Source organism: Solea senegalensis, linkage group LG21 (genome assembly GCF_019176455.1).
Source record: "Solea senegalensis isolate Sse05_10M linkage group LG21, IFAPA_SoseM_1, whole genome shotgun sequence".
NCBI lineage: Eukaryota > Metazoa > Chordata > Actinopteri > Pleuronectiformes > Soleidae > Solea > Solea senegalensis.
The window spans coordinates 31,993-104,081 of record NC_058040.1 but is presented as its reverse complement, the minus strand read 5'-3'; the positions used below and the strand labels follow the sequence as shown (position 1 = coordinate 104,081).

The 72,089-nt window shown below is 40.6% G+C and overlaps 1 protein-coding gene across 2 annotated transcripts; it reads right to left on the bottom strand.

Moving 5' to 3' along the window:
• Positions 1-22,808: 22,808 nt before the first annotated feature.
• On the bottom strand, positions 22,809-64,479 carry ctif (CBP80/20-dependent translation initiation factor). Of its 2 annotated transcripts, XM_044012258.1 has the most exons (14): positions 64,308-64,479; positions 55,963-56,191; positions 54,466-54,537; positions 53,465-53,587; positions 52,185-52,258; positions 50,477-50,581; positions 50,233-50,311; positions 40,936-41,012; positions 37,209-37,289; positions 33,151-33,739; positions 31,662-31,961; positions 29,480-29,635; positions 24,958-25,011; positions 22,809-24,434 (listed from the first exon to the last, which is right to left on the bottom strand). In XM_044012258.1, exons 2-14 carry the CDS (start codon positions 56,131-56,133, stop codon positions 24,213-24,215), a joined length of 2,103 nt encoding a protein of 700 aa, XP_043868193.1. In that variant the 5' UTR covers positions 56,134-56,191; positions 64,308-64,479; the 3' UTR covers positions 22,809-24,212. The 2 variants fall into 2 exon arrangements, with proteins under 2 accessions (XP_043868193.1, XP_043868194.1); XM_044012259.1 differs by lacking the exon at positions 37,209-37,289.
• Positions 64,480-72,089: the final 7,610 nt, after the last annotated feature.

Here is a 72,089-nt window from a genome sequence, read left to right as displayed (position 1 = left end):
GTGGACAGGATCCAATTTTCCTGGGGACTGATTTCAATGTTGCGCCTATCTTGGAGGTGCATAAGAAGCTGGACATAAGAGCAGAGGCCTGCGTGTGTATGAGTGTGTACCACTCTCTGTTAGTGTGTGTGTGTGTTTGTGCACATGTAGGTTGTGAGGGGGAAGACAATCCCACTGCAGCTTTGAAATGTGAGGGAGAGCAGTCCAAATGCAGCAAGGTCATGTGTTTTTGTCTGTGTTTGATTTTGTGTATGTGTTTGTGCAGCTCATACTGGAGTTCACACACACACACACACACACACACACACACAGACGAGAGCTTCGTTAAAGTTGCTGTGTAGATGAAGGAAGAACCAAGGACTCGCTGTCTCACCCTCATTAAAGTGAATTTCTCACATTGACAGACTGACAGTGACTGTGCTCTGCTTTCTCTTAAACTCGTCTGGCTTTTTATCCACTTGTCTGTTGATCTGATTAGAAAAGAGCAAACGCGAAAAAAAAAAAGAAGAAACAATTCATCATGTGACCTCATTCTTTGATGTGTTTTAAAGACATAAATGTAAGAGTTTTTAACTGTATCATTATCATTAGTGTGACTGACTAAATTGGATCTCCCATTATAAGTGACTGACTTTGTGTTCCATGACTTATACCTAGTGTTGAGGAAAACTAGACAACTTGTAATTTCATCATTGGTGATTGTTCTAAGACAGCAAGGAAAGCTCAGCTTCCTCTAAAATGTGGTCAAATATGTCATGTGTTGTCTTTACATTTCAATACTAAACATGCACTACTACACAATTAGTCACTAGTTTGAAACTCCGCTTCAACTGTTCTCTATGAGACCGCGCGTAAGAGTTTTTTTTTCCACTGTGGTGAGCTTGACGGTGACTGGACAAATGCGGCAACATCGTCACTTCCAGGGAAGCTCGGCTTCTCTGGTAGTTAATGGAGCAGTGGGTGGACGCTGGGCAAAGCAGTGCATAAACAAACTAGTCTGGATTAACAAAAAGTCAATGAGTGTATCGGCCTGTTACTCTATGAATTGCGGCCGACATGCAAAATTGAGGGTGTTCAATTTTGTGCGTCAGTGCCATGCCAATTTCCTTGTTGTAACGTGCCGTGTGCTTGGCTACTGTTCGATCTAATCATGCCAGCAAAAGTGTGGAAATAACGGGGACGATTGGGGGCCAAATGTCTCAGAAAAATGAATTATTCATTTATATAATTTTCAACTTTTATGTCACTTTTAATGCTCTCTTTCTTCTTTTGCCACTCACCTCACTCTTGGATTCATGTAAATGCCTGCAATTCTGTGTCCTATCAGCTGATCTGAAATCCCCCAGACCATTAAAAGTGTGGCCACTGAACTTTTAGTGAACCAGTGTACTGGTAGTGGAGCTGAAAAAGCACATCAGCTCACAACATTGATTTCACTCACCCACTCAATTAGTTAGCCAGTCAGTCATCCAGTCAACCAGGCAATCCAATCTTTTTCTTTCTTTTTTTTCCATTTTTTAGAGGGTGAACATTTCAGATGGGTGTTTGGGTGTGAGTGAGCATTAAGGATGAGATCTGAAGAAGATTATCAAGGACCAGAAAGCCACCCTGGGGCTTCATGTGCTTTTCAACAGGAACGTCCTCTGTCCCTGCTGCATTACTGTGTGTGTGTGTGTGTGAGAGAGAGAGAGAGAGAGAGAGATGTGCACTGTGTGTCACTTTCTTTCTCATTTTGTCTGTCTGTCACTCACTCAGTAAGTGGCTTAGAAACTGATAAATGTAACTGCAGGGGCTTGCAGTGATATGTAGGTCTTCCCTTGTCTGCGGTTTGTCAGCCTGAACTCCTCTCTTCAGTTTCGGCTCTGAACTCACTGAGGGAAGTCTCTGGATATTGCTGGCCCAGTACAGGACATCTGGCCTAATTATTCACACTGCTGAGGTTAGCCTCATGTGGCTGGGTAGAGTACAGTAGATAACGGTGGTGAAGCTCTGAGCGTGGGATGACGAACATGCTGCAGTTCAAAGGCTTGTGTATCTCTATACTGTTTAGTTATGATGTGGTCAATAAAGGTGTGGCTTTATGGAGCATGTCAGTGACACTGTGGTTGTTGATCATGGTGTTTGTGCATGTGGGTGTGTTATAGCATCTATTGTGGTGTGCGCTTGTTCTTTTTGATACACCTTACGGCAGGGATCGGCAAGTAAATGTGGCTGAGGGCCATTTTTTATTTTTTTTGCAGTTGAATATTTGGCCAAAACATCGTATCTTCCTCAGGCAAAAGTACAACAGAACAGTCCGTGTGAATGATTTAGTAAACAGACTTTTTTCCTCCTCAACTGCTCTTCACATGTAACCCCAATAATGTCTATAAATAATTAGAACCAAGACACAAGTAGCTGAGTCAGAACAGTAACCGAGAGATTAAGTCTGTTTCTGATCATACCAGATCTATAACTAAAGCACTCACATGGAGGTGGTGCATGTAATTGTGCTGGCTTTTTGAAAATGTGCAGCACATCCTTCAAGTTAACGGCCACCAGAAGAGCACACTTACCTGTCCTGCTGCCTGCAGATAAGATGACTGTCGGGATTTAATCAGCTGAAAGTGATGGGTCTCATGCCGCACACAAACATGTGGATGACAGATAACCCCCCCACCCCCCCCGTCTTCCTGAGCACAGACATGGCCTTAGCAGCTTCTATGGCCTTATCACCTACTGCTGTGCATGTAGATGTGCGTTGTGGTTGAAGAATTTTGATATCGAACTGTCAGAAGGAATCATCAGTGTGATTTACAAGAGCTGTACATGGGAGTGTCTTTGCTAAATAAAGCTCTTCACAGCGTTGTCTAGTGTGTCTTATGGCGCTTGTCCACTATACAGTTCTAGCATGGCTCGGCTCTTCTTGTTTTTTTTCTTTTTTGCTTTTCTATTAGAGATACGACCTGGTACTCTGTGTTTTTTTTTTAAGTATCTGCTCTGGTGAGGTTCCAAGCGAGCTAAAATGTGACGTCGACAGACTGCCGGCCACTTATTGGTCAGAGAGTGTCATTCATGGACGAGTAACTGTCCGCCACAAGAATCAAACCGAGCAATGCTGAACTGTAGATCATTTAAAAAGTCTTTAAACATTCTGAAAACATGAGTTAATCTCCAACATTCAGCAAAGACATTTTTAAAATCTCAATATTAACAGAGGAGTCTGGTGTATTTAGTGACAGCACCGTGAGCCCAAACACAACCCGTTCAGCTGTATTTTTAGTTCAGTGACTGTGTCAGACAGAGTCTGTGCTCCGGTCATGCAGGGATGTACTGAACTAATCTCTTTAATTAACTGATTCTAATGATTCAGTTGCACTGAAAACAACCGCTTTGCTCATCACCATCTTGTGTGTTCTGTGTCGCCTCATGGCAGTTCTGTGCAGCCGTGCTATGACAAGCCTATGATGAGCCCGCCCACATTGAAGAAGCACTATAATAATGGAAAACGACATGCCTGGCACTCAAACCGCTCGGAGTGGAGCCGTGCCGTGCCGAGACGTGCTAGAATATGTATAGTGGAAAAGTGCCATTAGACATAAGAGATTTCAAGAGGAGCCTTTAAATTACTACCAAGGTGCAAATGGGAATCGTTACTTCACTGGTGCATGGTTCGTTCATGAAAGATGGGATTTAGGCGACATTCAGATTACCAGCCACATTCTAAATCCAATTCAAATCTGATCAGATTTGACGGTTCACTCTCTTAACTTCGCATGTTTTTGTCTGGATGTCACTGACATCTCAAACATGTGCACACATACCTTTTCGCCACAACTTAGTGTTGAAGCAGGAGATGGATAAGATAAGATGTACCTTTTTGATTCTCACATGGGGGGGAACATTCAGAAATGGAAGCTCCCCCGGTGAATTTGCGAGTGAGATTGAGCTCTAGAGGACGTTTGATTTTGCCACACTTCCATGGTGCAGTTCAATGATGATCTATAGGCACAAAAGCAGCATGGATTCTAATATGATTGTTCTCATTCATGCCACATGGCCACATATTGGATATATATCTGGTCTGAGACCGTGAACAGAAGTGACACAGATCTGATTTGAAAATTGGAATTGGTAATTGCATTTGTGTGTCCTCACAGTCCTAAAGAAATCAGATCACTGTCACATCAACCGTGGAAAAAAAAAAAAATCAGATATGAGTCACTTCAGCCTGTTAATATAACATTACACAGCCTTATTTACAATCTTATCTGTGTCCAATGAGTGTGTTGAAAAATTACGATGTGATGTTTGCCTTTTGCAAACACTTCCCTTAAAGGATATATTCAAACACTGATGAAAACAATTGTAGAAAGCAGGCGGGTATAGTCGCCATGAAATCCAATATGTGCGACTGTGCCAGCTAACCCACGACTGAACTCTCAGTGTGACGGAGAGTGCGAGAGACGCGGAGGAGAAGGAGGAGGAGGAGGTGTGGGAAGGACAGAAAAAGCCTGGTGAGAAATGAAGTGGCATGTGTGTGTGCGTGTGTGTGTGTGTGTGTCTGCGCATGAACGGGTGTGTCCATGTCGCCTCCTCTCTCCACACCACAACTTGTGAGGGTGACAGCCTGTGAGAGAACAGGAAGCAGAGAAGACAGTGGAGGTGTGAGTGTGCATGTATGTGTCTCTCTCCCTCTTTGTGTGTGTGTGCACATATTTTGTGTCTGTGTGTTGGAGGTTAAAGATTAGTGAGCGTCTCACAGCTAACAAAGCAGGCTAGCACGCCGTTCTATTATTAGGATCTGTGTTTTCTTCAGCTGTGATGAAACAAAATCCACTTTATTATTAAAGTGCAGTGATAATGTGGCAGAAGTATAATTCAAAGTGGGGTTTTCCGTCCTCAGGAGTGTATTTTCATGACGGGCACATGCTGTGCTTTAAATATCAACAGTCATTCCCATGAAGCAACTGGTTTTCTCTCTTTACTTTTCAACCCCCTCATTTAAATAAATAAGTAAACCAGATTCCTGAAGTTATTTTTCATCGCTACTATTTCTTCAAAAACACAGAACTGCATTATCTCAGGTAAAGCCCTGGAGGGGGTTGAATGATGAATTTAATTTAGCTTCAAAGTTTGTGTAGATCACTGGGAATATTACATACATACTGTAATTTGTGTTAAAAATGTGTAAGACAGAGGGAAAAATGCGAAACGTTGACACAAAAAGCATACGCAATCAAACGGAAAACCTTATCAAAAGGAGCCATAAATATTTAATTCCTCTTGTCTGTAGAATGCACATATACACATGCTTACAGCACATGTGACCACAATATGTGAAGCCCGAAGGAAGTTTTTTTTTTTCTTTTTATAGTTGAGGTGCAATAGTGTTGTTGATGCAGGGACATTAACCGAGGCTGAGACTCTTATAATTGGAGTCCTCTCAGCCAGCTGCTTCCACATCTAATAAAGATGAACTGCAGCAATCACACCTGAGTTAACACAACATTTAAAGCCGCAAACACAAACATAAGCGCCGTACAATGCAGAGATGTGAAATGTTAGTCGAAAGGCCTTTTTTTCCACCACTAAAAAAATGTCCAAATGAGAAAATCTACTTTACAACAGTATATAACAGTAAGTCCTTGTGGCATAATTAAGTTAATGTAACTCGGACTCGGATAAGTGCTAAAACATTGGTGGAAAGCCAAATCAGTTAACTATTATTCATTAACTTTCCCTCCTAGCAAATCTACCTACCAGTCATGTAGCAATAGTAACAGGGTTTTGTGGCATTGGGCCGAAAGAGTGACATGTTTTTTAGGGATGGCAAGATACCACTTGTCCGATACCGATATCACAAACTCCAGTATCTACTGATACTGATATCAGTCCCAGACTGTCATTTTTGACTTATGAAACTATGACGCTGTTAAACAAAAACATTTGTGTATTTTACGCTATTTTAAGAAAGACCCAATTATCCAACTGAGTAACATAAAGAAGAAATAAACTGAATATATTTTTACAGTCTGTGCATAGTGAAGCATTTTTGGATTGTATCGGATTTTCCATTTTTATCTGTCCGATATCCCATCCAGTGATTTTGACCAATATCGGACCGATACTCGGTATCGTATCGGCTCATCCCTTCTGGTTTTCTGTCATATACAGTATTATTTTAGGTGCCTGTGTGCAAATATTTTTATTTTTTTTTAAAGTACTAAGGTACTAAATACTCTGATATAGATGCACCTTTAATACGCTAATAAGCCAATATAGTCAAGTTTATTCAGTGTAACTTTGTGTGTGTGCATTGTATTTAATTTTTTTTTTTGGGAGGTGTAAAGTTGTCCAGCAGTTGGACAACAACAGCATTTAAAGGTAAAAACCATCATGAAACAGTGTGTGGTACACACACCCAACCACAATTCTGTTTTCATGACCTGCCCCCAACCAGCAAGACAGGATACCGAGCGCAGCTGGCAGCCAAGTGGTGATGTGTCTGCGTGGGTCTGTGTGTGTCTGTGTGTGTGCACGTGGTGGCTGCATCTAAAGTAGCCCCTGTTGTACACTCATGGCACCATGATTCAATTATATAGCGCCAGTGCTTTGCCTGAATATTAATCTGGGGGCCCAAACTTAATTTGTCTGGTGATGGGGGACACAAGCCCATCTGGTTGTATGGTAAGTGTGACTCTGTGTGTGTGTGTGAAGGATAGAGACCCTGTGTACACGTGCACATGTGCATGAGAGGGGGGGTTGTCTGTGTATTGTGACACACATGGTCCTGTCACCCTGCTCAGAGCAAGACGGATCAGTTTATAGCAGGCAGACAGTCTCTGGGGAATACACACACACACACACACACACATGCACACACACACACACACGCACACAGAGAAGAGGAAAACAGGGAGAGAATGAGAGTCATTTTTCAAAAAGGGTCGAAAAAAAGTAGTTTTTTGAAAATGCAAAATATAAAACAATCACAACGAGCCGTGTTTAGAAAATGAAGATGTCGCAAAAAGAAAATCTCCTCCCCGTGGGCAGGAGAAGAAACTTAGCATTTTTATTTGGCTAAAGACGCAGTGAATCACAATAAACAGTCAGAAGTTTTACACTTGAGGAGAATTTGAAGCTTTATTTTCTGCCATTCCGGCTCTTAACTGCAAATGGCCCTGATGACAATATAAAGAACCCCGTCTATGCATACAGCTGTGTATTACCCACAAGCCCCGGAGGTCAAGTAGGAACCCCCCCTGCCCTCCCCTCGTCCTTGTCACATTGCCCACCGTCCTTTGGGACAGAGGCAGCACCCAGGGGCACAGATGCAACCTCTCCTTGACCTCCCTGTGTGCGAGTGACCTTCCTGTGACGTGTGAGGCCAGCGTTTGTACTGGTGCTGAGGTCAAAGCCAGTGACTGAGAGGAAAGAGGCTGAATAGAAGGAGGCAGCAAAGGGGGGAGGAGGAGTAGGAGATATGGGAGAGAGGTGGGACAAAGAGCAGAGTGCAGAGAGTGCAGCTGTGTGTGTGCGTGCATGCCTGTTTTTCATATGAGAGATGTATGGGCTGAATTGAGGAAGATAACACATCACCCAACATGTCTCACACGTTCTTCTTGGCAGTTTTTTCTTTGCTCATCAACAGGAAGGCTGCAGAATACAATAGGGGTGATAATGCAAGATACTACAAATACGCACACATGCACACATTCACGGATGCTTGGAAGCACATATTGACTTTTTGCACATCTACGGCTCGTGTTTTGGTTTAATCTGTATTGCGTCTGAAAAGGTGATAGACAGAAGTGTGAAGTATAAATGAGGAAACTGTATCGAGTCAGTGGTTGCTGATATTTCTCGCTGCATCTATTGTCTACGCTTGTTTTTTGAGGGTTCCTCATTCCTCGTCCATCTTCTCTTCTCCTAATAGCCTTGTAACTACCTGAAAGCATCGCTAATGCTACAAACATGCGCTGCCATTTTCATTTAGGAACACATACACTTTGGTCTGGATAAACCTGCTATCTATACTTCTACGTGATGTGAGCCAATACTTTCCAAAGACTTAAAAATACTGAAAAAGATGCGTTCATCTCCAATATTTAGCAAGGAAATGTCTAAAATCTCAACACTGAAGTACTGAACTAATCTTTTGACTTAATTGGTTCATTGAAAACAACTGCTTAAAAAGTCACTAGTTTGTGTGTCGCTCGTGCAAAACGAAGTCACAGCAGTTTCACGTAGCTGTGCTATGATGACTCCGCCCACGTCGAGGAAGTACTATATAGTAATGGAAAACCACGCCAAACGTGTAGTTGAGTCGAGCCGAGGCGAGGCATGCCAGGACTGTGTAGTGTAAAAGCGCCATAAGATTCAGTTCCACTCAAACTAGTTTACGTTGAGCAGTGTGTAATTTTAGTTTTCATACTCTTTGGTGAACTACTGTACCATGTAGTGCTGGAGACCTGCACTGACTTTTCTCCAACTGTTCTGTTGTTAGTGTCTTGTAACTGCAGAGGAGGAGAAAATCCTCCTTCTGTTTACACTGCCACAGGCATATCCAGTGTACTTAAATGGTCATGTGATGCATTTCCAGGTTTGTTAATGTGGAAACAGGAAACTTCAGATACAGAGGTGAAACTTTCTGTCTTCATCATTTTAATGTGATAGCTATTAGCTCAATTGAATTCACAAGGCTGCATGGAGACGGAAGTCTGGCGCTGTGTGAAATGAGACGCTCTCGCCCCCACACAACTCGCGGTTACATCACCCATTCCCCTTCTCCTTCTTCTTCTCCTAATAAATTCTGCGGTACACCGAGAGGTCAAATGCCACCGTCCACAATTCCTGGAGTCCTGAATCACAGTTCCTCCTGGAACGCCTGGAGGCCGGGCGGCTAGTTTAAACCCAGTCAGAACGTCCTAAAAATCAACGTAGTTGTAGCACTAATAATAGTTTTTTAGTTTGTGATTATTGCACTCAATTCTAGTTTTGTATTGTACCAGTTATTATTTTTGGAATATTTTATGTGATATTGGAGGAAAGGGAGATGCAGTGATGTGACAGGTTTCTGACTTGGAACAACAAAAGTGCCGGAAAATAGGGTTTTTTGAGGAGTAGAATTCACTTTCCATGGTTTCTTCCCTGTGTTTTCACTGTTGTAGCTCAATGACGCTTTTGTCACGTCCTGTGCGTCTCAGTGGTTTCACTCTAAGATGCATTGATGTTAATTTAAAACCTGTGTGCTTTATGTTGTGTTAAAGTGGAAGAATCTACACCCCCCCGTTCTTTGACATTCTTTATTTCCTGTCGTTATGCCGTCATTATTAACCCCTCAGTCAGGATCGTGCTGTTAAAATGCACATTTACGGTGCGCGCTTTATGAATAATTTAGATCAATAGCATCACCCATTTATAAGAAGGCAACACACATGCCAGAGGAGATGTTGGCCACAATGGTTTTGTTCTGTAATGACCAATCAATAACTTAATCAATCTGTCTGGGAGAGGCATGAATGATGATCGGCAATGTAGTCTCACCATAACCAGCGCAGCAAGACTTTATTGGCATCACGCAGTCGCCGGTTTAAGAAAAATCAATCGGGTTTATCTGACTGTCTAAAAGGTTTGTCAATAAAGCTGATTTTGGTTACTCATATTTGTGATTATAGTGAGGTTTTACAGTTAAAATTGATCAGTAGAAGGAAAGAAGGCCAACTGTCGATGGTGACAGTTTGCCCCGTCTGCAACACTCGTATGTGCTTATGTTGGATGTACAGCGACAAAGAAAATCACGACTCACACCAAGGAAATTCATGTTCCTTTGTAATTATTTCTCTGTGAATCAAGTCTGCAGGAAAAGGAGACTTGATTCAGGGGAGAAAAAAAAGGTCTGAACAACTAAAGACTCGAAACTGTGTTCAACATGCCATGAAATAAAAATGAGTGTTTTTGAGAACGTGCTCACCTTGACTGAGAGGAGAACTATGCTGTTACCAAGACAACATGTCTCTAAACACCTACTGCTCCCTGGAAGAGAAACAAGCATCACAATCTTGACTGCCAAGCGCTTGCTTTCACAATGGCAAGCGTTTCAGTGTGCATCCGTGACTTCTGTATTGCACACCAACAAATCACAAACACATCCTACACTTGTGTGCGCGTATATGTTGTGTTTAGCTTTCCCAGCCGGAGCCGGGAGTCATTCCTCCTCGGGAGCGTGGCGTAGTTGTGTCGGCACCATATAATGTCACTATTGTAGCTCCTGGTGCCACCGATCTCGGCGTCTCTGAGAGAGAGAGAGAGAGCGAGAGAGGGGCCCCGCGATCGTCTGAATAGGACAATGAATGATCTTTTGTCTGCAGGCCTCGTGTCTGAAGTGCAGCCATGGAGGCTCTGACACACAAAGACACACTCACACTATTGTATCATCCCACCCCCCCTGCCCCCCCATCCTCTGGACGCTTGTGATAAGGTGGACGCCGGACTAAATTATGCCTGTGTTTCATCCCCATTACATGAAATGGAGCATTTAAAAAGCACACGCGTGCGAATATGCGCAGATACGAGACCTCAGGAGATGGATAATGAGTGACTTTAAAGAGGTGAGAGATGCTCCAGCCCACACCGAGTCATTATCATATATATTGTGCCGACATTTTACTCATGACTCAATGTCAAAAAAAAGGCCACATATTTAATGAAAAGAATGGCTCTTGGGTGAAGAGAACTACGCCATAGTGTGAAGCACATCTGATCTCATTCAGCATGTTGTTGTTGTCATAAAGGAGCAGTAACATACATTGTTGCCGCAGGGAGCTATAAAGATGCTCAAATGGAAACTTCACTACAGATCTTGGTTTTTTCTTCAGCTTAACAATAATATAAAATATAATTGAAGATTCATCACTGCTGTGGTCAAGTGACTTTGTGCTGCACAGGTAGAGATGGATATAAAAGCTGGAGTTTGTTTCTCTTTGTCTGAAAGTGAGAGGAGGGGAAATATGAATGGAGACGTAGGGAAAGAGTGGAGGATAAAACAAGTGACTCTTTCTCTCTCTCTCTGTGTGTGTGTGTGTGTGTGCGCTGTGGACATCTTGGCTCTGTGGGCACCATTTGTTTGTCTCGTCACAATGGAGCATTCACCATAACGACGCCAGCATAGCCAGAAAGACTGTCTCCAAGCCTGCTCCCCCTCTGTCTGTCTCTGTCTTGGCCCCCGTGACTTACATTGACCCACTGACCACCCAGTGACATCACACAAAACAAGCCACCGGTGAGCTCCTGTGGTCCAGGGTCCGGGGGGGGGCGGGGGGGACGTGGGAGGACGTGAAAACAGAGTCGGGACGGATTTTGGACAGACTGTATCGTCTGGGTTTTCCTTTCCTTTCCTTTCCGTCTGTCAGTTAACTGCTTGAGTGAAAACATGATATGAGCACACAGCTTATTGAATCAGCTCTGTTATTAGTCTCATGTTATTTGCCAAATATGTTGAGACCTAAAAGTGTTTTAATGTCTAAATCTATGTATAATTGGACATAATCTGCATGTTTGCTGGCTGAAGCCAACCCGGAAGTAAGAATATATTGACTAGCCACCAAGGGGGTGACTCAGAGGTCTCAAACCCGCGACCCGCAGGCCACACACGGCCCTCAAGTCCAGTTCATGTGGCCCACCACTTAATATCAGAGGGGCCCTCGAACACAGAGAGCGGAGTGTTACAACTTTCCTTTCTTTAGTTTATCCTTTTTATTTATCCTTTATTTAACCAGGAAGGAAGGTCCTATTGAGATAAAAGATCTCCTCTTCCAGGGAGTCCTACTCAAGATAGAAACACAAATGGTACAAATAGTTATAGAGACAAAACAATTTCAGTTTTAAAACACACAGCAGAACATAAAAGCTAAAGGGAAGTAGTTAAAGGAGAGTAAAAAAAAAAGAGTCATAATAAAGTAAAATGCGGAAGTAAACGGGCCATACCAACAAGATCCTTAATCTGAAGGCAGTATCTCTTGTGAAATTATGTTTTCTGTTTTTAACATCAGCTTTGTTGGGTTTCTGCTGTAAAACTCATTTTTAATAACAATACAAAAAGGTTCACTAAACATCAAATAATGTGCAAATCACTGGTCATAATATGAGTCATCCTCTGTGTCGTTACCAGGTTAATGTTACCAGGTTAACATTTTGATGCACTGCTAATGCACGGCACCATTTCGCACTGCTGGGCCGCTCACCAGTGCCTCACCCTCCGTCTCACCCTTCCTTCCATCAACAGAAATGGGAGCATTTTTTCAACCCCTCCCATTAATCGGACCGCAGTGGCAAAATTGAGTTGAAACGCAGTGAAGTGTTTTCTGTTTTGAGCAGCGACAGACCTGAAATCATTTTTTTTTTAGTGGAACTGGTTACTGTAAATACCATTTGTTGTTGCTATTTCCCCCCATTTGCTTTCACACCACTATACACAGTCTCAGCTGCTCTATTGTTGTAACAAACTGCTTTGGTTTGGTTCCTAGGAAACCAGAGAACACACCCTCTGTATATTAAAATATCTGCGCATGTATGTTTGTGTTTGCATACGTGTGTAGATCCAAAAATAAGAACCAAAGAAACGGGAAGGTGACGAGGAGACTTCAGAGATATTAACCTGCTGGAGTAACGATAGAAAGACCTAATGAAGATGCTCTGAATAATTCACACACTTCATTCACGTTTTATTATCAGACTTCAAAGCTCAGCTTGTACAAATCTTCCAAAAAACATTCTAGTGAAGAGAAACACTGGGAACAATAGTCTCTGTTAGATGAATTAACTGAGATCTGGGCTCAGTGTAATTATGCCGTCTGTTCCATTTCTGCTGGCCTCAAACATTCACTCTGCACATTCATTAACTGTCTCTTTGCTGTTCAATATCACCATCATGTTGTACAAAGTCTCAAAGGCTGATGCTGTAGATCAGATGGGAGGGCTGCCGTCTTATCCAGACCCAGAACTATTTACATAAATCATTGGTATTTGCCAAGCTTTGCTGCCTTCTTACTTTAACTGGTAGAGTTGGGAATCACAGGGATCCTCACATGTGATATGCAATACAAGCATTCTGTCATAATCAATATGTTACAAGACAATCATACAGCGATACATCACAATATCTGTCTAACGGAGGAAAGCAAAACGTCCGTGATTTCTCTGTTTATTCACAACAAGGAGAACATTAAGGAGTGCATTAAGTCTATGTATAAAACATGGATGGAGCATCTCTTAACACAGCTTTCTGCACCATTATCCTGCTGTAAACTCCCTCTTCTTCAGCCAGGTAACTTCCACGGCAATATATCAGCAAAATCAATCAATTTTCACCCAGCCCTACCAACTACACGCGGCGTAAATTACCACGTGACGTCATCCAGCTTAATTGCCCTATGTCGGCTGAGATTGGCACAGTATCTCATCATACAATGGGACTTGCAGTGACGCAGTTTATATGTCCAGTGATAATCAAAGTCACATTTAAAAACCAACAAAAATATCACCGGATATTGGTTTACAGCTTTGTAACAATGGTAGGATGGGGGCACAGATTGTCTTCTGGGTTGTGTGTAACAAGATAAAGACAGACAGAACAGGGGAAGATTTAAAGAAGGTTCACTGAATATATTTTTATATATATATAAAAAAACACAGCATCATTCAGATGGAGCGTCTACAGTGATGGCTGAAAGTTGTGGGTGTAGCTTTGACAATCAGCAGCCAAAATCACTGTGACTCACACATCACAGTATTCATACAATGCCCAACACTGTTGGAGTTTGGACACAAATGGTTTTTATTTCAGGAATGCAGTGTTGCTGCCGCTTAACCTTCTGACTCATTCTCATGCAGCATTCGGCAAGTCATGTGATGTTAACCACTTCTTATTGCACGTCATCCATATATCAGAAATATGCACTGTAATAAGAACAATGGAAATACGCGAAGGGTCTGATGTGGTCCAGTTTAGCCGGAAACGTGGATTAAAAATCAGTGTATGAGTGTATTTGTCAGGTGGGAGGTGCTGCAGCCACAGAGGTGGATGTTGAGCTGATCACAAGAAACAAGTGTGCATTCAAAGTCAGACTTAATCCAGGATTCTGAAAAAAAATGAGCAGATGCATATGCAATTTTTGAACCAGTGATTGTTTTGCCGTGTCCACTGGCCCATTTCTCAAAATCAATGACTGAAAAAGGAATGTTTTTGGCCTAAACTAATTGAATATCCGCAACAATACCTCACAACCAAAATTAAGACTTTAAAAAGCAATAAAAACAAAACAACAGGACACAATGTGGAAAAAAAATATTGGTAGGTAGTTACAGAAGTTACATATCAAATGTTTACTTGAGGTGGGACTAAAGAAGAAAATAGATGAATAAATAAATGATAAATAATGTTTGCAGGAAAATGATTTTCTTCTCTTCATTAATTTTTTTATTGTTTCCTACTTGTCCATACAATGAGGCAATACAAATAAATCAGTTGCCTCTGATACGTTCAAACACATGTTATTAAGTCATACATCGAACTACCACGTTTAACTGACACAATACTAATATTGATCACATAAAAATAAACAGAAATATTGGTAAAGAAATAGTCGACTCTAAAACTAATGAATTAAAGAATAATTAATCTGAATTAATAATTCATAAAGAACGATTCAATTACATATATTCATGAGAATTAAGAAAAATAAGTAAAAGTTGAATTTAAAAGAGAGGCTACTAAATAAGTAAATACAACATAATAATTGTGAAAATTGACGTAATTAATGAAATAAAATATTAATATATGTGTACACACCTTCACTACTCACACAAACTCAGATCCATACATTCATATACCCACATGCATAAAGCCAATTTAAAACGTTCTAAAATTTTAGATACACAATATGTAAAAATGTAAAAATACCTTATTGTTCTAACAGCTCTTTTCTGAAGTTTAATCATAGTTGAATCACTCATGGTGACGCGTTGCAACAGAAATGATGCACATGAAAAGATTTGCATGTTCACCCACGTCTTGTGTTCCCACTAAAGTCGACCAGAGCTGATTTAAAAAAAAAAAAAACTCACATGTGTTGGAGAGTCATGTGACATAAGAGTGAATGCCAATCAAACGCATTCACACTGGTCAAAAACCCATTAAAACCTGGCTTTAAATGTCTTTTTGTTGTTGACTAGTTTGACAAAGACAATACAAGCAAACAAAGGTACTGACACGTGGTTGCATCTGCCTCAGTCTTTTATAGATGATGTTGTCTGTGGAGCAGCTGATTGTGATGCATCTCCAAATCTCAGCCGTAATAATTCACACGTTTAATTGGTCGAGCGATTACTCCTTTGCTGTAATTCATCAAAAACGTTTGTTAATTTCTCACACGTTAATCGCCCAACGTCATTTGTCAAAACACAAAATGAAGACATTCATTTTTTACCCTTTAACACATGTTTGCGCGAGCACACGCCGCATTACCGTAAGAACGTGACGGTTTGTGCTATTGGAAAAATTTCACCTGCTTCTGAAAGCTGAGAAGTTGCACGCCAAATAGGACGCGTGGTTATTACGGTAATTCCGCTTGTGCGGGAAGCCGGTGGATCAGTGTCTCTGTCGCCAGAGAGGAGCATACAAAATCTGGTGTTTATGTGCAGTGTTTTCTCCTCAATAAAACATTTTAAATTGTTAATACGCAGTAGGCAGTAAATTGTAAGTAACTGCCAGATACTGAAGAGAAATGGGCGAAAGCTCTGACACTAAAAAGTGTATTGGCTGCTGTGCTTCAGGGAAATTGTGATGCAGAAAAATAATACACACACACACATGAACACGTAGGGATGGGTTTGTTTCTCTGTTTTGTGTTGGATGTTTATTGTGTGTAATCAGTAGCAGCGGTGGTTAAAGGCAGGTTCTGCGTGTCCATGAACAAGGCACTACCTTGTACTTGAGTCTGTGTGCTGAGCTCTTTTTTATATTTTTTTTGATGTGTTTTCGCACACACACACACACTGAGAACACACAGCATGCTGCCTCACAAATCAAAGGACTGCTGGTATGCAGGGGCGACGTCGGAGAAAACAGTTTGATGAAGACACACTTGGGTTGAAATGTCACTTCTTGCTGTTCACCGCGCTTCACTGCTTCCTTTGAGCCGTGCACAGACCATAATATGCTTAGTGTTATTGTAATTATTATTATTATTTGCCTCCTTCGTACTTTTCTGCACCTTGGATTTCGCTCTCGCTGCACAACTTTCCAACTGTCTGTCACTGAAGTTCAGGTTGCCTAGCAACAGGGTTTTGCTTGGCGCAGCAGGTTGCCCCAATGACAGTCACTGGGCGGGAGCCTGGCAACAAAGACATCAGGTGCTGCTTCCCACTGTCTGTCCGTGGACACGCCTATTGACCCCCAGCGGCTTCTCACTGTGTGTGTGTGTGTGTGTATATACAGTGTGTGTGTGTGTTCACTTTTGCTCCAGTGAGCAGCAAAAGCTCCGCCGATGCTACACGTGTCCCCTTTTCATTCTCTAATTATGGTGTGTGTGCGTGTGTGCATGTTTGTGTGTTGATGTCTGCTTGAGTTGATCGGTCACTGAGTGCAGCTCACAGCGGAAGCTTTGCTCACGCCAGCCTGTCAGCCACAGAGAGAGACATTTCTGGGTGGCTGCTCATGCCACAGACACACACACACACACACACAATTGACAGTAAGCGAGATAATTGCAGCATACGTGTGAATTATCGAATAATTCCTCTTGATTTCTTTTGTTCTTGGTTCTTTTCTGTGTCAGAACTTCCCTCCCTTCTTTTTCCCCTATATTTCCCCTCCTCTACGCTCACCTTCAGTCTCCCTCTCTCCTCACCGCACAAATGTCCGTCTGTTGACATTGGCGTTGTGGATGTTGCTGCTGGCAGCGGCCAAGTGAGACTAGCCGACGGCAGCGCACACACCTCTCAGTCAGGCCACAGCAAGGGCACATACAGTCCTGAACAACAACAAAATCACACTTCCCCACCTTGAAGTTGAGCTGTTTTCTGTCACGTCACCGTGAGACTGTGCCGTTCTCAGTTCAGCTGCAAAAACAGTTGTGTAGGTTTGTGGTTTTTCATTCATGTGCTGAGCTTAAAATGTTAAACCCAAACATTTTTGGCAGCCTTTAGTTTATGTTTTGAAGCAGTTTTCAGTGTCTTCACCGTTTATTGAACTAATTTACAATTGCACTCCACGGAGCGGGACGTGTCTTATCATATTGTTTTATTGAATCTGAAGTGGCACTGAAGGCTAAGGTCGTTTTCACACCTAAGAGTCCTCTACACTTGGTACGATCGGGGGTCACGCTGAACCACACCTTTTGAATAATGTATTCCCCTCCTCGTCTGAGGCGGAGCTGCGTCCAGAATTACTGAAGAAGACAAGTCAAACAGTGGTTAATGCTGGAGAATTTCTTTTTTTCTCCTTCTCCTGTTCTTGTGGGCGCTAGATGTGATAGATAGATTTGTGATAGATTTTCGTCTGACCAGCTGACCTGCGTTGTAGTCCGCGTCCCGCATTTGGTTCACTAGAAGCGAACCGAGACCAGAGTTGGCTTCTTTGGTTCGCATCAGAGTTTGGTTGCACATTCACACCTCGCCCAAATGAACTGGACTTTCCGATCAAACGAACTAGGGTTTGATTAAGACCAGCCATTTTAAAGACTGATTGGTTTATGAGCGCTGACCTTTTCTCTGGCACCACTGTGAGGGATCTTTATACATGTTATAATGAATTTAAGCGGTATCACAATATTAAAAAAAGAAGAATTTAAGGAGTACAATGTGATTTAAAAAAATAATAAAAATATATACATATATATACAAAAAGGCAATTAACATCATTATTGTCTCCCCATGGTGTTTTTTCCCCTCACCTTGCATCACCTGTGCACTAATTGTTATGTCATGGCCTTGCTGCTTTTGTGTCTGTGGATCCTTGATTCTGTAGTTGATGAATTGCACGTTATTCATAAGAGTTTATTATGCACCACGGTGAATGAAGATGCAGACTGAGCGTCTGCATCTTCGTTCTCCTTTAGGTTCAATGTTACACGCACAGAAACTAATAATTGGTTAATTTACTGAGTCAGCAGCTTGTCAGTGAAAAGGGCCATTCAAACAGTTCATTCAGGAAATCGGCAGGTCATGACATCATTTCCTCCACTGCCAGTCCAGGAAGCAAGAATACAACTTTTCAGTTTCCGCTGTGGATGAGATCACGTTTTACTCAAAAAAAAAAAACCAAACATTTTTTATGTGTGTTCTTGTATTTGTGACTTTGTGAGGACCGAAAATCACATAAACCGTACTGAGTGAGGGCTTTTTTGGGGGTTACGACCTGATTTTAGGGTTAGAGTTGGGTTTAGGTTAGGGGTAAAGGTTAGTTGTGATGGTTAAAGTTAGGGTAAGAGGCTAGGGAATGCATTGCATATGAATGAAGTGCAAACGTATGTGTGTGTGTGTGTGTGAGAGAGAGAGAATGACTGCTCTATTCATGCACAGTTTGTGCCATTTATCCATATTTTAGTGCATTATAAAGCAAACAGTTGTGTCATGTTCTGCTTTTTCACTTCACCATTCGAGTAACTGTACAAAACTGTACATGTGGCATTTTGTTATGTTATTATTGTCATCACTTTTCCTCTTTTTAATATGGTCAGTCTTAGTTAGGAGAGGAGATCATGTCTGGTACAAGTGATACAAGTATATTTGTGTACATGGCAAAGAAGTGTAGGCATACAGGAGACTGTATGCTGCAGGACGTGGAGTTTGTAACTTTTAAATGTAAACTAAAATCAATGAAATGTCCATTTTCCAGTGAGTTTCACACAAAGCTGATCAAGCCACTCCACACAACTCCCACTGTGTTTCTCGGTGTCGCGGAGTGCAGACGTTGTGCTGCGTGACAACATTCTCCAGCTGCACACAGGAAGTGATTTGTCATACGGCCGAGGCGTACGGACGCAGCAGCAACGTTGCACTAGTACTGTAAAGTGAGACAAATGGGAATAAGACAGAGTTTGACGGGATAAACGCTGCTTGACCCCGTCTGCCCTCTGCACTGCTAATGTATACAGTCTGACGATATTGGTGGATGGAGCCCAATGTTTTAGATGAAGGACACAGCGTTCACATAGTGTTGCATGGTTTCTGTTCAACAGAGACAGAATAATAACACCGACGTAACTCTGATCAACATGAGAAATCAGTATCCAACAACTGAAATACTCAGTCATAAAGTTGAGTGAATTTGCTTTTTTTGTTTGTTTTTAGGGGGTGAGTAGAAGAAACCACAGTGCAGCAGCTACAGTTGAGATGTAAAGGTCAAGAGAGCGAGCTAAAACCACTTCATAGCCCACATTTTATTGATTTCTCCCACAGCAAAGTGTACTGTAGAACAACATCTGGGGATGCATCTCTGTGTTCTAAAATCTCCTTTGTTTTACACAATATCTGCCCTCCGTACCTTTCGAACCAAACGGAGGAGATTCTGCAGGACTCTCCTCTGGTTAAAGCTGATCAAACACAGACAGCTGCACGGTGTGTGTGTGTGCAGACGAGAAAACACACACGCTTGCGGTTGTCCATCGAGTCAGATGATGACGTCCACTTCTGATGTCTCAATGGACTTAATCTAGACCCTCAGGTTCTACATATTTGGCATTTATATGGTGTGCTCGTGTTGGGGTCAGAATTACTGGCAGCCATGGATTGAATCCTCCTGTGGCTTCTTTGCCGTCTCCTGGCTGTCCTCTCCTTCCCCAGTACATGGTTCCCCCTCTAGACATACTGTAGTGTCTGTAGCCATGTTTTCAAGGACATCAGGCTTAAAATCACGTAGTTTTTAGGTGCCGCTGTATCTCTCTATAAGCTAGTGTGTACTGAGTTGGTTTCTTGTTGACCTTAACGTCACAGAACAACAATCGTGCTGTGGTTGTCTATGTTTCTTATCTGCTGTACACGTTAGTCGTGATACAAATTAGATGGTTGTGTTGTCCAAAGAGAGACACCGCCACTGTATGATTTCCGGCAACAGAACTGCAGTTCATACGTCGTCTTCTACAATTTCGTCGCATGTGCAGAACGCCAAGTCCGACGCCAGTCCGACTAAGCGTATACATGCAGGAGTAATCAGACTATGAATCGCATTATCCAGGTATGTTAGTCCGACTAAGACTAGCTCGATTTTAGTCGGACTAACGTGTTTACATGACATTAAGAGAACTGAATAAAAACCAAAACAAAAAGACTTTTAACATGCATGTAAACCGCTGACTGATATAATGCGTTCCTACACTAATCTAAACCTAATTATTATAAAAATAATTACCGAATGTCCTCACAACAATATTTTTTAAACCAAACTTTAGACATTTAAACAGACGCTGTGGTGGTGCTGGTGTGATTTGTTTGAGTGTGTGAGTGTTTATCTTGAAGTGAGTTTCCTCTCTCCCTCTCTCAGTCTTTGGTTCATCATCAAGGCCAGCTGAGCTGCCGCCGCCTTTTGTCTGGCTCCAACAATTGACGGTGCTGGTGTGAGTCACCGTGCACGCACGCACACACACTCGCCTCCGTTTATCCGTCAGTGTGCGCAGAGAAGGCAGACAAACCTTGCGTTTAGATACGGCACCCTGAAGAACGCCTGATTATATTTACTCCTCGCAATTAATGATTATCATCACAACTGATGACCGTGCTGTTTGTTGTTCATCGTTTGTTCAGCGCACACAATAAATCTCAAAGAAACGGGAGGAAATATCAGACTCCCTGATAAAGTCAAAGGTACAAACCTGACTCCCAAGCAGTATTTAAGATCATTTTCATGATTAATAGTTAAGTCTATGATACGTACATCAAAAAACGTCCTTCCTATGTGTTTTCTTTTAGTCCAAAGGCCCCAAAATATGTAATTTTATATGGCAAGAGACATTCAAGTAATATAAAATCGCCAATAACCAAACTACACACTATAATCTGCAGTTAAAATAAATTATTCTTTGTATGAATTCCAGTTATCTCAAGGATACGGCAGAGAATAAGACGACTCGTGGCGTCAGCAAAGATAAAAAAGTGTTTCACTTCGTCATATGCATTTGAATAATCACATGCATGGGGATTATGTTGATTGATGTGGACGAGTGCTGAAGGACGTTCTATAGGTTGTCGAGACAGGGTCCTCAGTGGGGAGGCAACCCGGGCACTGAGAGGTCCCACTGGGATGCCCAGAGTCAGGGACCCCCAGGCATGTGTCAGGGCTACCCAAAGGCAAATCAGCAGCCAAGGACGCACTGCAACACACTCACACACGCGCGCTGCTGTTTAAGTTGCGACATGTGGTCTGACAATGTAAAGGCGAAGACATGCAAATGAGGAGCTCCAGTGTGCTCATGTATGAATTGGTAGTATAATGACCTACTGTGGTGCCATGATTGGTTACACAGTCAGTCTGGTAATGGCAGAGGAAACTGTGTGTCAGTGTGTTTCTATTCTGATGTCAGAATATCTTCATTATCTCACACGGACTCTCGCGGAAAGAAAAACACACACAAACACCGCAGTTTGTTCCGTCACGTCTTTATTTTTTTTCTCCTGTTAGTTTATTTTTCAGTTGTTGAGAAAAACAAAACAAAACAAGATGACCCACTATTGTCAATCTACTTGTTTGTGCACTGACCAGAGCCTTGTTGTGTTTTTTTTTCTCCAAAATTCCATGAGAATATGCAAATGAAGGTGCATCTCATTCAATAGTCGAGTGAGTCATGTGACCCAAACGGAGGGGTCTAAGGGCACGAGGGGTGGGAGGGGCTCTAGGGCCACAAATAAGCGGGGGTGTGGGGGGGAGCAATCCCCACCTACACCCATCTGCTGTGAGACCGAGCCACGATTTGCATAAAGGAAACTGGCTGATGGGTTTTCTTTTTTCTTTTTTCCTTCACACACTAAAACACAGTAATACCACACTTACACACTTGCCAGCAAGCTAGGTATCACAACAGTTTCAGATGTCTTTTAAAAGAAAAAACCCACCAGAAATTATACATATACACAAATGAGCTAAATATAATTTAAATAGAAAACTAGAAACAAAATAAACAATAAGACAGTAACACAAATTACTTCTTCAGCGGACACACACAATTTAGGTTGCACCTCTGAAGACGCCGACTCATCTTCCGAGGTGTGTTTCTACCACACAGGATCTTTATTCTTGATGCAAGATAGTGAAAAACAATGTAAAAATAAAAACAACTGCCCACAGAGATTCAATGGGAAACAGAGTATGTGTATGCATGTGCACACTTCTCCCAAGCAATTAGTTACTTCCTGGTGTAAATGCACAGAAAGGCCCACTTCTATCAAAACTGCCTCAGTCTTCCGACATGTAACATATCTGTTGCACTTTTATTCCCCTCTATTTCAGTGTTTTAAATACTTGTAAATATACTGTATGCAGATTATATAGAGAGCCCATTTACAAATGGTAAATGTTAGCTGGAATAAGGGTCATGAATGAGAAGCTAATGAGGTCATACAACAAGATTTTCTGCTCTTCATCTTTGTCATTTTCAAACACACAGGTTTACAATTGTCGTTTTTCTCAAAAACAAAATATAGATGATTTCAAACACTTGCAAAATGTCCACTGCAAACAATGGCTTGGTTAAGAAACATTTAAAGAAGTGTTTTACTTCGGTTTCTCCATCTGTGTGCCATGCTCTTTTTTTCTTTTTTTTTTGCCGTCACATCAAGTCTTGAGCGACAGAACAAAGTAAGTCCAACCGTTAAGTCCTCAGCATGCTCCCTGCTGCCACAAATCAAGAGAGCTCCTATAAAAATGGATAATTGACAAGGCCACTAGTCCATTAAAACATCCTACAATCCCTCGCTATGCTAAGCCATCTCCTCTCACTGAGATTTGTCCTTATATAATACCATAAGCACTGATTCAAATAGAAACTTTTGCTTATGTTGATTTTTTTTTAAAGCAAATTGCCTCCAAACAGTGCAAAACAAATCAAACCTGTGCAATAAGGCCTACTGCTATAACTCATATATATATTCTTTTATCATAAAAACAAGACTTCAAAATGAAAAGACAATAAAAACAATGCAAGATTAAAAAATATAGCAATAATATATCAATGATGTGGTTAACAAAGCATGGACATGCACATCTTAATGGAGGAGGAGAGACATTCCCCTGTTGGACAAAAACAAAAGAAAACAAATATCAGAGAGTGGTGTCTGATAATTTCTCCCCCCCTTAAACTTCTGCTGCCTCTGCTGGTATCAGTGAGCCAGACTCATGAGGCAGGAGCTGGGGGAGTGTGGCAGGAGTGTGTCGTCTCACAAGAGCTCAAGCAGCCATCTGCCACTCTACGCGGGCCAGCCTGATCCTTATCCTCAGCCCAGCCCAGCCGGCCCCCACTGTTTCATCCCCACAAAAAGGCTTCCTGCTGGGGGGTTGTAGTGGAAGGGGACCTGAGGAGACAAAGGTGGTGGTGGGGGGAGCTGTGGGATCTGGGGAGCTCCACACCGAGACCCTTTGACCTGCTTTCCTGGCCTGACGCGGCAGACAGTCCAGACAGACAGCACCGTGTCTATTCCCTGCCTCCTCCTCTTTTATCAGCCACACAGACCCCAGGGGCTGATGGAGAGACAGAGGTGGGGGAAGGAGAAAGAGACGGAGGAACTGAAAGGGTGGTGGTGCAAATGAACACGCAGCATCTACGCAGACCACCATCCTCCCTCCCTCACTCCATTCATCTTTGGGTACAGAATCGTCCATTCCCTGTGGACAGACTGCTGCCCTCTCCTCCCCTCTCTTGCCTGTTCCCTCCTTTGACCCTGAACAGCCACACAGGCGACCCCCCCCCCACAGCCCTAGTGGCAATCTATTTCCTAGTTCCTAGTGTTTCGTCGTATTTTCTCAAATCTGTGTCAGACAGACTAACCACAATAACTAGACTAACTGTGTGGCGGCTGATGTGTCCTTTGTTTGTGGCAGTGTTTGCCGATGTTGGAGAAATGATCAAATTGTACAGTTACTTCCAATAACCACAGCCAGACGGAGGCTGTTTTGTGGTAAAACAAGAGGAATAGATTGTTGCACAACTAGAAAATGTCTCTTCTCCTCCCGGGATAGCTGGCACCTAGGCAGTGGTGGTAAGCTTTTGGATGGTACGGTTGTAGTACTGGGTGGTGAGAGCCTCCAGGGGGCTCCAGTGATGTGCATGTAGCTCTATGACCTCCATGAGGAGAGAGCGGGTCAGCTGGGATTCAGCCGGACTAAGCATCTTGTCCCTGACGGCCGCGAGCAGCTCTGTCATCATCTCCGGGAGCTGCTCTTCCAAGAGACGCCCAGTGCTCTGCAACTGGTGGAGAGAGAAGGGAGGAAGGAAGGTAGAAGTGAGGAGGCAGCAGGTCAGAGAAACTGTGTGGGTTCCACACCAACAACAAAACAAAACCTTGATACTGTGGATACAGTCACACAGCAGAGGATCTCACACCCTCTGGTCATAGAGCTTTACGTGTGAGGGCCTGCTGGTAAAGAGTCAAGGATGCAAAGGTTGTGGAAACTGTTTCTGTTCTAATGTAATGACCAAGGTTCAATGTATCAATAACTCTGTATAAAACTGGATACAGTCTAAACCTTTGTTGGTCCACTGCAGTTTAGGTCATAAATGCCACCTCCTCCATGTCAGTGGACAGGACATGAACCAAAATAAAGTCAACATGCAAATGTGACTTTTAAATTTACTACTGTGCAGCAGTAACATCGGGATTATTTCACCTTTGATTTAGTCCACTGTTAGAAAGTGAAGATGAAGTGGAAACATGCTGACCATCTTTATATACAATGTATGCTTTAAAGTGTGTGTGTGGTGGGGGTCATACCTCCATGGAGCAACAGAGGACTGCATCTTCTTTTATGTCTGTGGACTCCAACAGCTACCAGAGACAAGACAAATAGAAAATGAGAAAATTCCATTCAATGTAGTAACAAGAGAGCAGAACCTAACGGGGCTTGCTGATGTACAATTGGATATAAGACATACCGGGGAGCTAACGCTTGTTTGCATTAATCAGTTCACATTCACACACACACAGGTTTGCGCAGCTTTCCTTTTAATCCTCTGATTGGCAAACAAAGCACCATGTCCTAACCTTAACTAAAACACAATTCATATCATAGCCACAAACACAACACATTCCTCCACAATGAGGTTCTGCCTCATTAGGATTAGGATTTTGGTCTCCACGAGGACTACTGGTCCTGACAAGGACGGTGTTCTTGCCAGAAAAGGTCCTGAAGAGGAAGTAAATGCACACAGAAAACAAAACAAAGATCTGATCTCGACAGTAAACATTTCCTGCGTCAACATTTTGACTCTTGGAAGACGACATACGCTGCTCTGATCCTGCCAAGGCTGCTGATCATCACACATCAATGCTTGCTTTATGCACTCTATATATTCTCTCACACACACACACAAACGGTGTAAACAAAAACAAGCGTTGGTGGTACAAGGTGGTAAACATGCTTGCTGGCTTCTCCTCCATGCACAGATGGGCAAACAACTGCCACTTTCAAACAACGCGGAGACTGTGTGCCATGTTAAACTACAGACATTAACTGTATGATTATACATTAAACACTTCTTCTGCAGCTCAGAGTGCACTTTACTTAAAGTGGTACTTTGATTAACCTGAAGGAGGAGAGGAAATACTATGGGAGGATGGGGGAGGTTGTTTTGATGGCTCTAATTAGGCCTTAGAAGTGCAGACCCACTACACAATGAGTAAAATAAGGTATAAATGCAGGTTACATGTGCATAGTTGTGCAAGTATTGAGTGAGAGCGTGCTGTAAATAGGAAAGAAACCAGGTTAGGAGCCGAGATTGTAGTGACTTCAATTGATGGTTTTAGCAACGTCATTAGAATACAACCAGAAAGTAGAGGAACTGTATATACTATATGCAACTTAAAATCAGATGTTTTACTAAAAAAAACCTACTGGAACTTTTAATTTCTTCAGATATTTTAAATACGGAATGAAACGACAGCATGAAAAAAGGTCACTTCATTATCACTTAAACCCAGAGCCAGTAAAATCTGTGCTCAGTTCTAACATTCATGGTGTAAAAAAAAAAACAACCCTGCCATGGAAACGACCATCATCTGATGATCCTCAGCCTCTTACATCCACAGTGTACGCTTAATGGTGGTGCACCTATCATCCAGGCCCAGCAGTCACGCAGACGCCAGCTACTCAGTATGCTTGGACGGGTGTGGTGACAGTGTGGCTGTTTGATGTAGGAACACGAGTCTCGTCGCTCTCGGAGTAAGAGAGCTGAGCGACGAGCGTGATTAGCTCATAATGAGTTCTCTGGGGAGCGGAGGGTGAAGTTTTGCTCGATGTATGAACAAAAATGGTCTGATCTATACTCCATAACTGGTTGGCACCAGTTCTCTATCCATTGCGATGGCTCTTCCTTCAACGCGTCTATCTCGCGACTCTCATTTTGTAAGTAGAAAAGAAAGATCTGTGGTAGAAGCTGTTTTTCGGGGAGACAGTTTAACACACGTTCTTTCTGCTGAAGCTGAAAACGGTCTAGTTTGTTACATCATTTAGAAACAAATGCATTGTACCGGCAAACCTTGGGATTCTTTGTCATTTCCAGTGATAGTACTTTCATCCACTTGATCACGGAACATAAAAAGCAAGAAAAACTAGGGCAGCTGTGATCCTCTAGTAAGCAATGATGGGAAGAAATGCGCCCAACGTGACAAAGTCAACTCAAGTTACCCAGTTAAGTCAATTTCAAACAAAAACCCAACCTAATTTATTTGCATTTTTCTGCTGAGGCTTTGTCTGTGTCTCAGTTGTACTTTAATGTTGAAACCTGTCATCAGACTGTTAACTAAAACAGAAAGGACATAAAAGCACTCATTCATCAAAATTACAACTGCTTCAAATTTGCATGGATTGGATATTGTTGCATAGCAACAGCAGGTCTAGGACTTCTGTTACATTAGAATTACTTTATTTCTGCTGCGTAAGTGCTGTACTTGATACCACAAAAAACTATAATACATTCTAAGAGCTGCTTAATACTTGGAAAATCAAATAGCAAATATACAGGTGATGCTCAGCTAATAATCTTTGTCTTAATAAGTATTCTGAGTTGGGGGTCTTTAAGTGTGAGCGTTCTTGCTCTTTTTCATACAGGGACACCAAGACACAGTATAAATAGCTACTGATGTCACCACCAGACGGTGTAAAAGCAGCCTGTCTGCAGTGTGCAACTGCAAACCAATATCCTGATCAGGTCCTCAGTTTACCACATAGCCTACAGGTCATTTGCTTCAACATAATACAGTTTCATGTTATTGAAAGTTAATTTAGTGCTCTGTTTACAACTCCCTCCCTTATGTCCCCGGACTATAGCACAGACTGTGTTTCACATATTTCTATACCATGATCTGGGTAAAATAACTTCAGACTACTCGGAGAGAGTAGTTGAATTTCATCTGCTTGGCATTGTTTGGCTCATTGCTAAATTTAGACGTTCACCACCAAGTTTCTTAACCTATGTAACCATGGCAACGTGCTGTAACAGTTGCAAGCCCAACAATCATGCATACAAAGGAAAACTTGATTCACAGCCTTTGCATAGATAGGCCCTCAACAGCGAGGCTGGAAATTTGATTTGGGAAAGAATATATATATTTTTTAATTCTTCTTTTCAAAATTAGGTCAAATGATAGCATTAGAGCAGATAGTAGACCAGTATTATTACCAGTAACAGTAACATGATGTACAAATATCAGAAGTGGAAATACAAGTCAATTGTAAACATCTATCTTTTCTACTTCTCCCAACAGAGGCACCTTTTGAGTTTTATCTTCTGACATCACTTTCACGACACCTTCAATCACACAGACAGTGGTGCTGTAAGAAATAAACTTGAGTTCATTTTACACTTAACAGCTGCTTTTTTGACAGATGACAGTACAGAAATGGACACAGCCTCCGAAACTCCACTACCTTATTAGCACCAAAATCCAGCCTTCGATGCAGATGTAACGATGTTATTATCTGACAAACTGCCTTTCTATGTAGATTGTGGTACATAAACACCACAGGGTTGTGAGGAGATGGTTCCACTATCAATAGACTGTGAATGTAACAGCCTGACAGTCACGAATGGATGAAATCGCAGCCCGTTAACTCGGTCTGCACACACAGCTGCCGAGTGAACACAGGCATGATTCCTAACACACTTCACTTGCTACTTAAATGTACAGCTATACCCACACATGCATGCACATATGCTTGCATATGCAAACACACAGTGCAGCACTGACAATAGAGCATAGCTTGTAGCTGTCAATCACATCTTACAGCAGGATAATCAACACAGCAGATGGACAAAAATCAGGAACAATGGCTCTAGGAAAAAAAAAAAAAGACACTGTTGAACAAGCATGTGGAACCGAAAACAAACACTCTAACTCTCTCATCTTTCCTCCTTTTGTGTAATTATATAAATATTTTTGAAATGGTTTACAGGTGTGTTATGACCTCGAGCATCATAATGCTTCACATGAAACTGCCGATGCTGGATTATGTAGGTGTGTTTGTGTGTACTTGTGACTGGTTATTCCACACCCTTGGTCATGTCGCCCAGCCTTCTAACAAGCTGAGATAGTGCCCTGGGCATACACTCAGACAGGGTGTGGATGGAATTAGTTGTGTGCGATTGTGTTTGTTTGTTATCGAGACACAGGGTGTGTGCCGAGTGCCAGACTGACAAAGGTGTGGACATGGACAGTAAATGTACCTCGCACGTGCCTCAAACCTACCATTATTATTTTTTTTTTCTCTTTTGCTCAAAGTACACATTAAAATGATTTTCACCTGCTCATTTCTCGTCTACCTGTCTTGCTGTGAGCAAACTCCCTGCGTACTTGCTGTGAACAAACTCCCTGCCAACTTGCTGTCAACCTGATCACTGTCTCCTCCACTTCCTCTGGCTGTCACTTCCCCTTTCAATAATCCAAGTGTTATTTACCACTTCTGTATTGCGGTGTGTCCGCTGTGGCTATCTTGCATGGTTTCCATGGCGTGTGTAAAACAGCATGACCGGCTGATGGGAAATGATGTGGGGGTCACGTATTTTCCTGGAACTAAGAACGTCCTGACTAACCAAACCCCACTGTGGTGTCTAGACTCTAGAATAGGTCTGGCCAAAAACAGGAAGCTGGCTTGCAGCATGCATCGATCAGAAAAGGCAAGACAAGACGTAAAGACGCCGTTTGATGCTTTCCTCTTATCAGTGGACAAATGGATGAGTGTGATTGACTGGTTATTGACAGACATATTGATCAAAAAAGTATAAATCTGGATACGGACCTCTCGTAGGCAAGTGTAGATGGGACACACAAGCACCCTGAACGGCTCTCCGGAGCTGCTCCTCATGATGCCAAACACCTCACACAAAAAGGTGATGAAACCTAACCACCTCTCCACGTCTGACTGCTGGAGCTCCTCACGATGGGAGAAATCTCTCTGTGTGTGTGGAGGGTGGAGGAAAAGATAGACAGACAGAAAGGTTTAGTTTGTACAATACACTGAAACACTGGCTTTTCAAATGAGTTTTAAGTAGGTGGTGGGTAGGTGGATATTTAAGGGTTTGATGGGGAGATTTTGTAGGTGGCACATGTATTAACCTACCAGATTAAAGCACTTACAGCTAAAAAGCAGATGAACAACACATTTTACATATTTATAAATGTCTTTTATCTGCCAAAGAAGAGGAGAATATGCTAATCTGGTTTGAAAGTGAAGGGTATTGAACTGTTTCAGAGCTGTAGAAGTACTGGGGTTAATATGGGTTAATGCTTAATGTGCACTTGTGTTACACAGCAGGTTAAACTGAAGCTTTATTAGCAGTCCGAGCAACTCAGTGGGGGTGTTTTTTAGGAGTGCACTAGCTTATCATGGATGGAAAACATGAACAGCTACTGTTTGCACAGACAACTCTGCGGTGAGGCCTACATGTACACAGATATGCACAAATATATGCAGCCTAGGACAGATCCAACAGAAACTTCACTGACACCATCAAAAACAAACATTCCACACACACTCAGAGACAACAAGGCACACTTGTCATGCACCTCCAAGGACATCACCATGGTATTTGACACTTGAATGACAAGCCAGCAAAAGCTTGGGAATAGACACAAGGCAAAGGAACGAACAAGGGTGACTGAAGTATTAGCAAGAGCAAAGATGAGGTGAGGCGAGGCAAGAAAAAGAAATTGTGAAGAAAGGCCACTCTTTATCTTTCACAGGTAACACTCTGGCTATGTTTAATTAAATCAACAACAATTCCTGGCATCTGTCTTTTAACAAATAAAGCGGTCACACACTAATTACCCCCCATATTGAGTTCCAGAAGTCTGGAAGCAACATCATTAATGACAGCCTTCATGAGCCCACTTTTGACATTTGAAATGTTTTAAAAGAAAAAAAGCCAAAATGTCAAAGACAAGGAGGGGGTCCATGTCGGCTGGGGATGAAAGTGGGGAAAAATAACAACAGGGCCCATGCAGCTGTGATGATGGGGGGATAAATATTAGGTATGGGTGGGGAGTAGAGATAGACGATTAAGGTGGGAATCACTACTGCTGCGTGTGGGATAACAATCTAAAAAAAGAAGAAAACAGAAGGGAGAACAAAAAGGAAAAGTGTAGTAAAGAAAAGCATCTGAGAAAGAAAGAAAGAACGAGGAGTGAGAAAGGAGAAGATTAACAAGGCAGCAGGTGGGGTTTGAATGCCTGTCCGTTACTCTGCTGTAGTTGTTTGCTTCTCAGGATGGAGTGAGGGGTTAAAGGGGGTGGTTAGGGGAGAGGGGGAGAAGAAAAGCTGTGCAGGGAGATGAAGCAAAGCCTTGGCCCATGTCGTCCTGGAGGAGCATGGGGAAATAGAAAGCTCATGAGAGATACATATATGGAGAGCAGCAGTGGAATGTCTCACAGTTGAGAGGACTGGAACAGTGCTATACAGTACAGTCTGTTGGTTCTAAAACAGGAACAGTCGACTTATTATTATTTATTACTTATAACTTATAAACTTACTATTATTATAAATAATATTCTTCAAGCAATATAATAAACAGGCCATTTTGTTCTTCCAGGTTTTCCATCATACTTAAATTCTTTGGCAGGCAAAATTGTGAAACATATTCAATTTTATTCCGTGTGAAATTAAACAAGACTTGAAATGTTAGAAATGTGTGAACCCTACAGTCCCCCACCCGTTTCAATAATGCATAGGTATGTAGGTGGAAGCTCCACGGGGGGGAACATCTGTATTTCATCTCTTTAAAAAAGATAAGCACAATTGCTAGTTAGCACCCACGTAGTCCATTAAATGTAGTCAATCAATAACTAGCATGTAATAAAAAGTACATGAAATTAATGAGATTGTTTAAATGAAATCCTGGCAAAAGAAAACACTGAAGGGGAAACGACTAAAGCAGCAGAGAGATCTTCTCACTGTTGCACTAACAACTACCAAGTGTTCTCACCTGCAGCATGTTGAGTAGCAGCGATCTGAACTTGGTCCCCTCCACCATGAACAGCGCCATCTTGTCACAGAGCTTTGCTGCTGTGGCAGCGAAGCTTCTGTCCGACACAGCCTTGGAATAGATTGTGCCCACCACCTGAGTCAGACACTCCTCAGACCGTGCCGAGCACTGTGCTTCCTCCATGAAAGAGGTGAGCTGCTGCTCCACGCCGCTGCTGTTGCTCCTCATGCTGTTGAGAAGGTCAACCAGTCGGTCCATGTTCTGTGACCCAGGGCCCGACGCCTCGACACGTGCCTCTTCCTGGGGCAGGAGAGGAGATTGTGTGATGAGATTGTGTGATGAGTGACAGGTGAACTGTGGTGATACACCACTCACTTTTACCAAGTTTGGAAAGACAAAATGAACGTGTAATCACATTCGTCAAACATAATTTCATAGGTGGTAAAGGTACTAAGATATTCATAAGCAGCTACCAAATGCAAAGACCTTATGATCTGGTTAGTTTGTGGTAAAATTGTGGCCAGTGTTAGCTAAGGTGACCTTTGACTCACAGAAAATGGAGGGACTACAGCACCACCAGCTTTGTGGTTTTTATATTTGTCAAACTCTGATTGGCATTTGGGTTGGAAGTTGGTCTCATATTAGAAAACTTTCAGTTTAACTCATATAACATGCTCAAGCATGTCTTGAATAAACCTGGTGTAATAGACCTTTTTGTCGACGTGAAATAGTAGCACAAACAACAGAAACATTAATTAGGTTCCACTCCAGGTTTAAGAGAGCCAGGGTCATGATGTTGTTCAAGTGTAAAGGTATGTCACACTAAATACTTGACACTTTAACCTGTAGAAGCAGTTATTTCTGAAAAACTGCATACATGTTTCCCATACTTTCTGGATGTGTTCCGATAAAAAATCTAAACTTTTGTCATAGGGTAATTTTTTGGTTGTAAAGAGGCAAAATACTTAAAAACGTGTCCAATTATGACTTCATACATACCAATTTTTTTTTTATTATTTTTATATTTAATTAAGCTACTCCACAGTCAGTAATAAGCATGAAAGGAATCCCAGTCAGTAGCTTCTGATGTGCTCTTTTGGGCTGAGTAATCTGCTTGTCTGTAACCATAATATAAAGACACAAAGGATGGTAATGAAAAACCAATTTAGCTGAAGAGTTTAGAAATTTCACACACTGTTGATGCTTAATGCTAATTAGTTGGTTCACCTCTTCAGTGTGAAAGTGTACTGCCCTCCCTGTCAATCTGAGTAAGAATCAATCTAAAAGCTAAATGACCAAGGAGATAAATAACTAAAGCAACACAGTGGGAGAAGAGTGCCTTTTTACATATTAATGACAGGATGTGTGTGTGTGTGTGCGCGCAAACATAATTAAAGTGATTAAAAGATGAAATGGCGATACATGTGGACACACGGTAGTCTTGATTGCTTTAATACTGACTGACAGGCACTAAGCAGCTTTTCAGTACCTTGTCCTTTAGTCTCCGCCTCAGCCTCTCCTTTGACGATTGCAGCAAGCTGACTTGGGGCTGCTTCATTTGGCCCTCGCTTGCCTTTCCGCCTACTGCTGGGTTGGGAGATTCCTTATTTACGGGCAGATCTGTGAAAGTATTTGTGACGGGTGTTGACTCAGATTTGGGTGATTCATCTGGACTCTTAGAGCTGCAGTCTTGAGGCGGTCTGATGTGCTCATCACCCGTTTTTACATTCTCAGTCTCTTTGTCTTTGGTTGTTCTCGGGGGTGCACCTTTATCACCTGTAGTGTTTGTCTGTCCGATACCCTGACCTTTCTGATTGTGGTGCCAACGCCGATTCTGGCTGTATCCATAGTGTGGGGCTCCTCCTTGGCGCTGCCCATGTCCTCCTTGGTACTGGCGAGGCGGTCGGTCAGCACTATTGTTTCTGTGATCTCCCACTTCTGTTATGTTCTGCTGCTGCTGCTGCTGCTGCTGGATTTGATCCCTTTGATGCTGTAGTGACTGTTGCTGAATCTGCTGAGGCTGGTTCTTCCCTCCTCCTCCTCCTCCACCTCCTCCTCCCTGAGGCCGCTGCTGTCTCCTGGAATAAGAGCAGTTTTCACAGTTAGCTTCACTGCTCTGCTTCACTCTGAGCACTCCATATCACACTGGCACCATGATGGCCTCAAACCTATTACCAGCCCCTCTGTCTGTCCTAAACGTCACTTGGACTTGTGTGAAAATGATCTTCAATTGCATATTTTGTCATAGACTAACCAGTAGTGTTCTGTATTGTCAGAATTCTCACCCATAAACAAACAGTAACCTATTATCTATTGATACAATATTCAAAAGCTCAATGCCTGCTTACATGTAGATGTAGCCAGTGTGCCTTTGTTTTCCTGTCCTGCATAGCTCTGTCTTTCACTGCACTGGCTCTGGGCTGGACAAGCCGCTGACATATGGTCCAGTGGATTAGTCACCCTGACACCGAGAACTCAACCTATTATCTGCCTCTGCACAAACTCAACAAGCAGCAACTTGCTCACCATTTGTTCAAATAAAATGGACCCTATAACTGCTTTTTAAATCTTGACACTTTGCAGACTGTGTATACAATACTGTGCAAAGGTGAGACCACCACTGCCAGTTTTGTTGTTTTTTATATCTTGTCAAATTCTGTGATCATTGGCATTTGGATTGGAATGATGTAACTGAAAGGTGGTCTTATATTTATCTCCGACAACATGTGTATGTAATGCACAACAGATATCTAAACCTGTGAAGGTTGTTTTTTTTCTTCTTGAAAAATATGTTGTTTTAAAACTCCAACAAAGTGATTGAGAAGTATCGTAATTTAAGCATTGCTAAAACAACAAATCTAATGATCTAAGACTTTCTATTATCACATTCAAACCATCAATATCTGAACAGTCCAGCCCTTATGATTGAAAATGGTAGAAAATTCAACTGAATCCAAGTAATTGTTGCAGTTCTTCCAAGACCTAATGCATTTACACATAAACACATATAAAGTAACATACATGTTTTTGGTAAGTAATAACTATGTTTCCAGAGATTCATAAAGAAAACAATAAGAGAAACAAAAGCAAGGCAAAATCTGACATGCCAGGTTCCTGGAAACATGGGAGGTTTGACTGACAAGCTAAGAACACCATTCCTTGCAAACCCTTTTCTTGTACTTCAGCAAACTTTCATGAATTGGATTTTTAAGTTTCAAACACATTCAAATAGCCCATCAAAAAAAACAAACCAAACACTGGAAATTTGTTTTGGGCATCAATCGAACAAATTAAGATGAAATTTAGGCAGACTACAGTGTGAATACAGGCAGAGAAAATCCATTCAATTGCACTAACAAACTAACCATTGTAGAAGAATATATAATAGAAAAGAAATGATTACAAACATTACAGTCATTGAGTGTGAGAGGTGGTTACAATAACTGCGATAAACCAGTAAATAAATCTAGTAGCTGACGATCCACTATGTATCGTATAATTCTGTAATAGGCAGTGGGTAAAGACAGGATTTACATGGTGATTTAGCGTTATTTAATTGATTGATATTGTAAATATATTTTCCTCAAATTAAGGGAAAATATCACAAATGTGTCTCTGAGCAGCGTCAAGTAGCAAATTAATGTGCTCAAATTATTGGATTTGTTTAAATGTTTCAATCAAATTTGAGGAGTTACTGTTTTCCTCTTCACAAATCACAAAATTAATATTTAATTAAGTCATTACATTAGGCTCTGAGAAAATGTGTTTGGTCACATCTCATACATGACAAACTGTTAAGAAAATACACAATTGCTATTGTATATATATATATGTATGTGTATATATATATGTATATGTATATAATGTATGCTGCATTTATAACATTATTTCTGATTCTTATATCTTGTTCGTCTCTACTAAATTGTGTAATTTATGAAAAACAGTGTGTGTGTGTGTTGGCAAGAGCAGAGTATATTTTTAGTCTTTTTTTTGTTGTTCCTTTGGTTTTTGTCTCATTCGGCCTCTCTGTTTCACTCTCTTGGGGAGGTTGGGAGACAGTTCATCTTAAGACTCTCTCATGTGCTCAACAGTCGGCCTCCAGCACTTTGAAAATGTTCTCTTTCATAGTCGGATCTGCCTCCGCCTGGCAACTTATTAATCACACAGCTGAACTCAGCAGCTCTGCTCTGACACCCAGTACTGGGTTTTTCAACAAGTGCATCTCACATAGATGTAGAACTTATGGTGTTTTGATATTTCTGACATTTCAATGATTTTTAATGTGAGAATGTACTTTAAAACACATCAAATAATTAAATTACACCCTCTAGTCAGCATCCTCCAATTTCTCTTTTCCCACTTTTTATAATAACATTAGATTGCACGGCTGCTTATTAAGGTTGTACCTAATCACGACTTTGGTTTAATAGCTTAACAGTGACTGACATAAATAGTCTCAGAGACTTAAATTAATATGACTGCAGAGAGTGGGATTTCATAATCTTTTGCAAAGCCCCAGACTGCTCTGAGATACTGTGTAGGAATACAATATCTTTCCCTCTCTCTGCCTCTGCCTCCCCCTTCCTGAAACAGGCACATTCACTCATCAGATGATTAATTTGCTCTCTACAGTAGCTGTTAGTTTAGGATCGGCTCTCATAAGACCTCCTCTACTGGTGATGCAGAGAGGTGAAAGTAAGACAGTAATAAAATGTTAATCATATTTAATGACTGCTCTGCAGACGCCTGAGTGTTGCTCAGATTGACCATATATCAGTCACATTAGTGCCAGTGAGATGTTTGCATTAAGGATAACTGATGGGGCCAGTAATGAAATTTCATCTCATAATATCTCGTTACCAAAACAGATCATCTCTGGCCTGATTAACTGTCCAATCCAATGAGAAACCAATTTTTTTGGTTGTGATAAGTGTGCATCAGAATTTGTTTGATCCCCCTCTCTATTTTTACCCACTTGTTTTATCTTTCAGATCATTTCATGGAAATAAAACACATTCTTTATTTGTGTCTCACAGGTAATCCCTCTACTTAGAAAAAGGTCAATACTATTGCTGCAGTTACCACAATGTGGATTGCTGTCTTGTGAAGTGGAGGCTCTGAGTTCACGCCACACGATCATCCACCAGGAGGAACTATCATCTGACTAGTCTCTAAATGAAGTTTAGGCACAGAAACGACTCAAAATCGACATCAAAATGAATCCGATAATCCATAATTAATTGATAATAATTCAGTTATTTCTGTCTGACACCTTGACTCTGTCCTGGTCTCTGGCTGGCTGGCGTTTTCACCATCACTGTTTGGCTGGAAACATGGAGTCTGTGATGCATCCGGGACTTGCTTCTCTAATCCCTTCTTTGAGGAGTTCACACGTAGCAGGTGACTATTGGGAGGGGCCTTTGTTGGCGTGTATTGTCCTTGAGTCTTTATTAAAGAGACTCAATGAAATGTAAGACACAGTATATTGAACGTCTGAAAATGTATTCAGTTCCCATTTTGTGCTCTGGGTCTCATTTTGTCACTAACCTGGCTGAGACTTGCCGCTTCCCCCCGGGGCCACTGGGCAGAAGTATGGTTAACTGGTCTCGGGTGAACTGATCAACCGCTCTACAAGCAGGAGAAGAGGGTATGCCACAGTGGAGATCATTGGAAGGATGAAGGGATGGAGGAGGATGAGGGATAGATGAAGAGTGGAGGAAGTAGCAAAACAATTTATAGAAAGGGGGAAGATTTTGTTTTGTAGATTGCAGGAGAGAAAGGATATTATAGAAGATATTGGGAGGGGGTCAGATAAGCAAAGAGGGAAACAAACAAACAAAAAACTACAGGTTCATAACTATGTCATTCAAAGAACATGCACAGAATTACAGGAATTACTTGAGGCACTAAAAAGGTGAAATGAATTGGGAGAAATGATCATGGGGGGCGTGAGATACTGGTGATCAATTATGGCGGATGCTGTGGGAGAGCCTATATGGGGATGGAGAACTCGTGGATCCATTGGACCATAGGTTGACCCAGACTAGATGATCGATTTGCCCGGGGGGGGAAGAGAAGCCTGCAGGCTTGACGGTCAATAATGCAGCCCAACCTTCACATAGGCCACAAAAGACTCGTTCAATGGACTGTGAAGACAGGTTGCTACAAATTTTTTTTCCCTTACAAGTTTCAAGATTTAAAACCAAAACTCACAGCAACACTGTGAATGCTTGTGCATACATGTATACATGCATATATAAAACTGGAGATTACAGTCAATAACTTTGAGTCATCGTGCCCAGAGGGTTTAGGCAGAATACTGTCTTCATAGTAGGTGCAGAAAAACATGCACACCTTGGGCAAGATGTATAAACAATGCATATAAACCATAAACAAATGCACACATTTCTTACACATGACCTGGTATGAATAAAACAAAAGTGCAGCGCAGATGTAATTCCGCTCACATACATATTGAGAGTGAACTGCATGTGATACGAAGGAAAGTTTAACCAACTGATATTGGTTTATGCAGCCTGTGAACAGCAGTGTATGTTGTGTAAGTGCATTCATAAATAAAACATTTGAATAACTATAGGTAGGAATTCAGACAAAGTTATAGACGCAAACAAAAACTAGTATGCAATTGATGTTGGAGAACACATGGTCAGCTTATTCTTTTACTGTGGTTTTGTTGTTGTTTTTTGTGCCATACACTTCATGATTGATTAATTTACTGATGAACAAATGTATTATAAGCGTTATAAGTTGAAGTACATGGAATATGTATTTTTGAAAATCTGAAAATGTAATGCGTTCGTTGTACGGGCATAACTATAGCAACCATTTGTTCTTGTGTTTTTGAGAGCATTCCTGATGTGACGGTCTGTTATGCAACTGCACTTAGTTACCATTCTACTACTGAGCAGTGGAAAGGCAGGCATTTTAATATGCAAAGAGTTGATTTGGTGCCTACTTAATCGAGTGCATAAACGCATGAAAAGCAGAAGTCATCTTGACCATGCTTAAAATAATCCTTCAATTGCAAATTAAATAAAAAAAAGATTCTGTGTAAAATGTGCTCGTCTTGTTAAAACAGATAAAATAAAGTCTACATATGTAAACCTTCTTCAATAAATGATGACTTTTTTAAAAGGGGATGGATAAAAAGCATATTAGCTCCTTCTTTTCCCCCATTTTTTTTTGTTTTGGAGCAGAACGCAGTAAGCAGCACATTCCAGTAAATCACAACTAATTTCAGCCCTGTTTGACGTGCCTACTAAAGTAGAAACACATGCACTGCCTCCCCTTTCTGTTCCTTCCTGCCACAGCCAGCCTACACTTTTCCTTTACTCAGTTTCACTCTCAATGCTTTATTTCTTTGTGCTTGCAACTACTTTTTTCCCCCGCTGACGATAAATACACCACAAAACTAAATAACAAAAAATCGAAACATTATGTATGTGGGTTCTCACTGCAATAAGTATTTGTTGCCTTTGACTACTAGTTATTTTCTTGTTTTTGGTTCTTTTTTATCTTGGGCGTGAACACAGGAAAATATCGACATAAGAGGATTATTATGTTTTACTGACAAACATATGATGTTAATGTGTTTGATAAGCAAACATGCTGAGCATCAGTTAGGACAGTATGGAGCTGGGGGTTGTTGTTTTTTTACAATTCATATACATTCTTTGATACTCCACAGCATCTGAATCCAGTAAAGCACAGGGCATGTGATGAAATAGCGTCAACAGCCTCAAGGACAGTATTTAAAATGTTGTGGAATCTATGCCATGAACAACTGAGGCTGTTTTCAAAGCAGAGTGAAGCCTTGACTACTAGTAGTATGGTGCTCTTAATAAAGTGCTCAGTGGGTGTGTGAATATTTTAACAAACTGGCAGATGGACTAAAGGCAATCCTTTTTTTGCGAACTAAAGTTTAATTCTATTTTACTCTTGTCACCGCCGTCTGTTGCAGTCTTTGTCATTTTGTTGCATGCTGTAAAAGGAAATCGAAGATTCACACACAGATTCCTCGAAGCAGACTGATGAATGATTTAGCCGCTTATTGAAATGAGATTTGTGAGAACAATTATAGCTTCGTGAGAACAGTCATAGCTTTGTTTATGCAAGTCCGCTCACACACTTGTAGTAATCATCCCCTTTCCATGTTAGCCCATGTCTTCTTATCCTCTGCTTCATCCATCATCCTTCAATATTTTTCATCATTGCTATAGTACAAATGTGTCTGGTAACTTGTGTGAGGCCTGTCTTGACCACAATTATACAAAACTAATGTTGCATTTACATTATATCCTAGTGGAATGTTGTCTTCAATATAAAATGATGAATGCTGGTATCATTCAATTCTATGAATGATGTAGATCAGCTTGGTTCGATTTAATATGCTGTGTGAGGCTCAATGTTATGTACCCACAGACGTGTGTGTGGCTCTTGATTGTCCCAAAGTTGCTGATTCCTAGTTTATAGAATTTATAAAATAAAGACCTAATATTGTTATTGTGTTATTGGCTAATGCACATTTCTATGATTAATATCAAATTTTACTTGGATGTAGATTAGATCCCATTAATAACTAGCTGTAAAGTAAAGGGACACAAAAACAGGATGGACTCTTGATAATGTTTCCAGTTCATAATAACTCAAATCTAAGAAAATTACTGTTGGCCCAAGGTTATATTTTTGTTCTTTTCTTTTGCTTGGCCTGCGCTGCAGCCATCACACATAGACACAATAGCTCTGGACTGGACCAATTATTCTCTGTACTTAAAAACAAGGATGAAAGTGCTTTTATCCATTTTGTGTGGCTAACATTTCCTCTTTAACCACAAATACAACCCAAATATTTTCTCTTTGCTTGTCTCTTAGCAACTGAAGAACAGTTTTCCAGTGACATCAGAGGGGAGAGACATTTTTTTTTTCTTTTAAGGACATGGTTTCAGTGAAGTCAGACTAGGGTGAAACAACATTTCAAAAGTCTAAACATTTCTTTTTTAATTTACTTGGAGTCCCAGAGTGTAGTCTTTTGTGGTTCAAGAACAGGTTAAATTTGTAAGTGTGACACAGACATACATATTCACAAAAGCTACTTTGACCCTTTCAATGTAAAGATGCCTTGACACCGCTGTGGCTGGGAATGATCTTAAAGCTATGGGGCTGGCTGTGCACTGACATATCCAACATTAAACACGGAAAAACATTCCCTTTCACTGAGGTGTGTGCGAGTGTGAAAGCTTGCATGCGTCATTACCGTCGGTCATTCCTCCTGCGTCGGAAGAGCTTTTTGGTGTGTGCGATCTCCGCCTCATTAGGAAGTGGTGGGAAAACCTGCAAGATACAAATCACAGCGTAAGAGACAGCTGCTGACAGGACCGGCAATTTATATCAATATGGAAAGTATCTACAGACATCCTCAATACAGGTGCACTGACACATGGAGAGTTTTCTTATAAATAGCACAGATAAATTGTAGTATTTTTCTTTCATAGGTGCTTGGGAAACCCTGGCTTGCGGAGCCTCGTTTTCCATCAGAAGTCTTGCATCGCCATCAGAAGTACATATGTTGCATGTCAGGATTGTGAAGCATTATCACACATGTGCAAAAACTTAGTCTTGTTTCATCAGCAGTAGAAACACCGTATGTGGATTTTATTGCATGAATAACATCTGCTCTGTACTTGATGTTAGTGAATGCTGTTACTGCTCACTGCAACCAGGCCCTATGCTGGACAGACTTCAGTTAAGAGAACTGATATGTATTTGTGTCTATGCATGAACCTATGTCCCATGTCTATGCATACAACCAGACATGTCTGCAGAATAACTTGTAGTGTAATGTTCTTAAGTTGTTGAGTTCACTTCCAATGAAGAGATTAAGCTCATCCATTGCCCAATAAATATCAGTCCTGTCAAACACACAGCCCCCCCATTTGACACAGCATCAATATGTGCTGTTACCTTGGTTACAGCTGCCCTAGAACTTGCATTGTTGCTTGTTGTGTCCAATGTTCTGATAGAATAATGTACTACCATATATTAATGTCACAAGCAGATAGTTTGTTTGAGCTTGAGTGATGTACCTATATCTGTTACATTACGCGTCAGTGAGTATCACTGTCGGTCACCGATCAGGGACGCTTGTGTGCGCTGAGCAACAGACACATCCAGGCTGATGCAAAAAGCCCTAAATGTCACCAAACTGTCAAACCAGCGCTTTGCGCAAGAAGGTGACCACAGTCTGTAAAAAGGAAGAGAACACTTTGCTGTTGGAACAGCTTTGTTCACTTGTTGTTCATTTTTTGATTTCTTAACAAACTTGTTCAGTACGACAAAAGCAGTCCCTCTCTCAGGTATGGGCTCCTCATTTTGTCTGGGCACATCTTAGTCAATCTGTGTCACATTCATTCTCCCCCATGTTTATGTGTATGCTTTAGCAACTTAAAAGTGCCACCCAAAAAAACACATTTGTTTTTGACAAAATTAAGAACTGTGGAGTATGTTATGAAAGTAGCCTAGAGTACTAACTAATTGTAGCACTTTGAATTTAAGTTTTTTTTCATCCACAAGGACAACATTAATGTGTAAAAACTACTAACTGTATTTTCAAACATCCAGAAACATAAACAGTAGATAATGACTTTGAGAGAGTCTGATGTTTGACACTGCTGCTCTGCTTCTCTCTTAGCGAGGCTGCCAGAGGATTGTTGAGTTCTAAATGAATCCAGATGTGAGGGGCAGAAAGTGTATGTGTGTGTGTGTGTTGTGACCGTCTGGGGCGGGGGAGGAGACATTGTATTTGTGTGGCACAGTGAGGCATACAAATATGCATAAAACTCTTAGTTCAAAGCTTTAATCTGACCAGAATAATTTACAAAGGTTGTACATATAAAAGTCAAAGTATTAATATCTGTGAAATTCTTCTTTTTTCCCCCTCCCAAGACTTTAACTTGTTAACAGTTGCAGAGACTGACAGGGAGAAAAAGTAGGTGGAGAAAGAAAGAGAAGGACTGTTGCATGTTTAGCTACTGTAGTTTTCCTCTAGGATATCATTAGCTGTAATTCTGCCTTAAAATGGCAACCAGATGACAGTGAGTGGTATACAGACACACACACACATTTTCAGCTTAGTGGTGGTATTTTTCCATTTCTAGTTCACATTACTGTATAACTAAAGAAATAGCTAGATCTTAGTTGTGAATGAAAAATGCTATTCTTTAATTAGTCAAATGTCCACTCAAAGTTATGAACAACAGCTCTGCATAGAAAAATGTGAAAATGGCCTTCAGACTGTGTGTGTGTGCGCGTGCGCACATGTGCATGTCTGTAATGCATCCAACAGAAACACTGAGGCAGGAAGCAAGAGATGATGTGCGTTTTTGTGTGTGTGTGAGAATATGCTATCTGCAGGTAGCAGCCAGTGTACGGTAGATCAAAGGGAGGCGTGCGCTGTGCTGGTCCACAGACAGACGACCTCTCACCTTGAGGCAGGCAGTGCGAGCCCTGTGGACGTGACAAGGATGGTGAGGGGAGGAGGGGGTGGTGGGCTGACCATGTGAGTGGAAGAGAGAGACTGAACGGAATTCTGTGTGCAATTGTTTAAGTTTGTAAGACAAATGCATTTCTAATGTTAGGTGTGTGAAAATACATGACCACTAACTAACTGCCTTACTAAGGTTTAGAAAAGGGGGCTGTATGTGCTTGCAGTGTTCTAGATACATGTTCAGTAGATTATGGTACTGGAGAATTTACCAAAAAGCAAAAAGAGAGAAAAATGAAGGTTGTCAGTAAAAGTGAAAGTGTTGCTACAGGTATATTAAGCATTAGAGGCTGTACCTCACAGTGCAGAACTGGAACTGCGGTGTGAATATGTTGCTTTAATTTACTCGCCCCGTGTGTGGCAGGATTTGACAAATGTACAACGTTCACAGCGGCAGTACTGTGAACAGCTGTGCACCACCCAATCAATTCATGTTATGCAAATATTACAGCACAGGCAGTGGCCAATCAAATTGTGTACTGACATTTACATAGACTGAAAGAGTACACCTTCCAAATGGAGCTCTTGAGCATGGCAATTCTCACCTTTGCTTTTTACAATAATGTGCACCGAAAAAAAAGGAGCAAAATCAGCCGTGATACATGCTGTTCTGCTACAAAGTCAGCCACGACTGGCCATTGGACATGCCCAGTGTCAAGCTTTGAAATGTACTGTACGTGCGCTCAGTAAATTAGTGCCTAACTGCCTAACTGTACAACATGAAAGGAAAATAATGGGAATATATACAAAACATTTTTCATTTACATAAAAGATGTGTGGGCAATGTGACGTTTGAAGGAAAGAAGAGACTGAAAAAAGAAGAAAATTAAAGGTGGCATCAACACAGAAGCAAAAGCTATGCATGTGTGGAGGAGCCTGAGAGCAGTGATAATGACTTCAGTGTCATGATAATTGATTTGACAAAACCTGATTGAGATTTATTTTCATCAATCCATACGCTAACAGTCAACAGTCTCCTTTAAAGCAAACACTACAGAGCCTACAGGTCACCCATCAACAAAAACTTGAAATAGTTTGCTGTTGAGTTCAAATTCTATAAACCTGAGATGTGCTTTATTAGTGCACTGGAGAGTGTGCTTCGGTGAGCACGTCTGCCTTGAGAGGAAGTTGACTTACCCTTCAGCATTCCAGGGAAAAATCACTGGTCAAAGGGAGAGGCTACCTGGTTCTCACCCAGAGAGGATGTGTCCATTATACAAATACACTGTGTAAAAATTCCTTCTCTGAAAGGAAAGCTTTGACTCAGTTGCTATAACTCAATTGAAGCACATTTCACAATTTAACCCTTACAAGTATTTGAAAAGGGTCTGATTGTCCTGATATTTTTTGCAAAAGGGTCAGAGATCTGGGTGAGATGCCATTGTTGATCCATTCATAACAATGACCCTGCTTTGGTGTGAAAGGGGTATGAGTAACTAGGAAGGAAATAAGAAAATGAGAAACCAAACCAGGGATGGAAATGCGAAGAATAGAAACAGAGAATAATAATTACAGAACTTTCTCTGCAATAGCATAGAAAGTGAAGTGTGTGTCTTCCTGTCCCTTCTAGTGCCCAACAATTCTGCTATGATGCTCATTCAGTCAGTCCATTGTTTCAGTCAACTTATTTATGTAGCAAGGGCCTTCAGCCAAAAGCAATAAATTTAAAACTGCCCCATGGGTGGCAATGCAGGACAGGTTGTTGAGAGCAGAGGTGAGAGAGAGCAAGTGTGACAACAAGGGAGACTGTAAATACAAGATAGTGTGCACGTAAAAGACAGAGGGAAGCAGAAACGCATACACCAACAATAACATAGGACATTTTGACCACAAACTGTACAAAGCCTGAATGAATACTGCTTCTTCCAGTCCACATGGATATAATATAATATAATATAAACTATTCAGCTTCATCTGCTGGGGAATGTATGTGTTACTTCATATATTACACACAGCTAGATAATGTAAAATTAACTGTGAAATATTTGATATTGTATTCTCATAAACTGCCGTCATGGAGTAATCCCTGGAGTAAATTATTTGCTCCATGTTTCATAATCCCTCCCCCACTTTTGTCATGTAACTCATTCTGCAGGCGATGCCCGCCAACAGCAAAGAGAAGGGAATGTAGAGCTGCCAAAGGCAGGTATAGCAGGTGATGGGTGATAAGAGGCAAAAGAGATGAGGTCTTGACATCCATGTCTCATTTAATTAGTGATCTGTGGCTGGGGCCACAGTAGTGTGACAGGTGCATCAAAGAACTGAGGGCTCTCTCAACAGGAGATGTAGCCATTGTTATGTCATTGTATCAAAAAAAAGAAAAAAGAAAGAGGTGGTCGCCTATACAACCATTGCCACAGCAGCAGGTTCACATGCTCACAGCTCTGTTTACTCAAAAACAAATGGACTTCAATCATGCATGTTTTCTGTGCATTGACAGTCACCTCATTGTCTCTTGAGGATCAGGCCTGGTGGCTTTGTGTTTGCATGTGTGGTCTGGTTTGCCTAACGTTTGTGAAGACTCCCTATCTTTGTGAGGACATCTGTGCTGCATACAGGGGAACAAGCTAATATCACCATACAACACTGTAGAGCTCCGGACGTCAAGTGACAGACTGAAAACTGCCGGTGAAGAGATGAGTTGTCTGACGTATTGGCTGATTTATGTGTTGTCTAGTATCATCTTTTGAGGTGAACAGCACTATTCCCTGCAATTGGGGCATTAACTTGGTTGGGTGACGTCAGCTACCAGAGCTCTATAGGCATAAATTGATACCATTAGCAACAGTCACAGGTAACTTAACTATGAGTAATAGTAACATTACAAGTTCAAAAAACTGGGCATTCAATAGTAACCCTCCATTTTACAGCGCTATTAAACATTAAAAACTAAATCATAATGATGGTTAATCTAGTCTTTCTGGATATATTAACATAATGTGGCTGTAATTCACATGCCAATTTCCATTTTTATGGATGCACTTGAGTGTCTGATGTTTCTCCCATGCTGGAAGCCAGAATATAACAGAGTACTGTGGTGATCAAGCCAGTATATGTAGAGTTGATTGAGTGCAGGAGCCAAACAGCAGTAGGACCAGGGACAATGGCAGGAAGGGACCACTGGGAGGGGGCTGCCGGTCACCATGACCCCCTCGATATTGTTCTGTTGCCTACCAGCATTTGAAGGATGGAAGGGAGAAGTGAAGGACGACATGAGGAGAGGAGGGAGTAGGGTGGAGTGCAATTATGGTGGTCAGAAGAGAACAGGAAACAGGAAACAGCAAATAGGAAGGAGCAAAGGGAGACGAGGTAAAACCATGTAAAAAAAGACATAAGGGAGATGGACAAGTGCATTTGAGGAGAGGTGAAATCCACAAGATCAGTAAAATATGTGTGAGCAAATATTGTGAGTGGAATGCAGGGCTCAGGAAAACTGACAGTTGATGGACAGACCACCAAAAAAAAAAAAATCCTCCCCTCCCCCTCTCAGCTAGCGTCCTGCTTTGCGGCACGTACACCTCCAGACAGTGGGGCCAACCAGCGTGTAATATCCGAACTCCAGACTCCTGCTTTGTTCCTGCTGGACGGCTTTGTCCACAGAATAGACCAGACCGGACGTCTCCTCAGTGACTCGCCACTTTCTCCCTCTCTCCCTCACCTGGGTCTCACACCCTGCTGTTCTGGTGCCCTCCATTTTCAAATCAGCTGCTTGTGTTAATGAGTTTGTCAACTTTGATTATTATTTTCTCACTTAATCATCATCAAAATGTTTATCAAATGTCAAACTTTGACCAACAGCTGGGAATGCAATATTTACAGATTCATTTTCTGTCTATTCAATTTAATTCATCAAATAATCACATGTAATAGTTTGTAATCATTGTATTATTAATAATGTTGCTGATAAGGTGTTGATTAGATTTGATTAACTCTAGTCCTATCCAATTTATCCCCCCCCCCACGGATTTTGTAGAATTCTACACAGATTTGTTTTTCACTATTGGCGGTCATGTATTATGCAGGGTTTTGTAATACCTGGCATGAATCCACAGAACAAATATTTGCCCTCTGACCCCTGAATGCATTTGTCATTATGACCTGACACTCAACGTGTGACTGAGGTTATTGGGTGGATTGACATTTAAGGGAGGTCAGTAGAGGTGCAGCAGAGTGTGAGGGTGAGAGGAGGAAGCCCGTTCTAACGGAGCTGCTCACACACCCACATACAAACAAGATGTTTTCCACATCCCATGGCTATTTGTAAATCTACTCTGGCTCCTGGAAAAGGGGAAGTGAGGCTTGGTATGAAGTGTGGAATGTAGTCGGGAACACTGAATGATGTAGCTGTGCTGTACAGTGACTGGTGACGACAAGGGAAAATATGTTATTGTTGTAAGTTAAAAGGATTATGATTGTAGAGAGGCTGATAAATATTATGTTAAAGGCCACTTTAACAATACAAAAAGGTACAGGAAATACAGAGCTTGAACAAAGGTTTTAGTACTAGTGCAACAACTTCATACATTCTGTATTCTAAATGTCCTTGGGATTATATATTATTCGATTGTTAATATTGTGGTTTGTGCTGCATGAGGTAGAGACAATTAAATAGACCAACTTCAGCTCAGCTGAAGTTAACTGTGGTTGTCAGCAACAATTAATCAATGAATTAAATAGTAATTGACAACAAAACCAACCACTATGATAATTGATAGTATTCTTTATTTATTTATTTTATTACTGCTTTGTAGTTATTATTTTAAGTTTTTTTGCTCTGTGACAAGAAACTCAATATCTTTTTTTTAACACTGAAGGATGTTGCAATTTTGAGGTTTGAAAACACTATTTTTCACAATTATTCAAACAACTAATCAATTGAGAAAATGATCAATAGATTAATCACAATGGAATTTATTGCCTACATGTTCCCAGCGAATAATCTGGGCATTGGCTATGTGACATCATTGCTGAATGATTCTGGCTGTGATACAATGTGAGAAAAAAAAACCCTGTATGGTGATCTCAGTAGTTTGAGGCAGAGAAACAGACAATATGTGGCCGTCACTCCTCAGCTCTGCATATGTGACCTTACTTTGTCCCAATGCGAACACACATCCGATCCCAAGCACAGCAGACAGACACAGCTAAACCAATCCTTCTTTTGGCCCGAACTGAATGAACGGAAAAGGCAATGTTGGCCTGGCCAACGAACTATACAACACAGAAGCCATCTTGGTAGCGCAACTAGGCACGTCTTGACTGAAACTCTGTGAGAGACGAAATGCAGCACAGCTCAGAAGCCAAGAGGGGAAGGAAAGAGGAAGAGACTGTAGCTCAAACACTATGAAAGATGGAAGATATCTTGGCTCAGAAAGCAAAGTAGGAAGAGAGAAGGGTGACATCGGTGACCTACAGTAAACTCTGTCACCTTGGGAAACACAATGCTCATTACTTTGTACCCTGCAATGGTACAAACAGCTGCAAAATACATTTTTGCATTGTCGAAAATACAGTAAACTGAAATGAAAAAGGTCTCGTTATATACAGCATACCACACGTACAGGAAGGACGTTATTCACGATATTCACACTAGAGAAATACTTTGAACTTTTAGTCCTTCAGTCAGTCTCTTATATAAACTATATAAAGTGGATGGACATTCAAAGTGACAAGTATTTCTCCACATTTTTTCTTTTACATGCCTTTGCGGGAGCTCAGCAAGGACACACTTTAACATATTCATGTGTAAGGAAGCAAAATAGGGGAATACTGTATGGGAGATGGTCACAAAAAACACACACACTTGATTTGTCGAATTCAGACTGTGGTAGTTTTGTTTTAGCTTCAACTAAACTGAAGAACAAAGTTTGAAAGGGAATTTGAGGATAGGTCTCATATTATGAAGTGGTGTCTTTACAAGTTATGTAGACTAAATTTTAGTGATTGATATAACAATGTTTTCATGGACATTTAAATACTTCTTTAAAGTGTGTACCTTCTAAATATAAATGAATATGAGCTCACACAACACTGATTATGCCTATGTGACATTTGCACACTGCGCACAAGAAGTGATCAAATTTTGTAACAAATGATGTAGGAAAGGCAGAGGCAGAACAGCAACATAAAAAAAAAGTTACGAACTGGAGTGTTAAGCCGGACTTGAAAAAGTCCAAAGTCTATTAAAACTGAAAAAAAACTTCTGCTCCACACATTCAATTAGTCTAATACGACAGTGGTACAATAAATCCTCCTTTTACAACCAATGTTGACTTTGTGTCAAAATTCTTAAGGGAGTTCATTAATTCATATGTGTGGTCATTGTTACAATTGTTTTATCTTTTTTATTGAGATCAATGAGGGTTGAAATAAGAGAAACAGCTTTGTATGATATAGCACAGCTAATCAGCACCACATGTGACATGTTTCAAAAATATCATACAGTAGATTTTTGGGCATACAACTGAGATTTATTGCAAAGTGGTTGTGCAAGATTAAATTATTACTTGCAAGGTACTCTTAGTGAAATAACAGTGTAAATGTGGAACAGCCTATACTTGTTATTTCATACATACAGCCACCAGAGGTCATAATAATGTTTGTTTTTTATCCACTTTCACAGTGAACCATTAGTGCTGAGAGCTCTCTTCAGCATATCCCCAGCAGGTGTCACCAAAGATCTATGCCCAACCTCACCAGTGTTCTGTGCTGTTTAACAGAGCATTTGCTCTTTAACCATATAAAGTCTATAGAAATGTTAGCTAGGAAGGTCAATCCCCCTTTATTTTACTTTACTGTAGTGATCTTTCCTGTTCTGGTGAGTGGATTATAAACCTGACAACAATACCACTCACTGCACTGTTTTTCTTGCATGTTTTAATCATGCCACAAGAGGTCACTCTCTAACAACTAATAGAGTGGCTTTTATTCTCAGGGTCAAAGTTTAGTGTGTGAAACAATCTAGATAAGTGCATTTATAGTCATGCAAAAACAGAAAAACTAGTGACTTACAGAGCGCAGATGTGGTAAGAACCTTTCTATGTCATTCATGTCTATTCCATCATCTTCTTCAAATGTGTTTTTGTTCATCCTGACAGAAGGAAGTGAGAGAGACAGAAGGTGTCAATAAAATGTAACGCCAGATAGTGAAAGGGGATAATTATGTTACTGAGACAATATAAAGTGATAAGATCAAATTACAAGACAGAGCAGGGCAGCAACAACAGGACTGAAATACTAAAACCACAGATCTTACCCCTCTCTGTCAATATGCGGCAGGTGCTTTGGTGTTCCTCTTAAGTGTTTCCTGTGGAAATGGCTAAAGTCCAGTTTCTCTGGCTGCACGTCCCAACCTGCACCTCTGTTCATTCAGAGACAAAGAAAGACATAAAATGTTAGCCGTGGCCAGTCTAAAAAATGTTCCTCTTTCTTCTCTTTTCTTTGCACAAACTAGAGGAATAGAGGAAAGCTATACAAGACCCCCGTCTAAAATAAATGTTCTTTCTACGTATAACAAGTAAAAATAAATATTATAATAATAAAAGTTGCTAAATAAATACAGTGCATGTAACAGAATGTCTAATCAGTGTGAGACAACTCTAACGGTACTTGTTTTTGTTTCTCCTTAGCTTTTAATTATATCTTACATTTGTCAGGTAATGTTCAGTTTGACCCTATTAAATTCTATTGAACCATTTAATAGTGAAACAGACTGACAGGATGAAACAGTTAAATGAAAAACAATGGTAATAGAACAGTGCATGAAGATGTGAGATATGATCAACTGGCCACCATAATGAATAGATAGAATAGCCTTCTATCACCACTAGGTGGTGCTGCCGGATGAGACTCACAGCAACAGCAGTAACAAGCCTCATGTCATCAATACAAAATACAGCCTGACTAATACTGTTTTTAAGTTGATTTGAAAATTGGTTTTGAAGGGGATTTGGTTTTTGCTTAGAGACCCTAGAGTATGGCACAATATCAATTCAAAGGTGATTTATCATTGCAGCTTTAATGCTCATATTGAATTATCAAGGTCAGTTTTCATTCAGTATTTGACCTCTTTACATCTATGTCTGTGTGAGGGGAGAACTTCTCACCACACCTATTGCTGCTGACTCCTTCTCTGCTAAGAAGTGCCAACGTGGCCGGAAGTTAGGTACCTGAAGCTGCCTTGCAGTTGTTACCATGGCAACCATTACTCCCACCAGTGAAGCTGATTTATGTGCCACCTAATGTATTTCCTCTCTTTCTCTTTTGATCGCCTTTAAGTTTCAGGTCCAGTTGTTATGTAAAATATATATGTATATATATATGCATTATCCTAAAGAAACAGAAAGTTCTTCATGATTAAGTGGAGTATCCTGGTTAAATCATAACCATTAGATAGCTGGGATCGGTTGCATCACCTCTCACTAAGTTGTTTACTTACCTTAGTTATACACTCTAACTGTGTTATAAAACTATAAAAGTGTTAACTAAATCAGGTTGCAGTCTCCCCTAAATTTAAATGTTTCTGGTAATGGCTGGTAGTTGTTTTGTTGTGGCGATGTTGAGGAGGACCTCAATGGGCGTCCGCAGCCTTTGTTTCCTATTCTACTTTGCATGCTGATTGGTAGCCAGCTTGTTGTCTTCACTTCATAATGATTGTTAAACACAACAATGAATTTACTAGCTATGGGATTGCTCAAGTTGGTCTGGTGCAACCCAAAATTAGTAAACTACTAGCTGCAAACTAGCTAGTAATTCCTACGGATTTAGTATTTTAGTAATTACTAAATCCTGAATTTAGTAGAGACTTACGACAAATTGATGCAACCCCAAAACATAGCCTTAAGAGAAGAGCAATGAAAAGGTGTGAGAGACTGTTGTGTGGTATGATGGCAAGAGGCAAAAGATATAGACACATTCATTGCGTTTCTAGGCATATGAGATTTGTATAACAGCAAGGTACCTACCCAAGCGAGTCCCTTGTGTTGGCTGCCCATATGTCTGTGCCCAGGATGTCAAAGGGGCCATCTTTATTCCCATTCTTGACAGCACACAAAAGAAAGATGGATGTTTACATTACGAACACTTCTTCCTACACATCACATAACTTTTACAAGTTTATCTTGTATTTCACATTTGTAAACGGGTACAACACTGGAACTACTCCTTTTTTTTTTTTAAAGTTTTCCTTGAGTGTATGTATTGTGCTGATTAAAGGGGTATTCCACAAATTTCTCATTGTTTTTCCAGGAAGCAACAGGAAATATGCCAAGCTATGACTGTGTCATCATTAGATCCCTGATTTTTATTAAGCAGTGGTCCTTTAACAAGTAATGCTTACATACAGTAGATTTGTGGTATCCCCACACAGTAAAGTGCTCATGCAGCCCTCCAAACAAAATACAATAAGCCATTACTCATTTCTTGAAAACTATTGCCAAGAATTGAAAAATATAAAAGAAATTTACCCATATTACTCACTGGCTCAAATCGCTAACTGAATATATTTCAATAGAATGAAACAATATATCAGTCTTGAATGAAACCTGGAGTATATTCATAATCCATATAAACTTCAAACTAACACAATTAATAGAAGCCACGTACATGACCACAACTACTCACCATTATAACCACCTAAGCACCACAATACACTCACAGGCATTTTCTTTCCTACAAATCATCGCTTATTCGTTACTTCACACCACAGAGTGGGAGTGAAGTATTGTTTTTAGTGGCTCTCTGTGTCTGTCCGTCTGTCTGCGTTTCCACACTTGCACTTGCCAACATGACCAACAGAGGCTTGTTGCGTGTATGGGGTGAAATGTGCATATCCGATTGCCTTGTTGTTATAGTTTTATAGTTATAGTTTATAAGTACTTACTTCACATTGACACAAAACATCAATATCTACTTAGTAACATCTTCCTGATCTGCTTAAATCAATAACATGTCCCTAATCTCCCAAATTGTAATTTTATTTATTTATTGTCATGATACATTGTCTTTTGTCTGTTAGTGCACTTGTCTTGACTTGTTCGGTAAACATGTTTTGCACAATAAACTAAATTTAAGAAGAAAAAAAAAGGTGCTCATGATCGAAAACTTGGGTGAGGACTCATAAAGGTATACAGTCACGAATGTTCTCATAGACGAGTGTTGAACACTGAGGTGATTTGTTTTTGCAACTAGACATGAAGCAGCAAACAAATAGCATACAAATACTCATAAACTGTTCTATATTTACCTTGGTGGGGGCTTTGAACTGATTGTTCCTCCCTCTGCTGCCAGATCGAGAGCCAGAACCAGGTCTGGACCCTGAACTGGGCCTGGAGCCTGTGCTGCCATTACTGCTGTGTTCCCACTCGTCCTTGAGAAAGGACAACAAAGAACAAAATATTGTGTTTATTTATATTCCGTTGAGAATGTTGAATGTTCTTTAAAGGTGACGCACACATTTCTGTTTCTAACATTGTGACTTTTCATGACTCCCCATTGGAGCTGGTTGGTCTACCTTTAGTTAGTGACAGCTGCAGCACCATTTTGCCCATTTTTGCACTTGAGTGTGTATTAGGATTGTTACAAAAGCCTGTATTAATGAAGACAAGCTAAGCTCAGTAAGCTCAGTTTGTCCAGAATCTGGTCCTGCACCACGACTATTGAGATAATTAATGGCTCCTACACTGTTATTGGCAAGTTGTTTCTGAGTCTTACTATAAACTGCAAGAAAAGATGTATCAACAGTTCAGGTAAAGCCTAAATGTCAGAGGAAATGGAAAAAAGGCAGTTGCATGATCTCTGTCATCATTTTTTTATTTGCTGACCTAAATGCTGACATTTCATTTTTAGTCTCTCCTTCAAAATCACTGATTTTTTGGTGCAATCTGCTCTCTACATTTTTCTCACCAATGCTGTTTCTCCCTTACTACTCACTTCACATTGGACTATTTAGTTATCCGCTGTATCATTGTCATTTAAGGCATACCATACTTAACACAAAGAAGATTGGTGTAAGGAAAGGAGACATAAGTGAAGAGAAATACAACAAGGAGACTGCAAAGTAAGCCACGAGACATTGAGTCATGAAAACTATAAAGGAAAAAACATAATATATAATTGTTTAATTCAAGCCCTTGCACAGCAATGAATTTAACTCAATATTTATGATACTATTAATGGTGAAATTTTTCTTAAAAATAAAAAATACTACTAAAACACAGACATGTGGATTGAGCCAAAGACACTTACTGGCTTGGACGAACCTCTTCCCCACGAAGATGTCCAGCTGCCATCTTTCTTGTCATTGCAGTTGTCTGTCCACTGGAGGAGAGAAATAAGGGTAGAAGATGCTATTTATTCTATATCTAAAAGACCACAAACAAAAGCACTAACATTAACGTCTAACAAACTCAGACGCAGAGCAGAAAACCATCAGAATATTTATAATAAGATGAGTTTCTTTAGAAAAAGAAAATAAATGTAATAGGTCAAGTATTGCCTTTCAGATGAATAAATACCACAACAACACATTTTATAGCAGATGGTCAAATTATAGTATATGCTTGACTTTATTATGTTTAATTGTGTTAATGTTTGGTCACATTTCTTTGCCTGCTCTTCGTTGACAGTAGTGTCGGGAGGCTGTTTGTACTAGACGGCAGAGTTTGTGTTAGTTGAGGAACACGAGAATGACAGGACTCAGACAACTGTGTGACATCTGTCATTTTTAAGCAGAGCTTACAGAATTTCATTACTTTCCAATTTGTCCTTTTTTCCCAAATTACCCAGAACATTTATCATCAAACGATAACAGCAGTGGAAAATAAATGATTTGAAGAGATATATTGCAGATTGCAGTTGGTGCAATTGTATGTGTATGCAGTAATATGCATGATATAATTATACAGCGCTGCACAAATGTGCATTTTGTTTCTGCCTCAGGCCAAAATAAAATCTTCAACATACATGGTCTGAATGCTGATGCATCTGTATCTCGCTACCTGCAAATCACCTGGCTTATCAAAGCTCTGGCATCAGTGTATGGATGGATTACACTCTTGACACTGTGTGAGATTAGGAGATATTACTCATGCTACAAAATACAAAGGGATAAACTATTAGTCCTGAAGGTACACAGAGAAAAGAAGCAGGCTAGTCTCGAGTAGTGAGCAAGAGACTGGTTAAGGTTCCAGACTCATCAGCGGAGCTGTCTTGCTGCTTACTCGTAGGTCTGATTTCTAGTGGCCCTCTTGATATTACAAACGAGGTATATAATTCGTGTCAGTGGTAGTTGGTGGTCTGTGAAACAGCGAAGCTCAATTCAGGCCCAGGAAATGCTATAATAGTGTGTTTATAATATGCAAACAAATAACACACAACCATGTTGCTATTGGTTTCTCCGGTTTATATTTCTACAAAGCAGTCAATGATTGATTGAGGGTTAGCGAACATTAACTTAAGAAATGTAACGGGACATATTGAAAAATACAAACCATATCATGCACCTCTACTTTTGTTTAGGTTTATATACAACAGTATTGGCAGGTATATAATATATATACTGCAGGATGACAACCAAGACAACCAATACACTCTACTGTATCTATTGTACCACTGCTGCCATCCATATATATATATATATGTATGTATGTGTGTGTGTGTGTGTGTATATATATATATACATATATATGTATAAATAAAAGACTAATGCAAGACTGTCATCTATTTAATTAAAGGGATGCTGACCTCTGGCACCTTGCCACCATTGTCCAAGTCTCCATCAGCCTTGTCCCCCAGCAGCCCCTGCACTTGGTACTCCAGCACATAGCTGTCAATGAAGCGCTCCAGCTCTTCTATTTCCTGAGAGCGCGTGCTCCCTGCCTCAGACGATGCAGACGCCACTGATGAGTTCTCCATGGCAACCGGCACTGCGATTGATAAAAGAGCAGGAGGGGAAGGACCAGAGGAAAGGGACCTGTGCAGAGAGGAAAAGAACAAAGCAGAGAAAGAGGTGAGCACAAAATGGAGCGTTATAAGAACCAGGTTAGAGCATTCATTTCCTTTTAGTAAGACTCTCCAGCATCAAAGCAACAATAATGTGTCAGACAAGTTAAACTCATCATGGGCCCCCTTGATTTTGGATAAATAATGCTTTTTTATCCAGCATATTGATCTACAATGAAACTAATTATTAGATGCAACTTCAAGTACCACCTAGTTGTGAAGTTCTCACAACCTTTCAAATTTTAAAGCATATTATCTCATTATCATCATATCTGCACCACATGCTTGAGTGTCCAACAACAGGAGTATCCTGCTGTGAGGAGCAGACCCAAGATCACATCTGATACATCTTTTATAAAACCTCAGTCTTCTGTCACTTCTCCATGCCCAGGTCTCTTTGTTTTCCCCACCTCTTTCCTGCCATCACTCCTCTGTGCTGTCAGTGTTGATCACCTGACCCCCAGGCCAACAGGGAAGCAGCTTCCTGCCTGCCTGTCTATGCCTGGCGACTAAGCTCCTTTACATCATGGCTTGATCACCAGCCATGTAAAGAGGATTTATGGCCCTGGATCATGCAGAATGGTATCTGCTGAGCACTGGGGACTCGCTGGGGAACCCTGTGCATTTTAATCAACAAGTCAGCTACACAAGATCTAAAGGTTTTGGTTTAAGCTACATCATAGCAATCCAGAGACTCTCCTTAATATGTTGTTTATATCAAGTCTGGTTTTACCAACTTCTGCCTGCACTTCCTTCCTATTATCTCATAAAAATAGTATGAACATCATCAATGTGAAGCAATAATGACAGAGCAAAAAAAACCCATTACTGTTGGCATACTTCTTTATGAGTATATACCCATGTTAACAACTATTATACCATGTTTGTAATATCAAGAGGACCACTAGAAATCAGACCTAAGAATAAGCAGCAAGACAGCTCCGCTGATGAGTCTGGAACCTTAACCAGTCTCTTGCTCACTTCTCGAGACTAGCCTGCTTCTTTTCTCTGTGTACATTCAGGACTAATAGTTTATCCCTTTGTATTTTGTAGCATGAGTACTATCTCCTAATCTCACACAGTGTCAAGAGTGTAATCCATCCATACACTGAAGCCAGAGCTTTGATAAGCCAGTTGATTTGCACCATGTACGTTGAAGATTTTATTTTGGCCTGAGGAAGAAACAAAATGCACATTTGTGCAGCGCTGTATAATTATATCATGCATATTACTGCATACACATACAGTTGCACCAACTGCAATCTGCAATATATCTCTTCAAATAATTTATTTTCCACTGCTGTTATTGTTTGATGATGAATGTTCTGGGTAATTTGGGAAAAAAGGACAAATTGGATTTAAAGTAAGGAAATTCTGTAAGCTCTGCTTAAAAATGACAGATGTCACACAGTTGTCTGAGTCCTGTCATTCTCTAGTTCCTCAACTAACACAAACTCTGCTGTCCAGTACAAACAGCCTCCCGATACTACTGTCAACGAAGAGCAGGCAAAGAAATGTGACCAAACATTAACACAATTAAACATAATAAAGTCAAGCATATACTATAATTTGACCATCTGCTGTAAAATGTGTTGTTGTGGTATTTATTCATCTGAAAGGCAATACTTTGACCTATTTGTTGAATGTGCTGAAGTATATGGACCTGATTTGAAATAATTGTTAAGTTACACAGTGTAAATGAATGATGATGATGCATAATAGCTGTATGGACGTTAGTGACACTTGGTAAAGGGATGCATATTGGTAATGGATGTCCTGTCCTACTCTTGTCCTTGACATGTAGTATAGAATTACACCCTAAGGGGAAAACTGCTAACATTTATTGATCCATTCAGTGAAACAGCTTTCAGCTAGTTCTGTGTTTTCAGTCATCAGTTTTATTTCACGTGCACCAGGCATGAGTATGCATAAGACAGCATCAACCAAAGTAAATACCGGTTATGCATTATCATAGCACCGGCATGCTGCCGTTTGTGAAATGGGACACAAAGTCCTCTCTGTCCTGCTGTGTTTCACAATACCCCAGTACTGCAGAGGTCCGGACTGTTGAATTCTAACATGTAACCAGTCTGACGTTTCAGGGAGGCCCAAATTTGCTCATGTGATTAACGTCATCCCAAGGCACCAGGCTATAGGAATTTATCTAAGCCAAAACAAAGGAAGGCCTGAGGTCTTAAGTATACAAAAGAATAAACACACACAGGCTGATGGCCTCTCTGATCTTTAGCTCAGCAGACAAACTTTCAACTAAACATGATGCAATGACATGCTCTCTCACTTTACAAGGTGATGTGGAAACAGCATTTACAAAAACAGCTTGCAGCTTTTAACTGATCCTGAAGTCTGTATGCTTCTGAATGACAATGTTACAGAATTGTAGTCTTTGCCTCTTTTGTGTTTATTTACACACACAAACACACACACACACGCACGCACACGCACACACACACACACACACATCCCAGTCTTCCTCTTCTCCTGAATGAGCTCTGTGTCATGACTTCCTGTACATGACAGCCAATCACAAGCACTGTTAGATCTCAGTCAAACAATATGCTGCATGCTCATTGGCTCACTAACACTGATGAGATTAACTCCTTAGGTACTGAAATTAACCAAATCGAAATTTGATTAACTGACTAAAAGCTGCACTTTTAGCACCCCAGCGAGTAAGAACCAGAGTTGCGGAGTGAAGAAGAAGAAAACAGTCCATTCATTTTTAGAGAAACATTTTGTTGTTGTAGTCGTCAAACAATGTAATGACAACCACACACCATGCAGTCTGTACCATTACAATGTGAGACCTCTCTCCCTCCCTCTGTCCATCTGTGTGTCCCATCCTCTTTGCCCTTCTCAAACAACATCTTTCAATCCCCCATCCCACACTGGCTGACTCCCCACCCCCTTCCAGTCTCCACCCCTCTACACCCCCTTCCTCAGCTGTTCCAACTGAGAGCTGTGGGCCTCATTGTTCTAGCCATATGAAAGCTTTACTGTTAATAAAGGACAGGTATATTAGTATGCAGCATTTGTGTACATCCGACAGTACACTGTCAATGCCCATACCCGATTCTGTTGCATAGTTAGATGAACATAATCTAGACTTCTCCATATTCATTTTTTATTGGTCATACTTTTGCCTGTATGGGAGACAACAAAATAGCTTGAAACAAAGAAACAGTGGTATTTGGATCCATTTGTGATAAATGGACTGAAATGTAAAAGACATGACAAAATGCTAAATTGTACTCTTAACTAAAATCAGATTAGAACTTCCACATTGTTTTCAACTAATCTTGATGCCTTAAGGACTAAAATGCTGAGTGATTTAGTTGACCAAAGCTGACTAATGATAAAAAGGAATATAATGGACTAAGATAAAGACTTAATCAATAAACTAACACTACCTGAGTCGACTCAGCTGTGCATGATTAATGAACAGTAAGGTGATAGAATACCCAACACTACCAGTCAGCAGAGACGAATCAAGCCTGAAAAACTTATAGCAGCATTTCCACTGAATACTGAAAACTGTGCCTGAAGCCTAACACCTAACAGACACTAAACTGCCAGACAGACACACCATGGCACTGGATAACACATTGCATCTTTGTCTGTGAGGCAGAGATAGATGTTATTCTACTCTGATTGGATAAGTTACCAAAAAGCAGGGGGAAATGTATATTACTTGCAAACATGGCATTTGGAGAAATTCAATTTAGAACATTCTATGTTGCATGGTTAGAAGTTAAGGACTGATACTGGTGAATTCACATGCTTGGCCTTTCTTTTTGACTGTTCTAATAAACTTTGATGAAAGTGGATTGATCCTGAAATATCAATATTTTAAGTTCCAAGATCTATTCTCATATTAAAATGTATTTTTTTTATAATTTGGGTATAATGTCTAAAAGAAAAAAAAAATTCTCAACCTTTTTTTTTAATTTAAATGCCATTTCAGTTAAGAACTGTAGAATGAACCTTCCCAACCAAGCAAACCATAATACCTTGGGGACAAAATACTAATACAGCAGATACAGTCATTGGCCTATTTGGCTGTATCATGACGGTATAATAACACAACATACTGTATAAAATAATTATAAACAATTCTCAACTAACAAGTTCTGAACCACTAATTTGTGGTATTTGATATGTTATAAAAAAACAAAATACCCATAATCCTTACAACCCAAACAGAGATGAACATGGGACCCAGTCTCCTCTGTGGGTATCCAAGTTTATGTTCTCAACGCATGCTGCGATAGCTGTTAATACGCCTAATCTGGTCTACTGCTTCCTGTCTGAACAAACTTTAGCAGCATGGTACCCTTGAGTCCGATAAATCATTAGAAGTACTTGCTACTGCATGACATACCCACAAATCTAGATTTTTCTACACTAGTGTGATGTGTGCCCTCGTTTATAGTGATTTTGTTTATACAGTATATTGCACATCAATTGCAAACAAAGATGTTTGGCAATCAGTGAAAGCAAACTGAAAGCTACTGCAAGAAAAAATCAATACTAGTTTTCAGAATTTCAAGGCAGTGAGTGATTACCTATCCTCTACTTGTGTGTATACTGTATATACATATGCCTGTAGGTATACTGTATATACATATGCCTGTAGGTATATACACATATGTCTTACTTTTAAAACAATATGCCTTGTTTTAAGTAAACATGTATAAAGTTGATGACTGCATAGAATATTCTTTTGATGAGCTAAAATCAAACATAACATCAATGACTCGTGAAATTCCTGCCTTTAATTCACTGGAATAAGATGTTGTGGGTAAATGTGTTTACTCGTACACTGTGAGAGCTGAATTACCTGAATCTAGAGGAATGGACTAGTGTAAGATCGCCTGAACATGACATACAGGGAAGTCAAAGAGTGTGAGTGTGTGTACACTTAAAACAATGGTTCAGTTGTCCCCCCATATGCCCCTGTAGTGACCTAATGGGGGAGGACTGGGCATTTGCAATGCCGTCAAACAGCAACACAACAATGCCATTCTGCATGGATATGCACACATACAAAGTCCCAGCAAACAACTGACGATGTGTAGCTTGTGGCTTTCACATTATGTATGGAGTGTAGGTAGTTTTGAGGGCTCAATGCTGAATGGTCTGAACAACAATAGAAAGAACAGAACTGCTTGTTCACACTAAGCAAACAAATTCACAGCTTTAAAACACCTGATGTCTCTCTTGTCACAAAGCTTCTGTATATCATCCTTAGTCATAAACCATGTAGTGGCCCTCTCTTCCTCTTTTCTCACTCACTCATCCATACACTGCAGGCAAGGTAATGAGTAGTTCTCACTGTAATGAGGCTGAACAGCCAGACTCATGGTGTTCCAGTTTTCTGTCCATGACATGCAGCTGTCTTTGCTCCTCCTCCACATTCTCCAAAGCACTGCATGCATATAAATGGGTGACAACCATACACACTACCCCCGTTTCTTAACTTCAACTTGAACTAGAGGAACTGACTGAGCTTTGCTTGCTACTCACAAAAACCCTAATACCTGGAACCCTTGGATCATTATTTGAACATTTGACCTCTGACAGCAGAGTTCAGAGCTTCAACCATTCATCAAATTAATCCAGCTCTCATATGAAACTGAAACTGTGTCTCAGGCCGAGTAAACATCAGCGATAACTCTCTTTTTACTGTGATAGCTAAACCATCACCAATTTTCTACATGGTGATTAGATGATAATGCTGCACCAAATGATCAAAATGCTATTGTGTTTCTGTGCCACTTCTGTAATGAGGTGATTAATTAATCACTTTAGTCATAGTGCACACAAATGTGCAACTAAAAGGTTTGCATAAAAACAATGATTAAATTAAATATACTGATATGCGGTGCAAGAACAAAATAACACCATAATGTATCAATAGTTTTTGACTAAAACAATACGTGAGGCACTTCAAATATTTTATCTACAATAGCAATACCAATTTAGTGTATAGCAGATAATTGGTTTGAAAGGACCCTGACATCTATTTATAAGCAATATATTGTTATTTAACTTATGCATATTATACTTTCATGTTCATGAAGTGTACATGACTTAACAAGTCCCTTATCCGTTTGGGTACGTTTATCTTATCCTAGTTAAATGTATTTTTAAATTAAAGACTGTACAGCTACAGCTACAGCTCCAGTCACTGGTACCAATTTTAGTTCATCTGCCAGAAACTTGATCAGCGATTATACACATTCTTTATTGAAGCAACACATGCCTCTATCAGCAGCATTAGGTAGTTGCGGTGAATCATTCATTATTCTGCTGAAGATGCTGCCTGTACAATACAAATCTGGTCAGTATTATATATTATATTTTATTCAGTATTCAGTATCACAATATCCTATTTCAATCAAGTCAGAAGGGTCTCTGTTATGTGACTTGTGGTAGCACGCAAACATTCCTCTACCTCCCTAAAGTCACTCTGATCCTATCACTCTCTGAAAGGCAGGCATCTAAGGAATGTTATGGGCAAACTGAGCTTAGGTAGAACCAAAAAAAACAACAAGAATTCCATGTCAGCCATGTCTATTTAAGTTGCAAGGACACAATAATTCCTCCTGAACGGGCTAGGTGTGTCACATTCTATGCTAATTCAGTTAACAGTATGCAAACTAACTATAAGTGCTCATATCTGTTTGTTTCAGATGAAATGACAGCTATGAGGTGAAGGTGTATCATATGATTTAATTTGGGTTTTGCTCTGTCATGACAAGCAGCAGCTGGGCTCCAGTCTGTGTTGCAACAGCTGAAACAGGCTGCTGATCTATGCCAGTCTCAGCTCCTTTCCAGGAGCAAAAAGACATTTGACAGCCATTCCTGTCATTCCTGTCTGGCTACTGAAGCACACGTTGACTGAAACCAAGCTGATTGCAAAGCTGATGATTAGAAATGGAAACAATTAATCCATCATGACAACAGAGTGCAAAAGATGTGTTTAACAGCTTATGTATATGTAACAATATAACAACTAGGGATATAAGATATTGGAATTTTTGCTGATATTCGATATGCTGATATATTTGAAAGTGCTTGATACCGATATATACGTTTTTCCCTGTGTCCAACTGCAGAGGGCATTTAGTCTTTTCTGTACTGAAATGAACATAATGTTTTGATAAATTCATTTGAAAATATTCATCCTATAGCCTTTTTTTAATTTGGCCATTTCACCTAGCCCTTATCCATAATTTCTGTACTGATCACCTTTTGTTTTCAAGTGTAAACAAAAGGACAATCGTTGAGATTAGCAGATATCAAAGACATATTGTCCAGAGTGTATTGATCTCACTAAGCACATCAGACATTATGACATGTTTTGATTGGAACAACCCAGGTGTTACTAATCACACTAATGGATATGTTCAGTTCTTGCAAGTCAGTACAATGTGACAGTGAACCACCATGCTCCCTGAAACTGAGGAGCTACAATGGACTCCGCAATCGCTTATTAATAAGATGCACCTGTGATTTTCTTCAAAAATGGCTCCCTATCAAAGGGCCCATATATGATGTTGAACCTGGATAATGAACATAACATGGGTGCACATTTCACTCCCATAACCACGCCCATGCTGCCTGGGATGCTAGTACTTCAAGTATCATTTAGCCAAGCGTTGTCAATTCCTGCTAAAGTTATCCGTACGGCAGCACCGCAGTGTGCCTGCTGTGAAGGAGTGACAAAGCCACATCTGGAGGAGCCTCCACGCCCTGAGTGTGTGTCTGCCCCGCGTATCACCGGTAACAATGGTGACGCAAGTTCTGCGGCTAACCAGCCGGGCTAAGCTCTGTCTTAGCTAGCTCTTAACTGTAAACAACAGGCCACTTATAGCGAAGTGGACACTCGCTCCGTGAACTTATCTCCATCAGCAGCTTGAAGTAAAGGTCAAACATAGATAAGTCACAAATACAGCTCGCTGCAAATTCTGCCTTTCTAACAAAACTGTTATCTGGTTACCATCACGGTGCATAGCACTCCGGCCAACACCTCCAGCCGGCTCTAATAAGACATAAATCCTTACCCGACTCAAGATTCCGACTTCAGGTGAACCCGGGATCACCTCCTGCTGTCAAAGCCGCCGTGTCATGGGTGTGTTTCTCAAAAACAGAGGTGGGGAAAGAGGATTCGGTCTGTGCGGCTGGAAACTCCGACGTCCCACACTGAGGAAAGAGGGAATGCAGGAATGTGACGTACTATCGGTTGTGCTGGCAGCGTTGACACGTGCACCCAGGAGTAGAGCATTCTGGGAAACATAGTCCAACTTCCTTCTCGCTTTGTTTTTATTGACAGTGGCGTTCACAGGGGGGGGACGCACATATAAGTACCCTCTGTGAATGACAAGAAAGCCCTACTGGCTGCCATTCATTTGTGGCCTCTCAAGCAAAATATAAATTAAAACTGGTTGTTTGTAAAGGAGTGCCTTCCTAGTGGAGGAAAGTATTGTGGTGCCCTATAAGAAGCCCTTGCAACTTTGTTTACTCGGGGTGCCCTTTCAATCAAAAAGGGCCCTGCTATGAAGTTCCCTACTGTCCCCACATGACAGTGTCCCATAGGGTGTCCTTAGAGGAAATGATACAAAATGTCCATCTCAGTGATGGAGTGATGCTGTGCTGTAAATTTATACACAGGTGTGTGAGAATGTGGGAAATTATATACCAGTGGTGCCTGCCCCACTTTGAAATTTCAGTCCAAAGTCAACCTAAGGGTCAACAAAAAATAGTTCAAAGAAAAACGAGAAGATGCATTCGATTCTATAGAATGGTGTCTCCTAGATGTTTTATTTGGGAACCCACTTTATAAAGATGACATCACAGTATGTATCATAACAAGAGCAAATTTGCGCAAAATGATACTACTTTTTGTCAGCTACTTTCTGTCAACTCTAATACCTTAAATAAATATTATTTAGTGTAGGTGTGAGAGATTGCGTGTGATTGTTTATAAAGCATATACACAAAAATCTGGAAAACAAAGCTAGAAAAAGCTAAGAAAAGTCTACAGGATAGGTGACTGCAATACGACTTTTAGCTTGATCCTATGGGACTAGACACAGCCACACACTTGTAAACAAGAATGTAATATGGTCATGTCATTTTGGTATTCTAAATTGTAAAATATGAAATTGTTCTATAATGGTGCAAATTGCATCATGTAGAAACACATTCACAGCAATATCTGGAGCACTCAATATGATTTTTAATTTGGTAACTTGGTCAGTGAACTACAGTGTCATTTTATTCATGTTTTAGTCCTGACTCATGTCTTATAACAGACATATTTTCCCCGCAGTTCCCACAGTTTTAAAGTCTGTGATGCACAAATTCCATACAGTTGATTCAGATTAGTTGGTTTATGATATTTGCAGCTATTTTTAACAGGTTAATGGACAATTTCAGAACCTGCAGCTAACTTTTTTTTCTGCTGATCACTTAGACTTGTGTCAGTGTGTCTCATGTCTTGTGTCACTGATGACTGCTTGGGTCTAGTTCAACTGGTAAAGGTAAATGGTTTGCCATCCTTTGGGAAGCCTGCTGTCAGTCTTTCTAATGCAATCATGACCCCTTGTGGAATATTTGAGAAGTGCAGGACAGGAATTCTGCCGTGCTGTGTGTGTGTATACTTGTGTTTGTTGACTCTGTCCTAACTTTTCTGGCATAAACACTGACCTTGTCAGTACCAGTACTCCTCACTGGGAGCAAAACCTGGTCCTAATGCGGCAGAACCTCATCTCTGAGGAACTGGTTTGAACTGTGGTTTGGTTAAAGTTATGGTTGGACATTAACTGGTTATGGTTAAGGTTAGGGATAACAATGTTTAGGCTGCCCAAAGGAGTGGAAGTCAAACTGAAAACGGTACCTGCATATGAATATGTAACAGAACGTGAAAGTCTGTAAAACAAAAAAAAAATGAACTGAATTAAAAGATGAGTAAATAAGTCATAAGTAATAAGTACACTGCAGACAGATGAACAGACAGATGAGTGGAAAGTCTCCTCCCCTGCTCCAGATGGATACATAGAATGTTTGCCATCGCAGTCAGTAATTAATTTCAATGCCATGATGGCGACACTTTACTTCATGCCCCCAATTCATCCTCTTCCTTTCCGTCTCCTTTTCCCTCTCACCCCTTCGCCCAGTTCTGTGTCTATCCTTAGTTGTTCTATAATTACTTTGTTGTCCTCTTCACTTCACCCACAGTGCCGCAAGCCATACAGCCCTACACTTCCCTTCCCTCCCATTCTGCTGTGCGTTGTATCTGTGCGGATGTCTCCTCGCACATTTATCCACCTATAGCATGTTTCCTCTCATCTGCGTGTCAGGAAAAATGTAAAAGCACTTGCTCTGCCTCATTGTGAACTGATTTGAACCTGTAAATGAGGACCGAAAAAATTCACAACTCATAATTAACCTTTCTGTCTTACAAATCGTGTGTCTGTTTTAAACAAACAAGTGTACAAAACTGCAGATTTGAGGCTTGTGTGGAGCTAAGTGGCAAAGTTGGTAAGATTCAAAGTCATTTGCACTGTTTCCAGGGAAACCATAATGTCGAACTGCTGTATAATTTCAATGTTCTAAAAATGTCAACTCTTGTTGTGTGGCATGCAATACTTAAATAGTTGTTCACTAATCTAAGGACGTGTTCTTTTCACATCTCTTTTGCCATCTATATTATGTATTTAATGATATTAAAGACACCCATAGAGGAGATACAATTTTCTATAGAAATGCAGTTGAGTGAGTAAGGACATATCAATCTGATCTCAGTCACAGTTTAAAAGATTTCTGAACATATAAATATATATGTATATATATTAGTATATGTGAATAATAAGAAATGTAGAATGAAGAAACTCCTTTGTTCAAGTGAACTTTATATCATTATCCAGTTTGATGCGTAGAGTAAACTCTCTGATGCGAGAGTAAGCAAAGCAAAGGCTGAAATTGGCGTTCCTCCTCAGGTTGCCCTGCGCAGAGCCGTATCCACACCAGAGGGATGGTACCAAGGCACCAATTAGCAGTGGAGAGGGAGCATGATGATATTTCCGTGTGCTTGTGGCCTGGGCTGCTCCATCTGTGTGTGTTATAAAAGGCAAAACCATAAACATGGAATTAGACAGTACAGGCCCCACAGCTCTTAAGGTCACAGACTCTCCCCTCCTGTGGCTTGAGAGCGCAATGGTGTGATATAAACTACACTGGCCAGCAAACTGTTATTACTGTACGTGCAGGTTTTCTAACAGATTGTTTGTGCTTGTCCGCATGTGAAGTTCGTCGGGCCTCTTTCATTGTTGTTTTGTTGAACAGGTGCAGAAGATAGGTGTGGGAGAAAGATCACTGTGAACCAGTTAGAGGGAAACTCAGTGGGTGGAAAGGGACACACACACACGCGCACACACACACACACACACAGAGGCAAATCGACACACTGATATTGGCCAGGGTTCAATTTGTTGAGTAACAATAACATGATAGCTTTCTAACAAGCAGGTGGGGGCAGCAGACACCAGTGCAAAGTACTGTTCTAATGTGCTGTAAATCATAGCTATACTATAATCTACATGTGCAAACACTTACAAACTGTAGTCAATACTGACATCCACAAGACATCCTAGACGTTTAACTATAGGCTTCTCTGTTCAAACTGAGCAATGACCAGAGCTGGACAGGTTTCTCGTTTGAATTTGTCATTATATTTGTATAAAAGCATAATGATCACAGTATCCTAGTGTTTGCCTTGTGTTTGTTTTTTTAATCATTTAATTTGGTCTATAAAAGTAAAAGTGTGTCAAAGACGCACTGAAATCCTCTTTTAACTGGCTTAAACACAAATGGTACAGCTGCAGGATGTTTTTTTTGTTTTGTTTTTTTAAAACAAGACAAACAGAAAAAAGACAGCTTTCTCTCTGCTATGTCCTTCAGCTTCTTTCTCCAGGATGAGAGGCTGTGGGGCCTCTCTCTGCTCTCAGCCCCCTCTCCTGTCCCTGGCAGCCTGACACTCCCCCTGCTGTTGGACTGCAGTAGAGCGCCGTCCGTCCGAGGAGTGCGTTGACAGCTCTGGGTTGTGTGTCCGTCTGCATGTATGGTGAACACCCGTTGAGTAGGTGGGTCTGCTGGAAGGGAGTAGGAGGGGTGGGAAAGGGGCAGATGGAACACAGAAGGAAGTTCACCAGAGACACATAGAGTGTCAGAAAGTAGAGAGGGACGGGAAGGGAGGGTGTTCAGCGGGAGCCTTGGACACAGGGAAAGGTAGAGCTGAGAAAATGAGGGGACGGCTATGCAGAGAGAAAGGGGGGAACCAGAGAGGTGAGACATGTCAGGTACAAGAGGGAGAGGTGATGAGCAGCAGGAGCAGGAGGGTGACAGTGGGGATGGAGGAGCTGGAGCTGGAGTTGGGGGTGTTAATGATATCAGGTGCAGAAGGGTAGAGGGATGGGTGGCTGGTGACCTTCAACAATAGAAGAGGAATTAAAATGCTTCATGTCATGAAAAAGGGCTTTGCACTTCTCGCCTCATCTCTGCAGTCATGTGGAGGGGTTGTGGCTTGGTGGGGAACTGTGGGAGTGACCAAAACTATTTAAATATAGATCAAACCTCTGGGTTTTTAATGTGACTTTGAACCCACCACTTTTTATTCTTGGCGTCCCCTCTGGGAACCTAATAATAATATAAGTTACCTATAAAGTGTTTTTATTTTAATAGCAAAAACATCAACACAACGGCAGCCTCCAAAACATGATATGTTTAAAAGAACATATTTAGATTACTACAAAGCTGCAGCTCAACATTGTTGTTGCTGTAACAGAACCATGATTTAAAAACCACCTTTTCCCACCATGGACTTACTTTTTGTGAATAATTTTTTGTGAAAAAGTCGTAGCGAATACAGATCAGTATATTGATTTTATTATCTGTGTTACCTTTTTTCCAACAAAATATTCTCGTCTTTGTTTGTGAGATGTGTCTGTAGTTGATGCAATAGCAATAATACACTGATATTGCAGCTCAGTTAAGGTAAAGAAAATGTTTTTGTAATAATAACAAGCGTCATTTTACACATTACAACAAACAAATCCATCCAAATCAAATTATAACAAGTAATATACATTTTAAATGGGACTATAATGGATATTAAATTGCTCACTGACCAAACAAGAAGTGTAAGACGAGACGTATGAACCACTAAACCCTCAGTCCTCTACCCTCAACTAACCACCAAAAACAGACACTACCCACTGCGATGTAATGTGTTTTATTTTGTTGAAAACTATTAAACCGACTTCAGAGTCTGAATGTTCGTGACAGATGTTGATGGCATGTTTCCTGTTCCTTTTACGTCAGTCGTCAGGGGTTTTTCATTATTCCATCTCCCCCATGTCAATGTGCTGGCACTTAAGTCTCGTCTAGCCTTTGTCATTTACTGGCTCTGGAGTGGCATTATGCTGTCTGGACGTGAGTAAGTGTGAGAGTCATTTTAGCCGTTTGGAGACAAAAAGTAAAAAAAGTAAAAATGTCAATCCCTCACATTTTACAGCCTCATCTTACAATCGTCCAATTTACTTGTGTGTTTGCGCCCTCTTTGTTATGATTAGACTTGGGCTACTATGATTTTCCAAAATGTCTACGTTGTATAAACAAATCAGCAACTGCTCATAAACACTTCTCACACACTGGTTGCCTTTGTCGAGGGATACAGTATGAATAAGATCTGGTGTGGAGCTTCCTCTTCTGATAAAATGTTGCCTTTTAACAACCCTTCAGTCGCATTCCTTTCCCATGCATAATTCCTTTGAATATTGTAGCTGCATGCTTTCCATTCACTTGCTGTGCGTGTAAACCACTGACCTTGACAGGAGCAGTAGTCCTCATGGAGACCAAAACCTGGTCCTAATGAAGCAGAACCTCATTTCTGAGGAACTGATTTGGAACTGAACTAAGATTGGAATTGTGGTTAGGTAAAGGTTAGGGTTGGGCATTAACTGGTTATGGTTACGGTTAGTGAGAAAGGTTTGGTAAGGCTGTCCAAATCAATGGAGGGTGAGTCCTTAAAAGTATAGCCGCACAAACCTGTATATATGTGTGTGTGTGTGTGTGTCTCTCTCTCTGTGTTTGTGTATGTGTGTGTGTGTCTGCTTATGTGTCCATGCCCAGCCAAACTACATCCCACACATGGCTGAGAGACTGTGAACTCCACTGGACCTTTTTTTAATTAAAACTCCTCACTTCCCTCTCTCTGGCTGTCTTTATTTGTGTGTGTGTGTGTGTGTGCACAGAGCATTTTATCTATAAAAATGTACAAAATAACTAGTAGACAAGGCGACACATTATATAAAGATGAACGGAAACAGAAAATATATAGTGAACATATGCATACACACATGCATGTAGACATATATACATCTACACACATGTAAACATCATGATCGGTTACATAATATGAGGAGATGATAGAAAAACATCTATTTAATTAAAAAAAAAGTTTGCTGCATACAAAAGTTTTTTTTAGTTTTTTTTACTACAGCTGAATAATAATTTAATAATCTCTACTGCACACTTTGGAATTGAAACATGCAAGTGTGAAAAATGTTCAGAAAGTAGACTATCCACTACAGTATATTTGCATTTTATATATGCATTTACAATGTACATGTTATTGAAACCAATACAAGGGGAATCAACAACAATAGTTCAGAAGCTTTACTATCACATAATCCTTCAGTGTACTGTATATTATTATAGAAATGTAATGTCCACCAATCACTAACATAAAATCATAAAAGGAGACATACAATAAGTCATAAACATGTTGCGTTGAAATAAGATAAGAGAAAGTGATAACAACAAGAGATAAAAATGAAAAACAAAAAACCAAGTGATCACAAACCAATAAAACAGGTGAGCATTTGTCACGTGTGTCTGAATTCACCTATGCACGCATCACTTTCAATGTATGTGATGCGTGACACAGGTGAGATTAAATGACATGTCCATTAAAAGCTGCTCTTTACTGCAGCTGTAAATTAAAAGCTTGGTGGTCGCTCTGTGCCGTTAAGGACACACTGTACATGTAATGAACTATAGAAAATGAAGATCACACACTCACACTCTGGAGAACACACTGAGCTAAGTTTTTGAAGCAGGGAGTTGCTATGGTAGTCGCTTGCAAATATCTTTAAGTCTGAGTTATTTTTAACCGTCTCTGCTTCTGTATATAATATCTCCTATGTAAAAGGCAGCTGAGTTTCAGGGATTGTTAAGACAACATTATATACACAGAACCTCTTCTACGTACTAATGTAGACGACCGGCATCTCATCATCACAAAAGTGGAAAAATTAACTGTTCAGAGATTTGAAATTAAAAAGAATATCTTGATGATGTTGCGCATTAAAAATATCCAGGGTGATACTGCACTCTATTTCGAAGTAAAAATGTTTGATTGTGATACACAGTTCACCAAAAAAAAGAACATATTTATGACGTGAAATGAATCCAAAAATTGAAATTGATGATAAAATGTAGACAATGTTAGTAAAACACTAGACAAGCATATACATAATTAAATGTTGAATTTAATACATTAAACAATGTGATATATAACCTGATGTATTATTTTCAGTTTGAGAACTCTGTTTTGAGTCGTTATAATTCATACGTACCGGATGATGATCGCTAGAGGGCACGTCATAGACAACCACTGCAACATGTAAATAAAAATGTGACGACGTCCCACATTAACCAACTCTTTATAACGAGCAGGTTTGTGGCTGTGCAGCAGCATACGTTGGTTGTACAGATATTGCACT

Bases quoted from the DNA above. Each gene is read 5' to 3' on its own strand.
- ctif (XM_044012258.1), bottom strand. From the start codon at position 56,133: ATGGAGAACTCATCAGTGGCGTCTGCATCGTCTGAGGCAGGGAGCACG. The intron at 54,538-55,962 runs GTCAGCATCCCT...TCTCTCCTCCAG, and splicing joins ATGGTGGCAAGGTGCCAGAG to TGGACAGACAACTGCAATGA. The intron at 50,312-50,476 runs GTAAGATCTGTG...TCCTTCTGTCAG, and splicing joins CCGCATATTGACAGAGAGGG to GATGAACAAAAACACATTTG.